Source organism: Procambarus clarkii, chromosome 80 (assembly GCF_040958095.1).
Source record: "Procambarus clarkii isolate CNS0578487 chromosome 80, FALCON_Pclarkii_2.0, whole genome shotgun sequence".
NCBI classification, from domain to species: domain Eukaryota; kingdom Metazoa; phylum Arthropoda; class Malacostraca; order Decapoda; family Cambaridae; genus Procambarus; species Procambarus clarkii.
Window position 1 is genome coordinate 16,056,421 of NC_091229.1, and position 58,555 is coordinate 16,114,975.

At 45.1% G+C, this 58,555-nt stretch overlaps 2 protein-coding genes across 9 annotated transcripts in view; both read left to right on the forward strand.

Annotated features, from left to right (window-relative positions):
- LOC123746405 (DNA-directed DNA/RNA polymerase mu) overlaps window positions 1-6,309 on the forward strand; it is a 30,159-nt gene extending 23,850 nt beyond the window's left edge. For 7 of the 8 annotated variants that reach the window (XM_069314810.1, XM_069314811.1, XM_045727918.2 and 4 more), the window contains 5 exons: window positions 212-344; window positions 2,286-2,418; window positions 2,623-2,770; window positions 5,468-5,591; window positions 5,928-6,309. In XM_069314810.1, coding sequence (XP_069170911.1) covers window positions 212-344; window positions 2,286-2,418; window positions 2,623-2,770; window positions 5,468-5,591; window positions 5,928-6,220 — 831 coding nt within the window. In that variant the 3' untranslated portion in view covers window positions 6,221-6,309. The remainder of the gene's footprint in view (window positions 1-211; window positions 345-2,285; window positions 2,419-2,622; window positions 2,771-5,467; window positions 5,592-5,927) is intronic. The other variant, XM_069314812.1, reaches the window with a different exon arrangement.
- A 21,418-nt stretch (window positions 6,310-27,727) lies between these two features.
- Thor (eukaryotic translation initiation factor 4E binding protein thor) lies at window positions 27,728-57,108 on the forward strand. The gene is made up of 3 exons (XM_045727917.2): window positions 27,728-28,032; window positions 39,844-40,008; window positions 55,757-57,108. The coding sequence occupies exons 1-3, from the start codon at window positions 27,885-27,887 to the stop codon at window positions 55,792-55,794; spliced, it is 351 nt and encodes a 116-aa protein (XP_045583873.1). The 5' UTR covers window positions 27,728-27,884; the 3' UTR covers window positions 55,795-57,108.
- Window positions 57,109-58,555: the final 1,447 nt, after the last annotated feature.

Genomic DNA, 58,555 nt, shown 5'->3' on the forward strand with positions numbered 1-58,555 from the left:
AATTCACACCATCATTTTCCTTGCACATTTCCTACATAATCTTGCTTGGTACTATGGCTTGTTTTCCCTTTTCCAGATGCTGAATATGTTATGTAATAAGCTGAGATTATAATAAGAATTAAACAACTTATTTTGGGAGCTAAGATTGTTTTTTTAAATGTGTAATTTATTTTTTTTTTTTTTTTTTTTTTTTTACCTTTACCTTCATCAGGGATTGACTGGTGTGTATGGTGTTGGATCCAGCTTGGCTGAACAATTTTATAGCACCCACAGCATCAGATCTGTTGAAGATGTTTTACATCTTTGGGACCAGTTAAGAATTTCTGACGAAAGGATTAAATATGGTGAGAATCCTTGCCAAACTTCTTTAATAATATCATAGTACTGTTGTCTCTGGTTGAAATAAATTATAGGCATACCTCATGTTGCATTCCCCCCATGCAGCACTGATTTGATGTTCTTTAAAAAAAAAAATCCTAAAATTAAAACATTAACCACTACACTGCGCACCTGGTTTCGATAAAAACTTCTTAGTGCAATTGCCAAGGATATATTTTTATTGTTTTTATAAATATTCAGGTAAAGTTAATGTCAAAATGTTTCCAAACTCAACTATTTCCATTTTAAAACACAAAGAGTAATGAAAAACATTAAAATATAGCCTAATTAAAAAAAATATAACAACTCAAGAGTGCCTAAAGACACTTTACACAGTGCAGAGGTTAAGGAGAATGAAAGGCCCCTTTCTGGATTGCATCTCGGTAGCTGTCTCGAGCATACAGTGGACAGTAACAATGTCCACATCAGGTTCCCAGTGACAGTCTTGGTACACTTGAGTACAAGGATCTTTTTCAACAGTCTTGCATGCTCTGCATGGTGGGGGAGCTCATGAGAATTGAAGATCAATTCACAACTGATATAAACTAACAATAACTAAGAAAAACAATATACCCAGTACTCATCCCTCCTTCAAAAATTTATTGAAATATTAATCTCTAAAAAAAAAAAGTAATCTAACTACAGTACTCCGACCACTACCGGTTGGTGGGCCCAAATACCAAAGGTTCATGGGAACAAGCCACCTCATACAAAAGCCCCTGAAAGGGGTATTTCATTATGCTCAATGCTTTACTTCTAAGTACTCCCCCCTTCCCCCTTAGGTAGCACCTCGGCTTACACTATGTACAGATAATAAAAATAGGGCACTTATGATAAGTGGAGCCAGGGAGGTGAGAAACCAGGTGCCTGAACCTCTGGCATGCAACAGTCATTCCAGGGCTACACCATTCAGGAGGGAATGAGTGAGAGTGGGTGAATACCGAGCTGCAGGAATCCTATTGGATCTCCAGAGGCCCCAGGTCCTCATAAGCCATCACTGGTCAAAGAGAATGGAGGACACCCTGTCTGACAAACTAAGCCTCAGTCAGGAAAAGTAGAAGTTTTATTCTTATAAAACCTGGGGATCACTCCTCAAAGTGATTCCCCAGAGCCAAAGACCAATGACTCCTCTAATGAAAGTCATGGGATTAACTAAAATAATGCCCAGCTGCTAAGGCAAACAGGAACACTGCCTTGAGTGTGTAATCCTCCAGTAACATGTCACCACTAAAGTGAAAAGGATAAATAACTCAAAACACCTTATCCAACAACCAAAGTCTCCAGAGGAAAAAATTGTCTGGGGAAAAAAGGGATATGCTGCAAGGAATTGAATTGGGGCAATGTAACAGAAGGGTCGGTAACCAGAGTAGAACCAGCCACTTGAGAGCCAAAAGAATAACAGTATAGTTTTGTGCATCACTAGGAATGGATTCCATACTGATGTTGCATATTTCAGTATTCGCCTCACCAAGGCTGTACTAGATTGCCTCGTAAGAGTCTTTATTTAGTTTTTAAATGCCATTCTGATGTTTTAACAGGTTTTCCTTATGCTGCCTATGTTACCCCATTATTGTTTGTGTGGTTTTTAGTGTGGGAATTGTCCATTCCCATGTCATTTCAGTTCCTGCAGTTGTCTTTCCTTTAAGATGAAGATGGGGTCAAAGTATTACCATTTGTCTGCCCACTCTTGTGTTTAATAATTGTAGGCAACAGGAGCCAGGGGTTAATACCTGTTGTTGTGGACGATGAGTCGCAATAACCCTGGCTGAAGAGTTGATACCCAACCTGCACATCTGCAATTGAAGAACTGATGACATTTCAGTTATTATAAACCTACAAATTATATTAGAATGACAAAATTATTACAAAAATCAATGAGTCAGTTTTAATGTGTTGTTACATTTCAGGTTTAGCCTACTATACGGATTTAAACACTCCTGTTGACAAGGAAATGGCCGAGAGAATTAAGGATATAGTGAACAAGGAACTATGTAACATTACAACTAAATGTACTTTGAAGATTTGTGGAGGCTTTCGTAGGTAAATTTTTTCTCAACATTTTTCTTTATTGATTCGTTATTAATTGTAACTTTAAATATAATTTCTGAGATTTTAAAAACTGATTATTCCGAATTTTTCCTGCTGATTATCGAACCTTTCCTAGTCAGAATAAAGCGATATTAGCCTCTATAAATATTTATTGTATGACATCAAATTGAATCGAATTTATTGTTTACTCCCAAGGGGTAAAGTAAGTGGCCATGATGTCGACTTCCTGATTAAGTGTGACGAGAGGGAGACAACGGATGTTCTCTGCAGGCTGTTGAAGCACCTTAAGCAGAAGGGTTATATTCTTCATGAAAAAGTGGAGAAGTCGTCTTATATTGAAGAGGTATGGTAAAATAAACTGAATTTATATTTTCAGTTATATAAATCTACAACTTTCCAGCTTGGTGCCTTCTTTTAATAATTACTTGCTTATTTAGAATGACCATGAGATAGTTGCCTTTAGTGACAATCAGATACATGGCCTTAGTTACCATGAAAGGTCAGTGTAACCTCAATACAATGAACTATATGATTGGACTTGAACCAAACATTCAATATTTTTTATTTACTTTTCCTCGCTTGCTTCCCCAAGCTTATACTTATGCCCTGGTCAGACTTGCCAATGTCAAACTTGTTAGATGGATAGACTTACTGTTTATTGGGAACATTGAACCTTATAACCTCCCAGAAGTAAATGGAGATCAGAGAAGAAGAAAAAATGGGATCATTTTACAGTAAATGGAAATGTTAATTTTAATCTCTGCAGAACTTTATAGTGTTGTGCAGAGTAGTGTTGAGTCTAGTAGTATATGACATTATGTAATGACCATTAAATTGTACAGAGAAACTTGACATGCTTTATTTCAAGTAACATTAAGCAGTGATTATTATCTTGACCTTTGTATTTGTGGTTTTTCTATATCTTAACTAGTTCAATGCAGTTCCTTTAACAAGTAAAATCCTACGTTGATGACCATTAACCTTTCGGATAGAAAAATGTTAGATTAAACCTTACTTTGCTTGGGATACAAGTGGCCATCCTTGAGGTTCACAATCAGTGAGCTGGCAACAACAGGGCTATTGTATCTGGATTGTACCTGGATGGGGGTTCTGGAAGTTCTTCTACTCCCCAAGCCCGGCCCGAGGCCAGGCTTGACTTGTGAGAGTTTGGTCCAACAAGCTGTTACTTGGAATGGCCCATGGGCTCACATATCCACCACAGCTCAGTTGGTCCGGCACTTCTTGAGGAAAACTATCTAGGTTTCTCTTGACGATGTCCCCCATTGTTCATCCCTATTGTTCATGTGAACTGTCTCATTTCTCACTGCATATAACACACCTTCACCTGTACTGTGTGTATAATATTAAAATACTATTAAAATATTTTGGAGTTTATATAACTAGGTTGAGATGATGCCTTATTTTTATCTTTTGGAGGTGGGTGGTGGTGGGGAAGAATAAATGTCACCACTTCTTGCTTTGTTAACATGCTTACACAATGCCAGAAGGCCAGAGAATGACCCCCACCTGCTAAGCACTGCCATTCTCTTTTTAATTCATTATTCATTCATTGCAAATTTATTTGCTCTTAAGGAATTATGCAATATTAATTTAGTACTTGAACAGAGGTATGCTGTCATGCTTTATAATTTATTATTTTGTAGTTTACATTTCAGTCTGGCAAGTAACTGTTCCAGCTGGTGAGGTAACATTTCAGTATATTAAATACATGAACACAAAATTGTAACTTATGCAGTTGTTCTTTTTGTTGGAATGTGCATCTAAAATATCAATTGACATAGTTATAGAATATTCAATCTCATTTAGGCATTAATCTATACAATAATAATGAAGGTTTAATTATGTTAGTGTACCTCTTGCTACGTTTGATCTGTGTACCATCCCGATCACCCGAAAGATTTTCTCAAATCGTCATCACCCCTAAATTAGCAACGACAAAGCTTTTCCCAGCCAGGCTAGCATATTCAGTCTTGCCATAATTGTCATTTGTAAATTCTTAATGACAAACTCATTTTACATATACTGTACAGTACTCTTATGGAACATCTAGCTCCTGATAATATGGATTCTTGCCCACATTTGTGGTGTTGAAGGCTGATATCTCGAAACATTTACTCTGTGGTAATATTTTTCTTTTTGCAGTACATAACATATACTATTTACTAGTGACTGAAGACTGCATCACAAATAGGTTGGAAACTATATAGCAAACATTATGGGATTTGTTCATAACAGTAATATTGGTTTATTCTGTATAGTATTTTCTTTATTGAAGACTATTATGCATACAAAAATTTGCTGGTTTAATATTCTGAGTCACAGCTTAATATGCAGTAAATAATATTTTCAACATTCTGTAAATCAACTTTCCCTCATGACGAGATGAGGAACCTCACATTGTCTCTCTTAATGCTGCAGGCTCCTACCAAAAGTATTTTCTGAAAATTGGATAAAACCTGTTTGTAACCATTTACATATGTGAGTACACGCATTCTGTACAGTTTGGGGTTACATGCCTCTAGAAGACAAAACATGGGATGTAAATTGAATAAGTGCAGGAAATGCAGGAAAGACCTGGGTAAATGCTAGTTTAAAAACAAGGTTGTTAATTGAGAGTACAAATTATCTGGTAATAGACATGGGTTCACTGGATTGTGTCATGTATAGGTTAGATATACAGTATAGGTACTGTATATGAATAAGTTTGGGTGAATATGAATACAAGGTGCCTTGTATGGGCCAATAGGCCTTCTGCAGTTTAATTTATTCTTTAATATATTAATAGGAAGATAATATAGCAAGGAAAGGGACAATACAGTACTGTACCAGTATATACATACAAGTACTTTTGTTTTGTTTGGATATGAATTTGAACAAACTAAAACTCAAATTCTTTAGGTGTAATTTTTTGAAGACTTAAGCCTAGTAATGTGTTTTTAGCATTTGCATCTCATTAGTTGAAACTGTAAGCAGATAAATGATTTCTGACGTATAATTTAGTTTTCCTTTTGTTCATCAGGAAATTTTCAAGAAGCACTCTGGTAAAGTGAACACCATGGATTATTTTGAAAAGTGTTTTTGCATATTTCGATGCCCTCTTTCTGACAGCTGGACACCAACTCTAGTATCTGAACCAAGAAAAGGTACAAACAAACGTTATACTATGTCCTAATGCTAACTTATTGATATGCAGTTGTCACATGTTATGTTGAATTTTAAACAATATTTTATATGGCTAGTTATAAAGTTATTACACAATTTAATGGAGGTACAGTAAAACACAAATTTGTCATCAGCCTGCAAATTGCATTACAGTTAATCCAGTGAACCATATGGTAATCAAAGCATGTCATAAAACCCATAAGGAATTTGTAATGTTATGTAACTTAATTCAATCCAATCCAGATAACTCTTTGTGAAGTGAGTTGGCTGTGTGGCATTTGGGCTAATAAAGAAATACTCATTACCATTTCTTTCAGATGTAGCTAGTCTAGTGAAAGAGAGCGAAAAAAAACGTTCGTGGCTTGCAGTAAGAGTAGATTTGGTAATGGTACCATGCAGTCAGTGGGCGTTTGCTGTGCTGGGGTGGACGGGCAGCAAGCTCTTGATGCGGCTCTTACGACACCATGCCAACACAACTTTGAATATGTTGCTCAGTAGTCATGGGCTCTGGAGCAGAGAACACAACAGACTTATTCCTGCTGACTCTGAAGCAGAGGTTTTTAAGCACCTTGGTCTCTCATACAAGGAGCCATCTAATAGGAACTTTTAAAACATGTCATAGATAACAAGAGTGTACCATTGTCCATAATTTTTCATGTACAATCAGGAGTTTATACCAATAAAGTTTATTACAACTTTTTTACCACAAATTGTTCATTATCCTTCTGCCTTAGACTTGCCATAATTTTATGTACATTTAACTTTCACTTTTTTTAATTTAACATCATTAATTCCGTCTTTAGACTTTCACATGAAATAAATTTTGCTAAATTACATGTCAAATTACACTGCAACATGTCTAACATTCTCTTGTATTTGATTTAGCAACAGTTCTTACACAGCTGAATTCCTCACTACAGTGGTACCTCAGCTTACAAGCGCCCCTGATTACAAGTTTTTCGGGTTACGAGCAGGATTTGCTCGGAAAATTTGTATCAGGATACGAGGGTTGCCTCAGGATACGAGGGTTGCCTCAGGATACAAGGGTTGCCTCAGGATACAAGGGTGTTGATACGCGTACGGGCCGACTAGCGCATGGTGGCACGGCAATCGCCGCTCAGTTTACCAGTGCCTCACGCCCAGTGACTATCCCACCTCAATTCTTCCCCAGGATTTACAGTGTTTTGTTGGATATTTGACCATTTGAACATAAAAGTTGTTATTATATATCTCGCAATGGGTCCCAAGAAAGTCAGTGGTAAGGTTCAACCTAAGAAAATAGTTGAGTAGAGGATGTCCCTTCCTCATTAATAAAATGTGTGAAGTATGGGAAGAACTGCAAAGTTTTGATGAAAAACCTCACCCAGATAAATGCTGTAGCAGGCCATTGCATTGACCTTTTAAATGACAATGTGATGTCTTACAACAGACAAGTGTTAAAATGTAGGGAAAAACAAGTGTCTTTAGACAGATTCTTAGTAAGACAAGCAAGCAGTGAGCCACAAGCAGGTCCTACTGGTATGCAGGCAAAACGTGCCAGAGTGTGCACACCAGAGAAGTCCTCACTGCCTGATTTTATAAAGGAGATTTCCCTTCCAAACAGTAACCTCTCCTCCTCACCATCTTCCATACGCCAACAGCAGTCATCACCAAAGGTAAGTAATAACGTGAACGTAGTTTTGTAGTGTAGATTTTGATGAATTAGGTATAAAATTTAGTTTGAAGTGAGGTTTTTGGGTAGTCAGGAACAGATTAATTCATTTCCCATTAGAGTATTTCTTATGGGGAAATTAGCTTCGGTTTATGAGTTTTCAGGTTACAAGCCGTCTCCAGGAACGGATTAAACTCTTAAACCGAGGTACCCCTGTACTTACGTTTAACAACACTGCCCATGTACGGTGTCTAACATTCTTTTTAAGTTCTGTATCATTTGCCACACGTCAAGCAATTAGATACTGGATCCCATTGTACATTTGCTGCCAGGTGTAGCACTTATTTTTGAAGAATTTTCACATTAACAAAAAGTTAGTAGGCTTGTACTATAATATACACGTAGAAAATACTGGAGGGTCAGGTCCCAAATCTACACAATAAAATAACAACATACTGGAGTGAACAAAATGGAAGAAAATGCAGAATAGAACCAGGGAAGAGTAGGGGTGCCATAGGCACAATCAGAGAACACTACAAATGTCAGAGGTCCATGGTTGTTCAACATACTCCTAGCAAGTACAGTACAGGTACAGTATAAGAAATATTGCCAGAACAACCATGGACATCTTCAAGAGAAAACTAGATAGTTTTCTTCAAGACGTGCCAGACCAACTAGGCTGTGGAGGATATGTGGGCCGCTCCAAGCAACAGCCTGTTGGACCAAGCTCTCGCAAGTTAAGCCTGCCCTCGGGCCAAGCTTAGGGAGTAGAACTCTCAGAACCCCATCAAGCAGGTACAGTACCGTAATGTAAAAACATTAATTAAATCTAAACACAGGAATCTAGAAACGGGCCTTGAGAATTATATATTCATACTCTCGAATTTATTTACCTCCCAAAATTCATTTACCTCTCTTGGGTAAATGAATTTTGGGGTTCAGTTCTTTAACCCATTATGTGACTCTATAACCCTTTCTACTACTGCCAAAGGATGGGTATGGGGTGCATAATGAATGAACTAGACTGGCCTTATTGAGTATGCTCTCTCGGCATAAAACCCCTACCTAAAGAAACAAAATAATTTGAAAAGGTCTAAAAATATGCAACAAGTCTCGTTCCTGAGTTATGAAGAAAGGCTGAGGGAACTGGACCTCGCTACACTGGAGAGGAGTAGAGCAGACGTGATTACAGCATACAAGATACTTAGGGGAATTTACAGTTTAGATATAGAAGCAATGCTCAAATTAAGAAACGATAAAACGAAAGGATATAATTGGAAACTGGAAGCAGATGTTTATAAGAACTTTTTCTGTCTTAGAGTAGTAAATAAGTGGATGGACTAGATGAGGAAGTTTTTGAAGCTAATTTGATACACGGCTATAAATGTAAATATAATATGATAAAATGAGGGGAAACGAGACACTGCATGATAGTCAAAAGGCGTGACTGGAGCAGATGCACGACCCGGCAAGCACAACTAAGTGAGGTGGTGGTGGAGGCCAAAACAGTCAGTAGTTTCAAAGCGTTATACGAAAAAGAGTACTGGGAAGACGGTAACACTTAGGTAATTACTCACATGGATGGAATAATCTTCATCAGAAAGCAGTAAGTGCCAAAACCATTGACAACTTTTACAATATTTATGATCAATTGGAGACTTGACATGATCGACGTACTTACAAATTTATAGACAAATGATTATAATAATAATAATATTTAATTGTGTCGGGTGACAGGTAGCCAATATATATATACATCCAGTACATATTAGGCTTATAGCAAAGTCCCATATATATCCCACAAGGTCGAATTACTGACCTCGCCCAGGGTGAAATATCCTGGGCGAGGATCACACAAGTTAACTAACTCCTCGGTACCTACTTACTGCTAAGTGAACAGGTACATTAGGTGAAAGGAAATGTGCCCAACTATTTCCGTCCCGCCTGGGATTCGAACCCGGAAATCTCGAGAACGACCCCGACTGGGACACTGGGACCCAATAATAATAATAATTTATTTACAAGAAGATACAACAGGTTTGTGAGATTACAGTATTGGTATTTTTACATTCTTACAAACCCATTAATGAATAGGCACAGTAATGTATTATTACGTATAAAAAAACACATAAAAACTTAATCACATGCTGGCACGTATGTCTACAGTATTTAACTTGACTCATTTCTCTAGTACAGTTTGGTTTAATAAGGTTCTCCGGATTAATAAATGAACATTCTGGTCCACGGAGGAGAGGAGGTAGCCTAGCACCACCAGAGTAGCCTCATGGCGTCAACCCGCACCTCCCTCCCTCTACTGGAGTATTATTAGCCACCTCCCTCTCCGCCAGGCCTTGCCCGCTCCCTCTCCACCAGGCCTTGCCCCCCTCCCTCTCCGCCAGGCCTTGCCCCCCTCCCTCTCCGCCAGGCCTTGCCCCCCTCCCTCTCCGCCAGGCCTTGCCCCCCTCCCTCTCCGCCAGGCCTTGCCCCCCTCCCTCTCCGCCAGGCCTTGCCCCCCTCCCTCTCCGCCAGGCCTTGCCCCCCTCCCTCTCCGCCAGGCCTTGCCCCCCTCCCTCTCCGCCAGGCCTTGCCCCCCTCCCTCTCCGCCAGGCCTTGCCCCCCTCCCTCTCCGCCAGGCCTTGCCCGCCCCCCTCCACCAGGCCTTGCCCCTCTCCACCAGGCCCAGGCAAGCTATTCTCACCCCTCTAAAGGGGTGAGAATAGCTTGAGCTACCTCATCCTTTTGTGGGTATTTTACCTCAATAAACTTATTTCAATTTCAATTTCAACACCTCAAACACAGACGGAGAGGCACCAGCACAAAACTATAAACATATCATAAGAAAAATAATAATAAAGGAAACAGACCTCCCATAACAAACTGGAGGCGAAACATAACAAAGAGCATAAACCGTGGCCGGAACACGCCAACAGCCTGAAGGGCACGCAATAAGACAAGCGCACACGACATCCACAACCGGACACACCAACGCACAGGAACCACACACCCACACACAAGCCATACAAAAAAAAAAAAAAAAAAACGGAGTACGCAGGAAGCATAACCTACCCCATCCACACACTCACACGCCCCACCCGCACCCCACAGCCACGCACACAAAAGGATACACAAAATATAAAGAAATCATATGCGAGGAACACAGGCCTCAAGAGGCAAAAGTGTGCTTTTCAGGGAAAAGATCGTAAGGATACTTCTTATAAGCCTCCCAAATCAAATCCTCAAGGTCGGAGGGGTTACGAATCCCCCGCTGCCGAGGAGGTATCATAAACTCCGGAACATCCAGATCAGGCGGCAACGGCCAACGCTTAAGGTCACTGACACAAGTCGCATAACGAGGCCGGGGAGCGCCAACCACGCCCTGCGACTCCGAAGAAGCGGACGAGGGTCGCTGAGACTGCCTGGCCGTCGTACGCACAGGAGCAGGGGACGGTCGACGAGACGGTAGCACCTCCACTGAGACCGCAGGAGACACGGAAGAGACGGCTGGAGACGGAAGAGGCGGCAAGACCCCTGCCGAGGAAACGGGGAACGAGGAAGAGGTCACAGAACCCTCAGAGCGAGCATCTTTTCTCAACACCACCACCAGGCCACCCCGCTCACCCCTGTAGCGAGTTAATCTTATACTCGCTCCATTATCTCATTATCTTAATAGCATAACTAATTAACGCTAATTACAGAAGCTACAATCCTTTCCCCAATTACAGGTAATACTCGTCTCACCTTGTTGGAGGGAGCTGAGGTGTAACCACCATATATGCAAGCGATATGATGAATATCAAGAGCACCATTTGATCACCACTTTGTCCGGGAGACATCTCCCGTCACGCAGGGTGCAGTTGCGCCTCCATAGATCTCCAGTATCATCTTTTGATACTGGTAATGGCTCGAAAGGACCACCACTTACGGGCTATTCATGCCCGTGCCACCTCTTGGGTGGCTTAATCTTCATCAATCAATATCAAGAGACGGGAGACATCTCCCGTCACGCAGGGTGCAGTCGCACCTCCACAGATCTCCAGTATCATCTATTGATACTGGGGATGGCTCAAAAGGGCCACCACTTACGAGCTATTCATGCCCGTACCACCTTTTCGGTGGCTTCATCTTAACACATTCACAAGGGAGACATCTCCCGTCATGCAGGATGCATTTGCACCTCCACAGATCTCCAGTATCAGCTCTTGATACTGGTAATGGCTTAAAAGGGCCACCACTTACGGGCTATTCATGCACGGGCTATTCATGCCCGTGCCACCTTTTGGGTGGCTTAATCTTTATCAATCGGGCTATTCATGCCCGTGCCACCGTTTGGGTGGCTAAATCTTCATCAATCATCAATCTGAATATCAAACAATACAAACTCCAGTCAAGAATGTAGTACTCGGCGTGGGCAGTTCTAATCGACCCAAGACGCTACAGCTTCGACACAGAGCAGGCAGCAGACTACGACCTCATCCAGCTACAACGCTCTCCCACATGGAGCTCTGCGACTCCGGCCACACTCAGCTCTCTGCTCTGCTCCAGGCTTCGTCTCAACGTCTACGACACTGCTGTATTCAGGACTACTAAATAAATATGAAACTCACTAAACACTGTATCTAATCAACCCATCAACGTAACATAAACGTACGTTACACCACGAACCTCAGCAGGGGGAACCACCTCCCACGGAGAACTGGAGCCATCCGACGCAGGCGGCGCCCCCGAAGCAGGAGCCGCAGACATCATACCTGAAGCGGCTGCCGAAACACCGGCACCAGCATCCTCAGGCAAATGCATCTCTGCCACCAACGTGGTATGCAACACACCCGGAGCCACCCTGCCGTCGCCGGAAGATCCACAATCGCCGAATTCGCCAATATCGGCCCACGCGTTAGAGGAACGCCGGGAACGCTTAGGCTCAGGCCGCACATCGTCAGACCCGGAGGCTGACTCAGAGACACGGGCAACACAAGCCGGCCGAACCGAAGCACGACGCAGAACGGCAGCATCCTCAACCACATGGGGTACCAGGCCAGGGACAGGAGGAAGCGCCGGATCCACCCCAGCATCCAGCACATCCGGGACCTGAGGCACGGACATAGGGCCAGGCGTAGCAGTTGAAGACGCGGGAGAAGACGGGGCCTCCCTACATGGTGCACCAGGAAGGTCCTCGGGAACAGTGAGAACAGTGACGGGAGCAGGTAGACCAACCGACGGCACCCCATCACCCGGAGGAGGAACAACAACCACCGGGGGCTCGTCGGGCGACGCAGGGGGGGCCGCAGCAGCAGTGAACGGGACCCGCACCTCCTCATCTCCGGAATCCAGGCCCTGAGGGAGTGGCGGGAAATCCTCCTCCCTGAACAAGTTGACAGGAGCAGCAGGGGCCTCAGAGCACCCGGCAGCCTGATGCCCCAGCTGGCCACATTGAAAACAAGTACGGGGCTGCCGGGCATAAAACACCCGGACGTAGTAACCCAGCAGCCGGACAGAAGACGGGATATCCGACCGCAGGCGCATACTTAAGGTACGGATGTTCGTCCGCTGCCCAGCATATCTCCCCGAGGAAAGCGTGTTCACCCACACACTGACAAGTGCACCATACCTCCCGAAGTAGCGCCGGAGGAGGTCTTCAGGGAACTCCAGGGGCGCACCGTGACGTAAGTCAGGGCACCACTGCGGTCAGAGATCGCCACAGAGCCAGCAGCATCTGGCAACAGCAACATACGCCCCTCGTACCGACGGAGGAAGTCTCGGTACTCCTCCCTCACGAACTTGACAACCACCCGGTGGGCAGTAACAAGCTCAATACCGTAGATAGCCTCCACCGGGATACGAAGCATATCACACATGAGATGAGATATATATACAAGAGTTGTTACATTCTTGTACAGCCACTAGTACGCGTAGCGTTTCGGGCAAGTCCTTAATCCGATGGTCCCTGGAATACGATCCCCGCCGCGAAGAATCGTTTTTTCATCCAAGTACACATTTTACTGTTGCGTTAAACAGAGGCTACAGTTAAGGAATTGCGCCCAGTAAATCCTCCCCGGCCAGGATACGAACCCATGACATGCGCTCGCGGAACGCCAGGCGAGTGTCTTACCACTACACCACGGAGACATCACCAACTCAATGGTCGGATATCCAGCCTTACACGTGAACTCCAACCCCACGGAATTTACACACACAACAGGAGGAAGATGGCTCTCCATGTCAGAACCGCCACGTCAACACACAGCCAGGCAGGCAACAAAGCTGGGAGGGCAGAGACGCCCACACCACCTGGCGACCAAAATGGCAAACGACCCCAACAGCCATGGAGGGTCGGTAAACGTCCTCACTCCACGGCTGCCAGCTGTCAACTCCCCCTCCACCAGGCCTTGCCCCCCTGGGAGCCAAGTGCCTCCCATTTGAGAGTCCTTGATCTAACAGAAGGAAATTGTGGATGCCGTGCAAGAACTTTTTGCTTTTTTTGGAAGGAAGTTTAAGACTGGTTGTTCCCCTAGACCTTGGGCAGTATGTTGCCCTTCCTCAGTATGTGTTTGTGCTCTACTGGACGGTAGAGCAATGGTCTGGTTTCAATGGTCTGGAATGCAGGTCGGCGTTCAATCCCCGACCGTCCAAGTGGTTGGGCACCATTCCTCCCCCCCCCCCCATCCCATCCCAAATCCTTATCCTGACCCCCTTCCCAGTGCTATATAGTCGTAATGGCTCGGTGCTTTCCTCTGATAATTCCCACCCTCCCTCCACACGGTGTAATATATAAGGCTGTAGAGTGTGACCCCGTCTCGTGCCGCACACTTTACACTCCCTATAATCTAGCACAAATAACAGATGACATATTACCCAAAACACTGTCACAAGTTTAGTGTTATGATGGTTATCTTGAGATGATTTCGGGGCTTTAGTGTCCCCGCGGCCCGGTCCTCGACCAGGCCTCCACCCCCAGGAAGCAGCCCGTGACAGCTGACTAACACCTATGTACCTATTTACTGCTAGGTAACAGGTGCATAGGGTGAAATAAACTCTGCCCATTGTTTCTCGCCGGCGCCCGGGATCGATCCCAGGACCACAGGACCACAAGTCCAGTGTGCTGTCGGCATGCTGGACTTGTCCAGCGTGTTCGCTCGGCCGACCGGCTCCATGACCTACTGCAGAGTCATCCGGCTGATGACCTACTGCAGAGTGTAGGTCATCATTTTGTAAATAAAATTAAAATTTTATTTAATATATAGTAAAAGAGTATTTATTTTATTGTATTGTATTTTATTTTATGAACTGTCAATTAGTCGGTTCTCGAGTAATTGTCCAGTCAGGCGCAGGTAGTCACAGCGAGAGGGTGTGTAACTGGAGCTCCAATTGTCCTGATACTGAAAATGTACCGAATCACCTTCTATGGTTGCTTGTTCAATAAACCCTTGAACTATATGTTTAACACATCTCTAACCCTGTCTATGAAGGACAGAAGAAAATGTATATATGCTGGCTACACATTGTAAATGTGTGGCCACGTCTGTGGTAGAAAATAATAATAAAAAAAACTGAAAATGTAAGTTGTAGTGAATGAACTGGTGCTGGTGAGGGAGCTGTGTGGAGCTCTGAGGGCGAAGGTGGACTCCCTGCGGGAGGAGCTACGACAGATGAAGGAGCTAAGAAACACTGTGCGTATTAAGACCATAAGAACGTAAGAACAAAGGTAACTGCAGAAGGCCTATTGGCCCATACGAGGCAGCTCCTATTATAACCACCCAATCCCACTCATATACATGTCCAACCCGCGCTTGAAACAATCGAGGGACCCCACCTCCACCACGTTACACGATAATTGGTTCCACAAATCAACAACCCTGTTACCAAACCAGTATTTACCCCAGGTCTTTCCTAAATCTAAACTTATCCAATTTATATTCATTCTTTCGTGTTACCACCTCCAGTGCGTAAACGGGGACAGGACACCGATTGACTTAAACAGGGACAGGACACCGATTGACTTAAACAGGGACAGGACACCGGTGGCCTGTCAAAGGTCTACTAGCCATTTTTTCCCGTCTGCACCTCTTGCCTAATGAATGCACCGTAATGTTAACGCAGTACGTAGTACCTCGTTAAAATTACGGTGCTTTAGTAAAATTGAAAGCATCGTAATTCTAACGTTTTCTCGGACAAATGAGCATCGGCCTTGATATTGTGTACAAATAACGCGCGGGCCTCCACTCTTCAGACAATTGTTTTCCAGACTCCTTGCACTCAAACCATTGTTTGTAATAATTATTTACTGTGTCGGAGGACAGGAAGCCAGAGTGTAGTCATAGACGTTAGCTTATACCGAGGTCCCCCCCCCCCAAGGTCGACTTACAGACCCCGCCCAGTATGCAACCCCACAATAAACTAACTCCTGAGTACCTACGTGCTGCTAGGTGAACAGGACCACTGGGTGAAGGGAAATGTGCCCAACCATTTCTGTCATGCCAGGGATTCGAACCTGGAATTCTCGATTGTGCGTCGAGAACGAAGCCAACTGTACTATCGGGACACTGTAATCATAGTCGACACGTTATTTCTAAATGTCATTCCTGATATCACTCGCCTCCTCAAGACGTAACTGTGACGTTCTTGTGTCTGAAGCCAGGCCAGGGGCCTGACGGCTCAATGGACAGCGCTCGGGATTCGTAGTCCTAAGGTTCCGGGTTCGATCCCCGGCGGAGGCAGAAACAAATGGGCAGTTTCTTTCACCTTGATGCTCCTGTTCACCTAGCAGTAAATTGTACGTGGGAGTTAGACAGCTACTATGGGCTGCTTCCTGGGGAGGTGTGTGTAGGGAAAAAAAACAGTTGATTGCTTTCTTGACTAATTGGGCGTTCAATACTCTACTGTATTGAGGGACAACTTGGCCTCTGGGGCCAGAGGGGAGACAACTGGACCTCTGGGGCCAGAGGGGAGACAACTGGACCTCTGGGGCCAGAGGGGAGACAACTGGACCTCTGGGGCCAGAGGGGAGACAACTGGGCCTCTGGGGCCAGAGGGGAGACAACTGGGCCTCTGGGGCCAGAGGGGAGACAACTGGGCCTCTGGGGCCAGAGGGGAGACAACTGGGCCTCTGGGGCCAGAGGGGAGACAACTGGGCCTCTGGGGCCTCTGGGCCTCGGGGCCTCTGGGCCTCGGGGGCCTCGGGGGCCTCGGGGGCCTCGGGGGCCTCGGGGCCTCTGAGGCCCCCGAGGGAATACGGAAGTATTCCGAGAACCATAAAATTTAGTAGACCTGAGGCAAAGTCTGTGTGGCGTAGTGGTAAAGCACTCGCCTGGCGGTTTGGCCTGGATTCTTATCCTGGCCGGGGAGGATTGACCGGGCCAGATTAACTGAGAACTCCACACCCCAGGAGGATTCGAGCTCAGACAGCCAGGAGCACTATGCACTTTGGCGTACCTGGTACCTTAACCACTAGACCACACTGACTGTACGAAAATCTTGGTAGTCGTGAAACTATTTATCCAAGATCCGACAGCACTCGGTAGTCAACTTGGGCACAGATATTTTTCAGTTGCATATTGGCTTGGGACCCGCTCAAGTTTGTTGGAATTTGTGTAGCTCAAGCGGCCCCGCCAAGTGAGGTGATTCGATGAAATATGTATGGCTGAGTTGACCACTGAGCGGAGGCGGTGGTCAACTACCTTTTCATAGGTAGCCTTCCTTTCTTTCCTTTTTTTCTATATGTGCTCTCTGGTAGAGAGCAAAAATCAAAACCACATCAAAAGGATACCATCAGCGAGCATATGCCAGGTTGGCCAACATAAGAACTGTCATTAGAAACTTGTGTAAGGAATAGTTAAGAAAAATCGACTCGTCAATCGACTTGAGAATGGTTCAGGACGGACCGAAACGTCGTCGTCCCTTCAACAGTAGGCTTGGGGGTGGCGGGGGGAGGTAGGTCAACAGTTAGCCTGGGGGGGGGGGCGGGGGGAGGTAGGTCAACAGTTAGCCTGGGAGGGGGCGGGGGGAGGTAGGTCAACAGTTAGCCTGGGGGGCGGGGGGGAGGTAGGTCAACAGTTAGCCTGGGGGGGGCGGAGGGGAGGTAGGTCAACAGTTAGCCTGGGGGGGCGGAGGGGAGGTAGGTCAACAGTTAGCCTGGGGGGGGCGGAGGGGAGGTAGGTCAACAGTTAGCCTGGGGGGCGGTGGGGAGGTAGGTCAACAGTTAGCCTGGGGGGGGGGGGCGGGGGGAGGTAGGTCAACAGTTAGCCTGCGGGGGGAGGTGGGTCAACAGTTAGCCTGGGGGGGCGGGGGGAGGTAGGTCAACAGTTAGCCTGGGGGGCGGGGGGAGGTAGGTCAACAGTTAGCCTGGGGGGCGGGGGGGAGGTAGGTCAACAGTTAGCCTGGGGGGCGGTGGGGAGGTAGGTCAACAGTTAGCCTGGGGGGGGGCGGGGGGAGGTAGGTCAACAGTTAGCCTGGGGGGGGAGGTGGGTCAACAGTTAGCCTGGGGGGGGCGGGGGGAGGTAGGTCAACAGTTAGCCTGGGGGGGGGGGGCGGGGGGAGGTAGGTCAACAGTTAGCCTGGGGGGGGAGGTGGGTCAACAGTAGGCTTGGGGGTGGCGGGGGGAGGTAGGTCAACAGTTAGCCTGGGGGCGGGGGGAGGTAGGTCAACAGTTAGCCTGGGGGGCGGGGGGGAGGTAGGTCAACAGTTAGCCTGGGGGGGCGGAGGGGAGGTAGGTCAACAGTTAGCCTGGGGGGGGGCGGAGGGGAGGTAGGTCAACAGTTAGCCTGGGGGGCGGTGGGGAGGTAGGTCAACAGTTAGCCTGGGGGGGGGCGGGGGGAGGTGGGTCAACAGTTAGCCTGCGGGGGGAGGTGGGTCAACAGTTAGCCTGGGGGGGCGGGGGGAGGTAGGTCAACAGTTCGCCTGGGGGGGCGGGGGGAGGTAGGTCAACAGTTAGCCTGGGGGGCGGGGGGAGGTAGGTCAACAGTTAGCCTGGGGGGCGGGGGGAGGTAGGTCAACAGTTAGCCTGGGGGGGGCGGGGGGAGGTAGGTCAACAGTTAGCCTGGGGGGGGCGGGGGAGGTAGGTCAACAGTTAGCCTGGGGGGGGAGGTAGGTCAACAGTTAGCCTGGGGGGGCGGGGGAGGTAGGTCAACAGTTAGCCTGGGGGGGGCGGGGGGAGGTGGGCCAACAGTTCGCCTAGGGGGGGGGGCGGGGGGAGGTAGGCCAACAGTTAGCCTGGGGAGGGGGCGGGGGGGGGGAGTACGATAAGCCTAAGTAGAGTGTTCCTGGCCCCCGGTAACTAGAACTATTACACACCCTCAAGTGTGAGTGTGAGATAAAGATTACAGAGGGGCTACGAGTCTTGTATCACACCACAAGTGGCTATTGTTTACTATTAACTTGTTTGTACTTTTGATCTAATTATAATGGCACTGATGTTTGTGTCTATGTCATGGGTATGTTGTATGTGTGTGTGTGTGTATTTACCTTAGTTGTGCTTGCTGGGGTTGAGCTCTGGTTCTTTCGGCCCGCCTCTCAACTGTCTATCAATCAACTAATGTTTTTTTCCCATACACACACACACACACACACACACACACAATTTATTTAATTTCTAATTTAATTAAGTTTAAGTAATTATTTAAGTTCTAATTTACGTAAATGATATGTTTACAGGAGTGGAATCATACATGTCAATGTTTGCAGATGACGCAAAATTAATGAGAAGAGTTGTGACAGACGAGGATTGTAGGATCCTCCAAGAGGACTTAAACAGGCTGCAGAGATGGTCAGGGAAATGGCTACTGGAGTTTAACACCAGTAAATGTAAAGTTATGGAAATGGGATCAGGTGACAGGAGACCAAAGGGACAGTACACAATGAAGGGGAACAGCCTACCTGTAACGATTCGAGAAAGAGACCTGGGAGTGGATGTGACACCTAATCTAACTCCTGAGGCACATATAAATAGGATAACGACAGCAGCGTACTCTACACTGGCGAAAATTAGAACTTCATTCAGAAACCTAAATGAGGAAGCTTTTAGGGCACTTTACACTGCCTACGTGAGACCCGTCTTAGAGTATGCCGCGCCATCATGGAGCCCCCCACCTGAAGAAACACATAAATGAAACTGGAGAAGGTTCAGAGGTTTGCGACGAGGCTTGTCCCAGAGTTACGAGGGATGGGATATGAAGAGCGGCTGAAGGAACTGAACCTAACGACACTAGAGAAAAGAAGGGAGAGAGGAGATATGATAGGGACATATAAAATACTCAGGGGAATTGATAAAGTGGAAATAGATGAAATGTTCACACGTAATAATAACAGAACGAGGGGACATGGGTGGAAACTGGAAACTCAGATGAGTCACAGAGATGTTAGGAAGTTTTCTTTTAGCGTGAGAGTAGTAGAAAAATGGAATGCACTTGGGGAACAGGTTGTGGAAGCAAATACTATTCATACTTTTAAAACTAGGTATGATAGGGAAATGGGACAGGAGTCATTGCTGTAAACAACCGATAGCTAGAAAGGCGGGATCCAAGAGTCAATGCTCGATCCTGCAAGCACATATAGGTGAGTACATATAGGTGAGTACACACACACACCTATTGATTGACGGGTGAGAGGCGGGACCAAAGAGCCAGATATCACCTCCCCCCCCGCAAACACAACTAGGTGAGTACACACACACACACGCTGCTTCCTGGTGTGTGTGTGTGTGTGTGTGTGTGTGTGTGTGTACTCACCTATTTGTGCTTGCGGGGGTTGAGCTTTGGCTCTTTGGTCCCGCCTCTCAACTGTGTTTTCAACTGGTGTACAGATTCCTGAGCCTACTGGGCTCTATCATATCTACATTTAAAACTGTGTATGGAGTCAGCCTCCACCACATCACTGCCTAATGCATTCCATCCGTTAACTACTCTGACACTGAAAAAGTTCCTTCTAACGTCTCTGTGGCTCATGTGGGTACTCAGTTTCCACCTGTGTCCCCTTGTTCGCGTCCCACCAGTGTTGAATAGTTTTTCCTTGTTTACCCGGTCGATTCCTCTGAGGATTTTGTAGGTTGTGATCATGTCTCCCCTTACTCTTCTGTCTTCCAGTGTCGTAAGGTGCATTTCCCGTAGCCTTTCCTCGTAACTCATGCCTCTTAGTTCTGGGACTAGTCTAGTGGCATACCTTTGGACTTTTTCCAGCTTCGTCTTGTGCTTGACAAGGTACGGGCTCCATGCTGGGGCCGCATACTCCAGGATTGGTCTTACATATGTGGTGTACAAGATTCTGAATGATTCCTTACACAGGTTCCTGAACGCTGTTCTGATGTTAGCCAGTGTGTGTGGCTGTGTGTGTGTATGTGTGTGTGTGTGTGTGTGTGTGTGTGTGTGTGTGTGTGTGTGTGTGTGTGTGTGTGTGTGTGTGTGTGTGTGTGTGTGTGTGTGTGTGTGTGTGTGTGTGTGTGTGTGTGTGTGTGTGTGTGTGTGTGTGTGTGTGGTGTGGAAAAAAAAGTAGTAAACAGTTGATTGACAGTTGAGAGGCGGGCTGAAAGAGCAAAGATCAACCCCCGCAAACACAACTAGGTGAATACAACTAGGTGAATACACACCACATTAACAGCCCGTAACAGCTATCTAACTCCCAGGTACCTATTTATTGCTAGGTGAACAGGGCAATCAGGGTGAAATAAACAACATTTGTTTCCCCCCATCGCCGGGGATCGATCCCCAGAACCCTAGGATTGAGAGCGCTGTCCACTCAGCCACCGGTGTGTGTGTGTGTACTAACCTATTTGTACTCACCTATTTGTGTCTGCAGGATCGAGCATTGACTCTTGGATCCCGCCTTTCGAGCATCGGATGTTTACAGCAATGACTATGGTCCTATTTCCCTATCATACCTGGTTTTAAAATTATGAATAGTATTTGCTTCCACAACCTGTTCCTTAAGTGCATTCCATTTTCCCACTACTCTCACGCTAAAAGAAAACTTCCTAACATCCCTGTGACTCATCTGAGTTTCAAGCTTCCATCCATGTCCCCTCGTTCTGTTACTATTCCGTGTGAACATTTCGTCTCTGTCCACTCTGTTAATCCCCCCTGAGTATTTTATACGTTTCTGTCATGTCCCCCCTCTCCCGTCTTCTTTCTAGTGCCGTAAGGCACAGTTCCTTCAGGCGCTCTTCATATCTCATACCCTCGTAACTCTGGGACGAGTCTCGTTGCAAACCTCTGAACCTTTTCCAGTTTCTTTATATGCTTCTTCAGATGGGGACTCCATGATGAGGCGGCATACTCTAAGACTGGCCTTACGTAGGCATTGTAAAGCGCCCTAAATGTCTCCTTACTTAGATTTCTGAATGACGTTCTAACTTTTGCCAGTGTAGAGTACGCTGCTGTCGTTATCCTATTTATATGTACTTCAGCAGATAGATTAGGTGTTACGTCTACGCCCAGGTCTCTTTCTCGCATCGTCACAGGTAGGCTGTTCCCCTTCATTGTGTACTGTCCCTTTGATCTCCTATCACCTAGTCCCATTTCCATAACTTTACATTTGCTCGTGTTGAACACCAGTAGCCATTTCTCTAACCATCTCTGCAACCTGTTCAGGTCCTCTTGGAGGATCATGCAATCCTCATCTGTCACAACTCTTGTCATCAACTTTGCATCATCCGCGAACATCGACATGTAGGACTCTACTCCTGTAAACATGTCGTTAACATATATTAGAAACAGAATTGGTCCCAGCACCGATCCTTGAGGTACTCCATTCGTTACTGTTCGCCAGTTCGACTTCTCGCCCCTTACCGTAACTCTTTGGCTCCTTTCTGTTAGGTAGTTCCTTATCCATGCTAGGGCCTTTCCTCCCACCCCCGCCTGCCTCTCGAGTTTGAACAGCAGTCTCATGTATGGTACTGTATCAAAGGATTTTTGGCAGTCCAGAAATATGCAGTCTGCCCAACCATCTCTGTCCTGTCTTATCCTCGTTATTTTATCATAGAATTCCAAAAAGTTAGTTAATCACGATTTCCCTTTCCAGAACCCATGTTGATGTTTGTTCATAAACCTAACGTTCTCCAGGTGTGCAACCAGTCGTAGCCTAATTATTCTTTCAGGTACAGTATTTTACAGGGGATGCTTGTCAGTGATACAGGTCTATAGTTAAGTGTCTCCTCCCTATCACCTTTCTTGGAAATCGGTACAACATTTGCCTTCTTCCAGCAACTGGGCAATTCTCCCGACATAAGTGATTCATTAAAGATCATTGCCAGAGACACGCTGAGGGCCTGCGCTGCTTCTTTTAGTATCCACGGTGATGCTTTGTCTGGTCCAACTGCTTTAGTTGCACCCAATGTTGTCAACTGTTTCATTACCTCCTCTGCTGTCACCTCTATATCTGATAGTCTTTCATCTAGGGTAACCCCTTCTAACAATGGGAGCTGCTCAGGCTCGGTTGTGAACACTCCATGGAAACTGGCATTTAGTGCCTCGCTGATTCCCTTGTCACTTTCAGTATATGCCTCCTCTGTCTTCCTTAGTCTTGCCACTTGGTCGTTCACCGACATTTTTCTTCTTATATGACTGTGTAGTAACTTAGGTTGCTTTTCGCTTTGATCGGAATATCGTTCTCATAGTCCCTTTCCGATGTTCGTCTTATGTTAATGTAATCGTTCCTAGCTCTGTTGTATCTGATCCTGTTGTCCTCTGTCCTTTGTCTTCTGTACTTCCTCCACTCCCGCCTGCTGGCCATTTTTGCTTCCTGACACTGTCTATTAAACCATGGGTTATTATATTCCCTCTTACTTTTTTTCCTTTACTGTTGGTATAATCTCTCTTCGGCCTCCTGTCATTTCCGTATGACCAGGTCCATCATATCTTGGGCTGTTGTTCCTCTAATTTATTCCTCCTACTGCACTTCTCCCAGATAGTCCCTTATCCTCCTATAGTCCCCTTTCCTGTAGTCAACTGTGTGTAGTGAGTGTGTGTGTGTGTGTGTGTGTGTGTGTGTGTGTGTGTGTGTGTGTGTGTGTGTGTGTGTGTGTGTGTGTGTGTGTGTGTGTGTGACTAACACACACACACATATAGCGACACAGATACCACACGTTATCTGTCACCGATAACGCACGGGTCTTTAACACAATAGGCAGAATGTGCAGGTTGCAGTTGTTAAAGCATGAATGGTGGTCCGTGCTTGCCTGTGTGGGCGGCGGCGGCGGCGGGCGGCCGGAGCCCAGCTGGACGTATATGCGCTCCCCCGCACGTACAGGAGGAGCTCCGCGCCGCCCTCAGTACTGTCTCCGCGGGTTTTTGTTACCCGCATTCAGTAGGACCTGCGCACATGTTCACCCCCCCCCCCCCCACCTGGCCTTGTACGCACCCAGGAAGACTTACACTCGCGCGTCAACGACCGAACATCAGTATAATAAAGTCACAATGGGCCGTGTTTCTTTCACCCTGATGTTCCTGTTCACCTGGCAGTAAATAGGTACCTGGGAGTTAGATAGCTGTTACGGGCTGCTTCATGTGTGTGTGTGTGTGTGTGTGTGTGTGTGTGTGTGTGTGTGTGTGTGTGTGTGTGTGTGAAAAAAATCAATTGATTGATTGATAGTTGAGAAAGTACAACTAGGTGACTATACACATCCCCAGGAAGCAGCCCGCAGCAGCTGTCTAACTCCCACGTACCTATTTACTGCTAGGTGAACAGATGCATCATGGTGAAAGAAACTCTGCCCATTGTTTCCGTCTCCGCCGGGAATTGAACCCGGGCCATTAGGACTACGACCGCCAGGCGCTGTCCACTCAGCCGCGAGGCCCTTGGTATACGTGTGTACTCACCTAGTTGTGCTTGCGGGGGTAGAGCTCTGGCTCTTTGGTCCCGCCTCTCAACTGTCAATCAACAGGTGTACAGGTTCCTAAGCCTACTGGGCTCTATTATATCTACATTTGAAACTGTATATGGAGTCAGCCTCCACCACATCACTGCCTAATGCATTCCTTTTATTAACTACTCTGACACAGAAAGTTCTTCCTAATGTATCTGTGGCTCATTTGGGTACTCAGGTTCCACCTGTGTCCCCTTGTTCCCATACCAGCCGTGTTAAATAAGCTATCATCTACGTGTGTGCCTGTGCATGTGTGCGTGTGTGTGCGTGCCTTCACCTAAAAGTGTTCGCAAGGTGGAACGCAAGCTCCCGTGCCTCGCCTTACCATCTGTCAATGTTAAATGCAAATGCAACCTTTCTGTCACTTGTCACATCTGCAAATGGAACTATATACTGCATTAGTCTTTATATACCACTTTTCCTTCTACATAGCTCATTTCATTTCCTCACGATCCTTGCATTAAAAATATTATTTCTTACATGTATTTGACTAAATCTCCTGTTTATGATCCTCTGGTGTTATGCTGATGATGTTATCTTGTTGGTGTGATCCTCTGGTGTTATGCTGATGATGTTATCTTGTTGGTGTGATCCTCTGGTGTTATGCTGATGATGTTATCTTGTTGAATGTGATCCTCTGGTGTTATGCTGATGATGTTATCCTGTTGAATGTGATCCTCTGGTGTTATGCTGATGATGTTATCTTGTTTATGTGATCCTCTGGTGTTATGCTGATGATGTTATCCTGTTGAAGTGATCCTCTGGTGTTATGCTGATGATGTTATCCTGTTGAATGTGATCCTCTGGTGTTATGCTGATGATGTTATCTTGTTGATGTGATCCTCTGGTGTTATGCTGATGATGTTATCTTGTTGAAGTGATCCTCTGGTGTTATGCTGATGATGTTATCTTGTTTATGTGATCCACTGGTATTATGCTGATGATGTTATCTTGTTGATGTGATCCTCTGGTGTTATGCTGATGATGTTATCTTGTTGAAGTGATCCTCTGGTGTTATGCTGATGATGTTATCCTGTTGAAGTGATCCTCTGGTATTATGCTGATGATGTTATCTTGTTTATGTGATCCTCTGGTATTATGCTGATGATGTTATCTTGTTGATGTGATCCTCTGGTAGTTATGCTGATGATGTTATCTTGTTGATGTGATTCTCTACGTGTTGCTAGGCGCTATATATGTTATATCAAATCCCATGACATTCTTTTTTGTGTGTTTGCATTTTCTTTAATTCCATTACCATAGTAAGTGAAACATATATATACTAATCATGAACTCTAAATTACAATCCTAATGTGAAAAATCGTAGAATTTAGAGATTTATATATAAAAAATCAAGCAATGTGTATAAGTACTTTATTCAAAACCAGAATAATTAGTATCCCAAGTTTGCTTTTGCATTCATGTGATTGTAAACTTTCCACCACGCCCATGGATGGGTGAGCAGAGCATGGTAAACAGATCAGATTATGTGTTACAAGTTCACCGCAAATGTAAACTGCTTAGCTTAGTCGAGCCTTGTTGTTGCACAGTTCTCGAACCCATTGTTGATATATATATATATATATAGGGGGGTACCACCACTGGTGTAATTATAGGGACCCACAGCCTCAGAGAAGGGAACACAGAGCACTCAGGGAAAAACTTGACATTTAACTCTGAATGCGAAAGAGTGTTCACTTCTCCTACCACCCCCTTTTTTTTTTTATTATGATGTACACTTTATTATGCAAGGTTATACAGTTACATATCTGATTTCATACAAAAAATGAACATTAAGAGGACACAAGAAAAAGTTCGCTTCCTAGAGGCTGTAGATTTCCTCGAACTCCTCCGACGCCGGGCAGGAACCGAGGATGCAGCGGGCATTTCCCCTCTGGATCGCGACACTGAGGCGCTGAAAGAGAAAACTTGCTGCTCTAGGGTTTCTTGTGGTGTCAATGAGCTTGGAACCAAGATCCTTAAGAAACCTTCTTGCACTCTCACCCCATGGGCCTAGGGTCTCAGACCCTATTGGAACGAAATTGTACCTTTGATCTAATTGCCTGTACTTGACTGACTTTTGTTTTTCTCTGTGTGTCGCTGCGGCTCCTGCCGTGCCGGCAGAGAGGGTGATGTATGTCGTTGCCAGGGTGGATACGCAAGTATAGTCCCATGCTAACTGCCTGCCACCCTTCCACGGACGCAGTGTGATTCCGTCTGGTCGGCCGGCAAAGCTAACAGAGTCACGGTTCAGTAGGTTGCGGGGCTCTCTCTCCGCTGGACACTGAGCAGAGGCAAGGCTTCTTTAATGATGTCGTTGACTTCGTCGTGTCTAGTGTGCCAACCACCCGATTTTCCACAGTGCAGGCCATGCATATATATATATATATATATATATATATATATATATATATATATATATATATATATATATATATATATATATATATATATATATACATTAACTATATGTTACTATATCTTATCCAGACTATAACTTGCTTGGCCAAAATCAATTTTTGGGTTCAGCCATATATTGCCATATATCAACCATATTTGAGCCATATATTTATTTATTAATATACAAGAAGGTACATTGGGATTAACAGAGAACACAGAAATTGAGTTGATTTTACATTCTTGTAAAGCTACTATCATCAACTTTAATCAACTAGCATCATTAGCACTTTAGCACTAGCATCAATTTTAATAACATCAACTTTACTGAGTGTCCACGTAGTTATCTTTTATGGTGAGACTGAAAAAGGTTTCGAAATGTAAATAAAGACAAATCATGTGTGATAAGAGACGTGTGACCCAGATTCTGGGCTCACGTATGTGGCGTCTCTCTGCCCTGACCATCACTATACAGTATCACCACCGCCCTACTCTCCTCTTCTCACATATATATATATATTTAACCTACGCAAAAGCCCCATATGTTGTAACACCATGTTTCTGCGGACAAGACGAATCTTAATTAGCTTACGTTAGCTTGTTACAATTCTACTTGCAAGGCAAAAGTATTTATCGAGCAAAATGTTGTTGTGGTTTGCAAGAGCATGGACCGCGTGGGGATTGAGATCGATCCTTAACGTGGAATAATTTTAAAATAGGTGATTTATGTACGCACGAATGTGTACATGTCTAGCTCCTTTTTTTCTAGAAAATGAAAGTGGATTGTATGCCAGACAGACGCGCACTAATTGAACACAAGGTCACTCAAGCTGTACCCTGAACGATCCCTCCATATGGGTGACAAACCTAATAAAAAGCTGCTGAAAGATTTTGAAAATGGCCAAACGCATGAAAAAAAAAAATGTTGTGTCTACGTTGTAGCTGAGGGCAGCGTGGACTATGCACATGAGACACTCCTGCTGGGAGTCATTAATGGAGAGTCCGTGCCAAGTTAATGCGCATTAGAAGGATAAGTTGTCGCCACGTTAATAAGGTCGGAGGTGGTCATACAGCTTTAAACGTGCCCTGAGAGCAGTAAAGGCAGCGCGGGGCATAAGGGTGGTGTTGGTGTGTTGTGGGGACGGGCGGTGAGCCTTGTGGGCGGGGAGGTGCGCAGCTCCCCCCCCCCCCGCGGGTTCCAATAATGTGCGCGCGCACCTCCTCACGCTGTGATGTTGTGCTCCTGGGACTGCCGCCACGCACCCGCCCGCGCTCCTCACTCCACCGCGCTATTTACCCCCTCGCCGGCCTTGTTGCGCGGCTCCCTGGCCCCAGTGTTGTTGTAGAGTGTTGCAGGCGTGTTGACACAGCGGGTGTGGCGTGATGTCTGCTTCACCGGTGGCTCGGCAGGCTGTGGCTCAGGCTCAGCCACAGTCCATCCCCAGGAGAGTAACCATAAACTCGCCGGCGGAGTTACCCCATGATTACAGTACCACGCCCGGGGGCACGCTCTTCTCCACTACCCCAGGAGGTGAGTAGGGGGCGTGGGGTGGCCGCCCCCTGCCCCTGGGGGGGAGGGGCGGCACCTGCTGGGGTGGGGGGGGAGCACAGGTGTGTGTCCCACCGTGAGTCACCTGGGGCTGAGCAGGTGGGTTTGTTTACGTTGGGACAGGAACGTGGCCGTGTTGCTATCCCAGCCCACCCCCTCTCGTATCCCGGCCCGCTCCCCCTGTATCCCAGCCCACCCCCTCTTGTCCCGGCCCCCCCTGTATCCTAGCCCACCCCCCTTTATCCCGGCCCCCCCTTTATCCCGGCCCACCCCCCCCTTTATCCCGGCCCACCCCCCCTTTATCCCGGCCCACCCCTCTTTATCCCAGCCCCCTCGTGTCCTGGCCCACTCCCCCTGTATTCCAGCCCTTCCCGTGTCCAGGCCCACCCCCACTGTATCCCAGCCCACCCCCGTGTCCAACTCCCCCACCCCCGTGTCCAACTCCCCCCGTGTCCAACTCCCCCCGTGTCCAACTCCCCCCGTGTCCAACTCCCCCCGTGTCCAACTCCCCCCGTGTCCAACTCCCCCCGTGTCCAACTCCCCCCGTGTCCAACTCCCCCCGTGTCCAACTCCCCTTGTGTCCAACTCCCCCCCCCCGTGTCCAACTCCCCCCCCCCGTGTCCAACTCCCCCCCCCCCGTGTCCAACTCCCCCCCCCCCCCCGTGTCCAACTCCCCCCCCCCCCCGTGTCCAACTCCCCCCCCCCGTGTCCAACTCCCCCCCCCCGTGTCCAACTCCCCCCCCCCCCGTGTCCAACTCCCCCCCCCCCCGTGTCCAACTCCCCCCCACCCCCGTGTCCAACTCCCCCCCACCCCCGTGTCCAACTCCCCCCCACCCCCGTGTCCAACTCCCCCCCACCCCGTGTCCAACTCCCCCCCACCCCCGTGTCCAACTCCCCCCACCCCGTGTCCAACTCCCCCCCACCCCCGTGTCCAACTCCCCCCACCCCGTGTCCAACTCCCCCCCACCCCCGTGTCCAACTCCCCCCCACCCCCGTGTCCAACTCCCCCCCACCCCCGTGTCCAACTCCCCCCCACCCCCGTGTCCAACTCCCCCCACCCCCGTGTCCAACTCCCCCCCACCCCCGTGTCCAACTCCCCCCCACCCCGTGTCCAACTCCCCCCCACCCCCCGTGTCCAACTCCCCCCCACCCCCGTGTCCAACTCCCCCCCACCCCCGTGTCCAACTCCCCCCCACCCCCGTGTCCAACTCCCCCCCCACCCCCGTGTCCAACTCCCCCCCCCACCCCCGTGTCCAACTCCCCCCCCCACCCCGTGTCCAACTCTCCCCCCCCCACCCCGTGTCCAACTCTCCCCCCCCCACCCCGTGTCCAACTCTCCCCCCCCCCCACCCCCGTGTCCAACTCTCCCCCCCCCCCACCCCCGTGTCCAACTCTCCCCCCCCCCCACCCCCGTGTCCAACTCTCCCCCCCCCCCACCCCCGTGTCCAACTCTCCCCCCCCCCCACCCCCGTGTCCAACTCTCCCCCCCCCACCCCCGTGTCCAACTCTCCCCCCCCCCACCCCCGTGTCCAACTCTCCCCCCCCCCACCCCCGTGTCCAACTCTCCCCCCCCCACCCCCGTGTCCAACTCTCCCCCCCCCACCCCCGTGTCCAACTCTCCCCCCCCCACCCCCGTGTCCAACTCTCCCCCCCCCCCACCCCGTGTCCAACTCTCCCCCCCCACCCCCGTGTCCAACTCTCCCCCCCCCACCCCCGTGTCCAACTCTCCCCCCCCCCACCCCGTGTCCAACTCTCCCCCCCCCCACCCCCGTGTCCAACTCTCCCCCCCCCCACCCCCGTGTCCAACTCTCCCCCCCCCACCCCCGTGTCCAACTCCCCCCCCCACCCCCGTGTCCAACTCCCCCCCCCCCACCCCCGTGTCCAACTCCCCCCCCCCCCCACCCCCGTGTCCAACTCCCCCCCCCCCACCCCCGTGTCCAACTCCCCCCCACCCCCGTGTCCAACTCTCCCCCCCCCACCCCCGTGTCCAACTCTCCCCCCCGTGTCCAACTCTTCCCCCCCCCCCGTGTCCAACTCTTCCCCCCTCCCCGTGTCCAACTCTTCCCCCCCCCCCCGTGTCCAACTCTTCCCCCCCCCCCGTGTCCAACTCTTCCCCTCCCCCGTGTCCAACTCTTCCCCTCCCCCGTGTCCAACTCTTCCCCCCCGTGTCCAACTCTTCCCCCCCCCGTGTCCAAGCCTCCCCCCCCCCCCCCCCGTGTCCAAGCCTCCCCCCCGTGTCCAAGCCTCTCCTCCCCCCTCCCGTGTCCAAGCCCCACCTCCCATGTCTCCTAGATGACCCCCCCCCCCCCCGGGTTTTATCCAGCTCACCTACCCTGCCCATGTGTCTCCCGGCCTCGTCCCTCTCATTTCAGTGGCTGCCAGCTCTGTGCTTTCACGCACCTCTATCCAGACTCCCTTCCTACATGGTTTTAAATTTGTCTTTTATACTTGCGGAGCTCTTTACGCTCGGCCTGAAGAAACCTGGGTGAGAGCTCCCCCTCTCCGGGGGGAGCTCTATCCCACTTCTCTCCTGGCCGGCCCCATTCCACTCCCCACAGTCTGAGCGCTCTCCCGCCGCCCCATGCCGTCTGCATGCTCATTCCACTCCACCCACCATGAATGGAAGAATCCACAGAGTGCCATTAACAAATTATCTTCCTCACCCTGTGGTCCGTTGTGGAATGTGTAGTGATCTACCACATTTTATCCCTGCTGCTCTGGCCTGACTACTTAACACGTGGAAGAGAAGAAATGCGAGGGTCGTTAATGACAACTTGCGGTAATATTAACCTGGGGTAGGCGATAAGACATTGCATCTGAGACAGGCATACATATGTGGCAAAGCCCTAGTGCTCAGTAATGAACCCGAGGTCTTGGGGATGAAATTTGACGCCACAGTAACCATGAAGTGCCACATGTTGAACCTTGCAAGAAAAGCAGCTTATGAACTTGCATCCCTAAGGTGCATCTTGCACATCGACAGCAAGGCTTTTATTGCACAACCTTACACGATGCATATTTTGCTCCCAACGTGAGTATGCAAAGCTCACACCTGGACAGGCTGCCTCCCATCAATTTATCTGGATAAAGGAGAGTACCAGGTAGCAGACTCGTATCTAGTTTTCACCAGTTCTAGTTAAACTGGTCAGTATATCACAGCCTTCAAACCAGGAGAGATGTCGGCGGCCTTGTTATATGGCCAATGTCGTCAGGATTCCTCCACCTTGCTGAACAACCAGAAGTTGGCAACTACAACACCAAAGGGTTCAGCCACATACTGACTGTGCTGTGACATCACTCCACTAGCCAGCATTCATTCCTAGGTTAGATCACATTACAAACAACTTCTCGAAACATGTGGGTATGTGTGAAATCACGTAAAGTTAAACAATTTGAAGGCTCTGGTGAATAGTTGATATGAGAAGCAAGACCAATGAGCCGAAACCTCAACCTCCACAAGCATAACTAGGCGAGTGCAGGCACGCATACATGTGTATGCACACGCATACGCATGCATGCACACGCATACGCATGCATGCACACGCATACGCATGCATGCACACGCATACGCATGTACGCACACGCGTACACATACGCATGTACGCACACGCGTACGCATACGCATGTACGCACACGCGTACGCATGTATGCACACGCATGTATGCACACGCGTACGCATGTATGCACACGCATGACAGACAGCTGTCATGACACATGGGGGGGCCTGACAGCTGAGTGAACAGCGCTCAGGATTCATAGTCCTGTGGTCCAGGGATTGATCCCCGGCGGAGACGGAAACATTAGTTTCCACCTTGGGCAGAGTTTTTCACCCTGATGCCTCTATTCACCCAGCTGTTAATAGGTACTTGGGAGTTAGACAGCTGCTACGGGCTGCTTCCAGGGGATGTGTGCATGCGTGTGTTAGAAATATGTAGTAGACATAATAGAGGAAAAATATATTGGTTAGAAAGGTGGGATCCAAGAGCTAATAGCTCCATTCTACAGACACTAAGTAGTAAATACACACATACTTGGGTAATTACACACACACACATTCTCACACATGCACTTATATACTTTATCCACTAAAACATCAAAATTATAAGAAGTGGGAACAGTTTGAGGACTTTTAAGTGGTACCCCAGGTTGCATAAAGGTATAGGGAAGTTTAAAAGTAAATAAGATACAAGTAATAAGTGAAAGAGTGAAAATTCTGTTTTGTAAAAGTTTGTGCCACAACAAAAATATCATCAATAACAAAGATGGCGGTACCACCACAGGGGAGGTAAACACACCAACAGATGATTGTTACCCGAAAAGCGTACAACTGAGTCCCGATCTTGTTGAAATTGTCACTCGCATTGAAAATGCACTAGAAAAGACGCGCCTAACTAAATTCTTTATACAATTAAACGAACCCATCCCTGAGGCTGACACAACACGCACACCTCATTCACATCTACAGAGAATAACATCCACGCTAACACAGCTACCATTGATGTACACAAATCATTTGAACTGATGCTGGAAAAACTCCCAAGTAACTCCTTAGCACGCCTTACCCAAGTCACTCCCAGGCTGCCTTGCCACAAACCACAACCTCCGGCGCCAAGAGTAAGAAATCCCCAGCTGTACAAACCTCCCAGCGACTTTCACTTTCGACTTTCACTTTCACTTTGACTGAAAACCCACGAAAGCCACACACACCCATGACACAAAGTTGAGAGTCGGCTTCAAGGTCATGTATTCGAACATAGATGGGATAACAAAAAAGGCCAGTGAACTTAGGGAAAGAACACAAGAAGTAAACCCAGATGTAATTGGACTCGCAGAAACAAAACTCTCAGGAATCATAACAAATGCAGTGTTTCCCCAGGACTACACTGTAATAAGGAAAGAGAGGGTAGGAAAGCGCTCTATAAAATGATAAAAGTATCATTTTATAACAAAATTAGACGAAAATATGAAGCAGGTGGTGCTAAAGCAAGTCGACGATCAAAGCGACAATGTTTGCTGGCATATGAGCCTCCTGTACTACTTAACTTATCCAACCAACCCAAACCATAACATAACCTAACCTATCCCAACATAACCTAATATAACCTCTAGGCAACAATATATTTGGAATAATTTGTTCATCTTAGATAAGTCGCTCCATAACATTGTCCACTCCACTCCCAGAACCCCATCAACCAGGTGTCGCTTGGATCGTCGACTTCCTATGGCCTCTCAATGCCACTTAGTTTCGTCTAATTTCGTTATAAATTTGTTATTTCAGAGTAAAAGTGTTTTTTCATGTTCTACATTCAACACCAAGAATATAGAGTAAATATATCATATTTCTTCATTACTTGCGTAATGCTAGGAAGCTTTGGGGTAATTAGATGGACCGCAATCAACACAGCTCTGCATCTTTGATGTCCTTAGTCCATTTCCACTCTTATGTTTATTGTTGTCTTTATCCTCACATAAATAGACGACATCAATAGCTTCCAACCTCTGCCAAATCATAAACATTGATGGGCCACTGTGAGCGTCGCATCTTTCAACATCAACACTCGTGGTTGCCACTCGTGTCAATGGCAGGGTTGGTGCAACATACACTGTAATTAGGAATACTGTAATGCCTATCAACGCAGAAATGAAGAAAAAGCATGTACAGTATTGAGAACTATGCCTCTTCAATGCAAGCAGAGCTAACTGCCATTGTTATGGCATTAAGATTCCTAGAACAAAACACTAGTGGTGCAGTAATCTGCACTGATTCAAAAGCAGTACTACAAAGCCTTAATAAAAATCGGGCAAAAAATCTTATATAGTTGCTGAAATCTAGAAAGCTGTAAGTGTACTAACCAATCAGGGAAGACTCGTCAAATTTCTGTGGATCCCCTCCCATGTTGGAATCTGTAGAAATGGACAAGTAGATGTGCTGGCTGCTGAGGGCACTGAAGGAGACCATATTGAATAATTCATATCCAAGACATATAAATAAATAAATAAATAAATAAATAAATTAAATTATTTATATATAACTTCTACAAATTAGAAGTACATGTACAGTATTATCAGGCAATATCATTGTGACAAGGTAACTGAGGAAAGGAAGATTGAAGAACAAATCGGTGAATCTGTACGCTGGTACAATATGATTGCAGATGGCAATCCATATCATTATGCAAAAAGAGGAGATGGCCAAGGGAGATAATCAGCAATAGCAAGAATCCATCTTGGATACAAATATCCATGGAGATTCAGAATGGAAACACTGGAGCAAAGGAGTTGCAGAATCTGTAGCGAGTGTGATGGACACTGCCTTGACCACTACTTGAGAGAATGTGAGCATCTGAGAGTCATTAGAAATATGTGTAGAGTAATAAACCCCAGTGTTTAAGAAAATACTATTTGTCAAATAAAGATACTGTTCTTAAAAGATTCTCCCATTTTGCACCTGCAAGATAATGTAAGATTTTAAAGGTTGACAATGTTAATCTTATTGTTTTGAGAAGCTGTTCACTTGAAACTAGTTAAGCAAGTCCCCAGCTATGTCTGGGTACCAGTGACAGGATGAACAACCCAGCGGATTTTCTTCCTATCGGGGGATGTTGTACATGCTGCTATGGTGATATGTCCATTCACAGGATGAGTGTCGCTGCCCAATAAACTCGCCCTTTGGGGCAAAATTAAAATTAATAAAAATTGAAATTAATCACCACTCGTTCAGTCATTGTGAGGAAAAACATTCATGCAAACTGTGTGTATCTATTGGGATGATGATTTGTTTCAAAGGATTCTCACCACAAGATATAATGAAAGGAGGTTCTTGGCAGGTTAGAGATAATTGGGGATATGCTAAAGAAGTTTGAAGAAAAAATACTCGAATTAGAAGAAGAAAATGGAGCTTGGGAGCGAGTTTCACACTTTAAAGGGAAGTATTCTTCAGCAACATAAGACAATTACCGCCTTAATTGACAAGGTAAAGGTCAGGAGGAACAAATCGAGGAACTACTGAAAGAAAATGAGGCATGGAAAGTGAGTTGTGAATTTGACGAAATTAACAAGAAAATACTCATATGGTGAACAAATCTAAAAAACCTTAAAGGCCAACAGAGTTGGGCAAGGATATGCAAGGAGAAACGTCATAGACAACTCACTTAAGAGGAGGTTCGTAAAGAACTAGCAAAGTGCAGAGGAAATTAAAGACGTATACGCAAGTTGTAAAAGAGAGAGACGCTCAAGGAAGTGTGTTTGGCAGTCAAAACCAGAAATCACCAACAAGAAGCAGAAGTTAGGCAAGCAATTAGGAAAGAACTGGTTACCAACAGTAAATTAGTACAAAGCATTGCAGATAGAAGTTCATAATAATTTTTGGGCGTTTTGAAAAGGAAATATCATCTAGGGTGGACAGAGCAGCAGAAGAGATGAAAATAGAGAAAATAGTAGGTTTTTCTAAGGAAAATGTCGGTAATTTTTAAATGGGAAAATATGAGACAAGAACTGCCCCTTCAGGGTGACACTTAATGGAGTGAATCAAATGATGGAAGTGCTTAGAAATGCCAGGAAATTGCAGTGATGAGGCTGGCAAACTTTGGTCAGTAAGACCAGACCTCACAAAGGAAGCCGGAGATAAGCTGAAAACAAACCTCGAAGTGAAACGTCTAAATGAAAATTGAAATGATGAATTTTTTTTTTTTTTTTTTTTTTTTTGTGGTGGGGAGGAGGAGGAGGAGAAAGAGAAAGTTGACTGACTGATGAGAGGCAGGCCAAAAGAGCCAGAGCTCAACCCCCACAAGCACAACTAGGTGAATACTGTACACAAGAGGCTGTTCTGGAAACAGGAACTTGGCTGGAGGGATGACGATCTTGATCTTGGGATGATTTCGGGGCTTAGCGTTCCCGCGGCCCAATCCTTGACCAGTCCTCCTTTTTGTTACACATCCCTAGGTAGCAGCCTGTAGCAGCTGTCTTAACTCCTAGGTACCTACTTACTACTAGATGAACAAGGGCATCAGGGTGAAAGAAACTCTGGCCATTTTTATTTCTGCCTCCACCTGAACTCAGAACCTCAGGACTATGAATCGGAAGCTCTGTCCACTCAGCTGTCAGGCGCCCCCCCAGTGACAGGGAGACTTCTGACTGACATGGATAAAAAGTTTTTTAACACAGATGAGGGCAGTAATCAGACACACTATATCTGATTGGAGGAGTGTTACTAGTGGAGTACCGCAGGGCTCGGTTCTTGCACCAGTAATGTTCGTATCATCCTTTGCAGATGACACAAAAATCAGTATGAAAATTACCTCGGCTGAAGACATTGAAAAACTTCAAGCTGATATTAATAAAGTTTTCGACTGGGCATCAGAAAATAACATGTTTAACAGTGATAAATTCCAGGTACTCAGGTACGGTAAAAATGAGAATCTTAAACATAATACAGAGTACAAAACACAATCAAATGTACCCATAGTAGGAAAACAGCATGTAAAGGATTTGGGAATAATAATGTCTGACGACCTAACGTTTAAGGAGCATAACCAAGCAAATATTGCGACAGCCAGAAAAATGATAGGATGGATTGCGAGAACTTTCAAATCCAGGGATCCCATCACAATGGTTGTACTCTTCGTCACTTGTGTTGTCCCGTCTTGAGTACTGCTCAGTACTCACTTTCCCCTTCAGAGCAGGAGAGATTGCTGAAATAGAGGGAATACAGAGAACATATACGGCATGCATAGATGCAATAAAGCACCTAAATTATTGGGATCGTCTCAAAGCCCTCCAAATGTACTCACTAGAAAGACGAGAGAGATATCAAATAATATACACCTGGAAGATACTGGAGCCAAGTACCAAATCTACACAGTAAAATAACAAAGTACTGGAGTGAACGTTATGGAAGAAAATGTAGAATAGAACCAGTGAAGAGCAGAGGTGCCATAGGCACAATCAGAGAACACTGTATAAACATCAGAGGTCCGCGGTTGTTCAACGTCCTCCCAGCAAGCATAAGAAATATTGCCGGAACAACCGTGGACATTTTCAAGAGGAAACTAGATTTATTCCTTCAAGGAGTGCCGGACCAACCGGGCTGTGTTGGGTATGTGGGCCTGCGGGCCGCTCCAAGCAACAGCCTAGTGGACCAAACTCTCACAAGTCAAGCCTGGCCTCGGGCCGGGCTTGGGGAGTAGAAGAACTCCCAGAACCCCATCAACCAGGTATCAACCAGGTTAGTCTACATAAATGATTTACCAGAAGGAATTATATGAACATGTTTGGGGATGATGCTAAGGTACTGGGGAAGATAGGAGACCCATACGATTGTAATGCCCTCAAATGGATCTTGTATAAAATAAGTGTTTGGAGTGTCAAGTGGCAAATGGAATTCAATGTAAATAAATGCCATGTTATGGAATGTGGAATTGGAGAAAATAGACTACACACAACTTACAAATTATGTGGAAGGCATTAAAAACTCTAATAAAGAAACAGATGTAGGGGTGGTTTTGGATAGTAAACTGTCGCCAGAGGAATATATAAAGAACATTGTGAGAGGAGCGTATGTGTCACTTTCCAACTTCAGAGTTACTTTTTATTATATGGATGGTGAAATATTAAAGAAACTGTTCATAACTTTTGTGAGACAAAAATTGGACTATGCAACAATTGTATGGTGCCTAAATCTCGAGAAGCTCAAAAATAAACTGGAGGTGCAACGGTATGTGACAAAATGGCTTCCGGAATTGGAAAAACTACTGTAGTTACGAGGAGAGACTAGAGGCGTTAAACAAGCCAAAACTAGAAGATAGAAAAGAGGTGATATGATCACCACTAATCAAAATACTAACAGGAATAGACCAAATTGACAGGAATTCCTGAAATCAGCAACTTCACAAACAAGAGGATACAGATTCAAGCTAAAGAAACAAAGGTGCCAAAAAAATATTGGAAAGTTTTCTTTGGCAAACAGTGGTACTGTAGATGGCTGGAACAACGTGAGGTGGTGATGGAGGCTGAAGCCGTCAGTAGTTTCAAAGTGTTTTACGACAGAGTACAGTACTAGGAAGATGGGACAACACGAGTGTAGCTCTCGCCCTGTAACTACACTTGTGTAATTACTGCCTTAATAATTAACTCAGTAGAGTAGAACAGGGAAGGAGAATGAACAAGGAGCAACACCACATACAAGGACAGAGGGGTACAGAGAAATACTGATACTACCAGCAAGATGATCTAAGTAGTATTTGAGAATTTCAGTAGGGAACTGAAGGAAATGGACATAATAGCCTCCAGAGTGGACCATAGTCAGGTAAGAAAGAGAAAACAAACTAAAGGAGAGTCCCAGTCAGACTCAGTATGAGCCAAACAACTCCCTGGAACTAAGGAACAAAACTGAAGGGCATTTTCCAAGGATATTCTCTTTTGCAGAAATAATGCATTTCAGCCTAGATGCTATGTCTGCTTTGAAAGATGCAGCTATGAAAGCATTTACTTTGCAGGAAGCAGCAAAGTGCACTAATCAGCAGCTGGAAAGGAAAAAAACACTGGTGATGGTAGTTGGGGAAAAAAAAATTTTTGACCAGGAGATGTGGAGGAAGGATTGAACAATGTGACAAAGGTGCTGTAGGGTATACATGGAGGAGGCTGATAGCAGCGTAGAGAAGGTTCCAGGCTAGGTGGTTACAAAAGGGAACGGAAACAACTGATGAAGATAGTATTCAAGAATGAGGCAACATAAGAAGCAATCTTATCTGGGTACCATTCCTTTCCCCCGTCCCATCCCAAATCCTTATCCTGACCCTTTCCAAGGGCTATATAGTCGTAATGGCTTGGCGCTTTCCCCTGATAATTCCTCCTTCCTCCTCCCGGCTCTTCACCTCCCCCCTCTCTCTCCCGGCTCTTCACCACCCCCCCCCCATCCCCTCTCTCTCCCGGCTCTTCACCTCCCCCCCTCCCCATCCCCTCTCTCTCCCGGCTCTTCACCTCCCCCCCCCCCCCCCCATCCCCTCTCTCTCCCGGCTCTTCACCCCCCCCCCCCCATCCCCTCTCTCTCTCCCGGCTCTTCACCTACCCCCATCCTGTCTCTCCCAACTCACCACCTCCCACATCCTGTCTCTCAGCTCATCACCTCCCCCATCCTGTCTCCCAGCTCATCACCTCCCCCATCCTGTCTCCCAGCTCATCACCTTCCCCCATCCCCCGTCTCTCCTATCACTTCACCTTCCCCTATCCCCTGTCTCTCCCGGCTCTTCGCCTCCCCCGGCTCTTCGCCTCCCCCGCCTCTCCCGGCTCTTCGCCTCCCCCGCCTCTCCCGGCTCTTCACCTCCCCCCCCCCCCATCCCGGCTCTTCACCTCCCCCCCCCCATCCCGTCTTTCCCAGCTCACACCCTATCCAGCATCATTTGTTGACCCCCTCTACCACATCACCTATCATCCCCACAATGTTCTGCTTGACCAATTGTCCCTCCCGCACCACCCACAGCCCTCCCGCACCACCCGTCGACCCACAGCCCTCCCGCACCACCCGTCGACCCACAGCCCTCCCGCACCACCCGTCGACCCACAGCCCTCCCCCCCCCCCCAACATGGCACTCTGCATGGTTGACTGATCATTCCTAATACTGTACATTATTCAGTTATGAAATTTACATTGTTGAACATTACATTATATCATGGAGACGTAATACTGTATACTGTACTGTATTAAGCATGTAGTATTCTTTGTTGTATTCGTAGAGTTTTCTTATTTGTTTATTACCCCCCTTCCTCTATTTTTACTAAATGGGTTTTAATTTTTAGGTACGAGGATTATCTACGAACGAAACTTCTTATTGCAAATGCGGAATTCTCCATTGGCCAGGACTCCTCCCAAGAACCTGCCAGTGATACCAGGAGTAACTACCAAGGATGATGCCGTTGTTCACAGGGAAAATGGAACGATTTCAGAGGAGCCAGAGAAACCGGGTAAGTTGCTGGGGGTTACCCTACCATGTAATAGTCGAGTGTCAACATCCCCATCTTCTGTGATTTAACCATTTTACCACTTACCCACAGGATGCTTATATGGTCCTCAATATACTTCAGTAAACTAAAACCACTTTCATCCTCTTAATTAAGGGCTCAAGAGCTTCGAAATATCCGTCCAGTTATGAAATACTGTATAGTATAAAATGTTAAACAAATCTAACGTTACTTGGCATCAGTGTCATAAAAATTTAATCCTAATATGTTAAGAAATGGATTGTATACGAATATTTAAAAAAAGTGCTGATGATAAGGAGAACAGCTCCTATTAACTGGAACTGAGGGATAATGCAGTAATAAAGATGCAAGCACCTGTCCGACGCACAAAGAACAACAGTAGTAAGGAGGGTCCACAAAGTGGATATGCACCTGGTGCCTCTCTGGCATTACTGAGTAATAGTACATAATAACACAAATAATAATGAGTGTGTATGTTTTGCTGTATTTTGTTATATATCATATAAAATCATTGTCCAATGCCAATATCTGTTAGTTCCATAAATGTCCAACAAATTATTATTATTATTATTTAATTTCTCAACTTTGTTTATAATCTGATTTTGTTGTATCTTCTACATCTTGGAGAATGCATATCGTCACTAAGTATGTGAGGTTTAAATGAAATTGGTCAACATGTTAATCAACCACAGGTGGCAGAAGTTGACTTTAATTTAGTTTTTGGCCGAACAACATACAGATTTCAAACTATTCTTTGTCTCTTTAGCGTGCACTGATGAATGGGGAGCAGATGTGGGCCTTATCACTTACATAAAGTATACTTATTATCCTTATTAACCCATTATCCTTATCCCCATAATTTTTTTTTTTTAGGGTATTTTTTTCTTGACTTCATTTCAGTACATATTGACAACTTTCACATATTCGAGTACGATTGCCAAGGGATGTGTATTAAAACATACAAGAACATTCATAAATTACAACAACCATAGTCGTTGTCGATAACTTCAACTTCAATTACTGTACATATCTCTAAAACTGGAATTTGAACTGCGAGACACTTCAAAAATCCAGTTTCTGGCCGATTCTCACAATTTTCACACTTCATGTGCACAGTGGTCCGTTCTACAGTATTTATATTCTGTTTCTTTCATATACGCTAAACTTTCGGAGTTATAAATATTTGTCTTAATTTTGGCACTTATAAAACTGCCACATTGACTAATTTTTTTTTAGTAAACTATACTGCCAAACTAAGTTCTATAAAATAAAAAAAAGTTTAAATTCAATAATTTGTCATTGTTTGTGTTAATGTTACGATGATGATGATCTATTAGGAAACGGCTCTCTATTAGGAGAGCATCAGTACTGAGTGAACAACCATGGCTGGTGCACGCAGCATGAGCTAACAGCACTGTTGTTCAGCTTTTGACCACAGCATCGTCTAAAAAATTTAAAAATATATATGTAGCTGGTATTATTTAGCAATGATAGTATTACAGAAGACCCCTGAATGTGATAAAAATGACCAGGATTGTGATAATTAGCGCTGTGCTTAGTATGGTGGGAACAGTAATGCTGGGGGACGGAGGTAGCTTCATCTGCTGACTGTGTGTGGCCACCTGGTATTGTCTAGAATCACCATATCATCTTAGTAATTCACTATGGTGAACATAAATGTAGATACTTATATATAACGTGAGTATATAGTGTAATAACAGCACAAACAATATGGTGGGAGGAGGAATCTTAGTGTGGGAGGGAGGCAGCATTAGCTGTGTGTTGCGACTTCTGTTATTGTCTGAACTCACTATACCACCTTAGTTGTACAGTTATGGTGAACAAAACATGTGGATACTTGTATATAATTTTTTGTATATAGTGAGGAAAAAAACAATAACAGTATGGAGGGAGGAGTGGTGTTGGCAAGTGAGGTGAGGTGAGGGGGGGGAGGTGGTGGGGTTTGATGGCCGGTGTGTGGTGGCCACTCGTAGTTGGTATGACTTGCCATACCAACTTAGTGGTTTGTTATGGTGAACAAAACATGCAGATAATTGTATATAACGTCTGTATAAGTGAATAAAAACAAAACCAGTGTGGTGGGAGAAGAAGTGTTTGCGAATGAGGTGAGGTGAGGAAGGTGGTGGCATTAGCTGGTGTGTATTCACCTAGTTGTGCTTGCGGGGGTTGAGCTTTGGCTCTTTGGTCCTGCCTCTCAACTGTCAATCAACTGGTGTACAGATTCCTGAGCCTACTGGGCTCTTATCATATCTACATTTGAAACTGTGTATGGAGTCAGCCTCTACCACATCACTGCCTAATGCATTCCATCTGTTAACTACTGACACTGAAAAGGTTATTTCTAACATCCCTGTGGCTCATTTGGGTACTCAGTTTCCACCTGTGTCCCCTTGTTTGAGCCCCCCCCCCCCCCCCCCCCCGTGTTAAACCATTTATCTTTTATTAACCATGTCGATATTCCTCTTAGAATTTTATAGGTAATGATCATGTCTCCCCGAGCTCCTGTCTTCCAGTGACATTAGGTTCATTTCATGCAGCCTTTCCTCGTAACTCGTGCCTGTTAGTTTTGGGACTAGCCTAGTGACATATTTTTTAACTTTTTCCTAGCTTAGTCCTGTGCTTGACAAGGTATGGGCTCCATGCTGGGGCCGCATACTCCAGGATTGTCTTACATATGTGGTATACAAAGTTCTAAATGATTTCCTTACTCAGGTTCCTGAAGGCAGTTCTGATGTTAGCCAGGCTTGCATGTGCCGCTGATGTTATTCTTTTTATATGGGCTTCAGGAGACAGGTTTGGTTTTATATCAACTCCTAGATCTTTCTCTCTGTCCATTTCATGGACGACTTCATCTCCCATTCAGTATCCTGTTTCTGGCCTCCTGTTTCCATTGCCTAGTTTCATTACCTTACATTTGCTCGGGTTGAACTATAGTAGCCATTTGTTGGACCATTCATTCAGTTTGTCTAGATCATCTTGTAGCCTCATACTGTCTTCCTCTGACTTAATCCACCTCATAATTTGTTTCATCGACAGCAAACATTGAGAGGAATGAGTCTGTTCCCTCTGGGAGATCATTCACATATATCAGAAACAGTATCGGTCCAAGGACTGAACCCTGTAAAATATTCACCTAGTTGGACTAGCAGAGGTTGAGCTCTGGCTCTTTGGGCCCGCCTCTCAAACTGTCAATCAAATTCTCCCTCCCCTCCCTCCCAGGCAACAGCCCGTAGCAGCTGTCTAACTCCTAGGTGCTTATTTACTGCTAGATAACAGGGGCATCAGGGTAAAAGAAACTACCCATTTGTTTCTGTCTTCGCCGGGGATCGATCCCCGGACCCTAGGCCTACAAATACCGAGCGCTGTCCACTCAGCCGTCAGGCCCGCCTGTGTACTCGCCTAGTTGTGCTTGCGGGGGTCGAGCTCTGGCTCTTTGGTCCCGCCTCTCAACTGTCAATCAACTGATGTACAGATTCCTGAGCCTATTGGGCTCTTATCATATCTACATTTGAAACTGTGTATGGAGTCAGCTTCCACCACATCACTGCCTATTGCATTCCATCTGTTAACTACTGACACTGAAAAAGTTCTTTCTGACGTCTCTGTGGCTCATTTGGGTACTCAAGTCTCCACTTGTGTCCCCCTGTTCATGTATCACCCATGTTACAGTTTATCCTTATATAACTACCCTGTCAATTCCTCTTGGTTGATACCTGGTTGATGGGGTTCTGGGAGTTCTTCTACTCCCCAAGCCCGGCCCGAGGCCAGGCTTGACTTGAGAGAGTTTGGACCACTAGGCTGTTGCTTGGAGCGGCCCGCAGGCCCACATACCCACCACAGCCTGGTTGGTCCAGCACTCCTTGGAGGAATAAATATAGTTTCCTCTTGAAGATGTCCACGGTTGTTCCGGCAATATTTCTTATGCTCGCTGGGAGGGTGTTGAACAACTGTCGACCTCTGCTGTTTATACAGTGTTCTCTGATTGTGCCTATGGCACCCCTGCTCTTCACTGGTTCTATTCTGCATTTTCTTCCATATCATTCACTCCAGTACGTTGTTATTTTACTGTGTAGATTTGGTACTTGGCCCTCAAGTATCTTCCAGGTGTACATTATTTGATATCTCTCTCGTCTTCTTTCTAGTGAGTACATTTGGAGGGCTTTGAGACGATCCCAATAATTTAGGTGCTTTATCGCGTCTATGCGTGCCGTATGTGTTCTCTGTATTCCCCCTCTTTCAGCAATCTCTCCTGCTCCGAAGGGGGGAAGCGAGTACTGAGCAGTACTCAAGACGGGACAACACAAGTGACTTGAGTACAACCATTGTGATGGGATCCCTGGATTTGAAAGTTCTCGTAATTCATCCTATCATTTTTCTGGCTGACGCAATATTTGCTTGGTTATGCTCCCTAAATGTGTGGTCATCAGACATCATTATTCCCAAATCCTTTACATGCTGTTTTCCTACTATGGGCACATTTGATTGTGTTTTGTACCCTGTATTATGTTTAAGGTCCTCATTTTTACTGTACTCGAGTACCTAGAATTTATCACTGTTAAACATCATGTTATTTTCTGATGCCCAGTCGAAAACTTTATTAATATCAGCTTGAAGTTTTTCAATGTCTTCAGCCTAGGTAATTTTCATACTGATTTTTGTGTCATCTGCAAAGGATGATACGAAGCTGTGGCTTGTATTTTTGTCTATATCAGGTATGAGAATAAGGAAAAGCAGCGGTGCAAGGACTGTACCCTGAGGTACGGAGCTTTTAACTGCGCTCGGACTTGATTTTATATGGTTGACCGTTACTCGCTGAATCCTGTTTGACAGAAAACTGAGTATCCAGCGTCCTACTTTACTGGTTATTCCCATTGACTTCATTTTGTGTGTTATCACGCCATGGTCACATTTATCGAAAGCCTTTGCGAAGTCCGTGTATATCACATCAGCATTCTGTTTTTCTTCTAATAATTTTCTAATTTTCTCCTCTTAGAATTTTGTAGGTAGTGATCATGTCTCCCCCTTACTCTTCTGTCTGCCAGTGTCGTGAGGTGCATTTCACACATCCTTTCCTTGTAACTGGTGCCTCTTAGTTCTGGGACTAGTCTAGTGGCATACCTCTGAATTTTTTCCAACTTTGTCTTGTGCGTGACAAGGTACGAGCTTCATGCTGGGGCCGCATACTCCAGGATTGGCATGTGGGACTCCACTGGTGACACTTCGCCAATCTGAGACCTCGTCCCCTCAGTGTTGGGTGGCCACTCGTCGTTGGTATGACACCATACAACTAAGTTGGTATGACACTGTACCAACTTAGTGGTTCGTTATGGTGAAAAACCTGCAGATACTTGTATATAACCTGTGTATATAGTGTAATAACAGCAAAACTATTTGTTTTATGAACATAATAATTGATTCAGTAATATGCACACCATTATTTTGAGTATAGCGATGATTCACACACTTTGATATATAAATATATCCTACTACGTGGTATTGAATAATATTACTGCAAAAAAAAAAAACTAAGGATAAATCAATGAAACATTTAAATAATTAGGTAATATGTTTGTGGCAACTTCGGCCTGACAGCTCTGGCGAAGCTGACAGCCTCCGACGATTGCTCTGTCAACGCCTCAATTTTGCCAGACTTGATCACCTTATTGCGGCCAAAATATGTCGCCTACGATTCCCCCCCCCCCCCCCGGTGTTCGGGGAACAAAAATGAACACTTTAATAAGAGGAATTTTATTATTATTTTTTGTTTATTTCTTGCGCCTGGGCATGTTGCAGGCTATAATCACAAGAGCAGCCCAGGGGTTCAGCAAAAAAACTATGAATTTGAGCGAGTTGAAGAGCACCGTTTCCCATCCCCGTAAAGTGCTCTATTCCCATCGCAATCAACATCATAACACGTTATTTCTTGGGTTTGCTGCTTGCAGATATTGACACACATTACTTGTATTTTGATCCAATGTTGACCAGGCCACACACTAGAAGTTGAAGGGACGACGACGTTTCGGTCCGTCCTGGACCATTCTCAAGTCGATGATCCAATATCTCAAAAAGACATTTTGTAATTTTGCTGATAGCTTGAATGTGCCTACCTGATGATAAAACAAGGCCTCTTGAGTTGAAGGGGACTAGTGAACCCCTCAGGGCTGAGACCCATCAGTTAACCTGTTATGTTCATAAAAGTAGAATGTAAATCTAGGGGGAAAATCAGCCAGTTCATAGCATAAATTCGTCTGTACAGTATTTTGTTCATACTTGCCAAAAAGTGAGGTCCCGATTCACTTGCTATCTTGATGATCATTGTTGATGGAGCATTGTTATATACATGAGGTGTTTGTGAATGTTGATGGCTTGGGTTGAATGAAGTGGAGATCAAACCCTGGGCTGCTCTTGCAATCATTGCCTGCAACACGCCCAGGTGCAAGAAATAAACAAAAATTATAAAAAAATTTTGCTTAAAAAAAATGCTCATTTGTGTTCCCTGATCACGGGAAAAATAATAAAAAATCGTAGGTGGCATATTTTGGCCGCAATAGGGTGGGAAAGTCTGGCAAAAAAAAAAAGGCGTTGACAGAGCAATTGTCGGAGGTGGTCAGCTCCGCCAGGGCTGTCAGGCAGGAGTTGCCACTAAAAGATTATTACCTAATTATTACAATGTCTGATTTTTTCTTAGTTTTTTCAGTAATATTATTCAATAGTATGTAGTGTGATATATTTACATAATAAAATGTGTGAACCATCGCTATACTCAAAATTATGGTGTGCATATTACCGATTCAATTATGTTCATAAAGCAATAAACAAATAGTTTTGCTGTTATTACACTATAAAGACAGGTTATATATAAGTATCTGCATGTTTTGTTCACCATAACGAACCACTAAGTTGGTATGATGAGTCAAAAAGCAACGAGGAGGGGGTCACCACACCAGCCAGCAAGCCTCTGGCCGCCACTCCCTTCCTTAACAACACCTCACTAGCCAAGATTCTTCTCCCACCATACTGTTTTTACTTTTATTCACTATATACAGACATTATATATATAAGCATCTACATGATTTATTCACCATAACTGTACAACTAGGCTGGTATGGGGGGTTCAGGCAACAAGACGTTGCCCCACACACACAGTTAGTCGGCGACTGCCTCCCTCACTGGTTCAAGGCCAGATGCACTAGCATTATTGCTCACCCTTGGATTTGGGGTTTTCCTATGGCATAACCGTAAACAGTAAATTACAGAATAATTAAAGAGCTCATGTGATATTTATGTACACTGTATGGATACAATACCTTCCCTTAGATACGATGGAGTCGATTTATGTGTACAATTCCACGAAAAGGACTTGCTGAGCACAATTATTTGGGAGATCAGCACGACATGTTTTCCGTTGTGGGTTGGAAAATGGCTACTTCTTCTTCTTCGCACCGGGCATTTCCTCCCAATGCAGTTTATAAAAAAGTGCAGACAATAACGTGGCTGAAATATGTTGACCAAACCACACTAGAAAGTGAAGGGACAACGACGTTTTGGTCGAGAATGGTCCAAGACGGACCGAAACATTGTTGTCCCTTCACTTTTTAGTGTGTGGTTTGGTCAAAATATAAAGAAGTGGAAAGAGGGTTTATATTTATTTTAGTGCTTATAATTATGTCTGCTCCAAGAAAATGTTCTTGATATTTGCAGTCCAGAGACTGATTTTTAGGAAGAATTCACTATAATGTTAGCTGGTGAATTCAGTGTTGGTGACGTGGCAATTATTTCTCGTTTTTTCTCCGGGAAAATGCTCCAAGCCTAATATTATTGGCATGGGTGATTAAAATCATTTGTATTAGTATGGGTTAATTGGTTAGTATAAGAACAGCAGCAATATTAGCTGTGTTTTGTGTTGAAGATTATTAATGGATGTCCTTTTTTTTTCCCAATACTGTACTTCATATGCTTCCCAGTCTTTTGAAGTCAAATTGAAGTTAACAAGTATTAACAATTGTAATTTATCTTGATCTGCTTTTACAATAATCTCTGATGATCATTATAAGGCGCTCTCTTGTCATCTAGCCCCTTCTTAGTCCATGTGGAGCTTGCTGGTGGACTGTAGGCAATAATGATTATCAATTTATCATTTTAATAGCAGATCTCCAGTGCCATTATGTCAACTTCCCAAGGATTGTCAAGTATTAATTCTCTTGACTTGAGTTATTCCTTCACCAACCTCTTCAAATTTTTGTCACATCTCCAAATAGCATAGCCCCTTAGAAATACCACCTCCTTTAAAATTTTATCTTCTAATTTCATCTCTGCTAGTGCAACGATATCGGGCATCTTAAGCTATATTATACTGTATCATTCAACTCTATTATATTTTACTTTACAATATCTATATTAATACAGTGTACACCATTTTCAGAAACATGTTTCCTCCTTTGCCTTTCACTTCCCTTTATTCTAAGGATTTTGTTGGTTTGCTTTCATGTGCCATCTTGTCTGCTTCCCAATCTCTTACCTTGTAGAAAAACATTTATTTCTTCTTCATTCCTATCCTCAATTAAATGTTTTGCTTCAAGGTTCATTTTGGCTTCTGTCTTCCTTTGAAAATTCTCATCTAAATGGCCATTGTTTCCCACCTTTATCATTTTGCAACTTCTTGGCATTCCTTAGCATTTTTGTCATTTGCTTTAATTCATTAAAAGTCACCCCTTAATTGGCAAATCTTGACTTTTACGTATTTGCCTAGTCCCCGGAAGAGGCCTTGTCCTAAACTACTATTTTTAAATAACAAATTTTTTGCTGCTCTGTCCAACCTGAATGGTATCTCCTTTTCCAGACGTCCAAAAATTATCATAGACTTCTGTTTATTGTGTTCTGCACCAATTTACTGCTGGTAACCAGGTTTTTTTGTAATTGCCTGTAATGTCAGTTCCTGACTGCTCATTTCTGTTTTTAATTTCCAAACATACTCCATTGTTGCTCTTATAACTAGTGCATTGTTTTCGTATCTCTCGTTACAATTTCTTCAATCCTATAGTGACTTCTTGCAGTTGAGTTGACCCAAGAATTTTCTTTTAGAAAGTCCTTGCCTAGCTCTGTTTTGGCTAGCTTGTATAGTTTCTCTTCATTCTTGTCTATATCTGTCTACTTCTTCAAATTTTCCCCATTATATTTTCCATATCTCATTTTGTTTCATTAGTTCCTTCATGCTTCCTGTACTATGTACAGTAGTACCTTGGCTTTTTAATTTAATCCGTTCCCAGAGATGACTTGTAAACGAAAAATTCGCAACCTGGAACGCGTTTTCCCATAAGAAATAATGTAAATTGAATTAATCCATTCCACACGCCCGAAAATATTAACTTAAAAATACATTTTATACAGAATACTATTCATATTTTTCATACGCAAAACAATCGGGTATAAATATTAATCATAAATAAAATAAGTGAATATTTAGCTGTACTTTACTGAAGACATGTTGGCGTATGGGAGACGGTGAGGAGGGACGAGCGGTGTTTGTGTATGGGAAGGGTGAGGAGAAGGTGGGGGAGGAAGTGAGACCATCCCCAGTCCATCTTAAATGTTTTTATATCTGCATCACTGGTTCCAGATTTTCCTTTCACACATTTGAAAGAAGGGACTGGGGGTGACCAGCTCCTGTGTTAGTCCTAGTCGGAGGCTCGCCTACTCACGCCACCGCCTCTGATACCGACCCACCCATTCTGACCACCTGTCCTACTACTCATCTGCCCATCCACTGTCTCCTGACCCCCCCCCCCCTTCTCCCCCCCTTCTCCCCCCCCTTCTCCCCCCCCTTCTCCCCCCCCCTTCTCCCCCCCCTGCTACCCACCCACTCAATGTGGTCGTAGTCTGCTCTGTGTCGAAGCTGTAGCGTCTTTGGGTTGGTTAGAACTGTACACACAGAGTGCTACATTCTTGAGGTTGAAGATGTGTGGTAACTCCGAAGTGCCGGTACTGAAGTTAACTGAATCAGTGGAAATTATATTGTCGCTTAATTGCTTCTCGATTGCTTGTATGATTGGACCACACCTCATCTCGTCATCCTCCAATAGATTGGAAGTGTGAAAGGAATGTTCACTGTAATTAGGGAAAAGATTATAGCTTTGTAATTAGTGCTAATGAGTTACGCCATTAAGCTAATGAGAGGTTGGAGCGAGTGTATTGTTTGCTCGCTACACATCCATCTATCCATCCACCAACCCACCCATCCATCCAGTCCTCCCACCATCCATCCACCAACCCACCCATCCATCCAGTCCTCCCACCTCCATCCAGTCCTCCCACCATCCATCCACCAACCCACCCATCCATCCAGTCCTCCCACCATCCATCCATCCACTAACCCACCCATCCATCCAGTCCTCCCACCATCCATCCATCCACCAACCCACCCATCCATCCAGTCCTCCCACCATCCATCCATCCACCAACCCACCCATCCATCCAGTCCTCCCACCATCCATCCATCCACCAACCCACCCATCCATCCAGTCCTCCCACCATCCATCCATCCACCAACCCACCCATCCATCCAGTCCTCCCACCATCCATCCATCCACCAACCCACCCATCCATCCAGTCCTCCCACCATCCATCCATCCACCAACCCACCCATCCATCCAGTCCTCCCACCATCCATCCATCCACCAACCCACCCATCCATCCAGTCCTCCCACCATCCATCCATCCACCAACCCACCCATCCATCCAGTCCTCCCACCATCCATCCATCCACCAACCCACCCATCCATCCAGTCCTCCCTCCATCCATCCATCCACCAACCCACCCATCCATCCAGTCCTCCCACCATCCATCCATCCACCAACCCACCCATCCATCCAGTCCTCCCACCATCCATCCATCCACCAACCCACCCATCCATCTAGTCCTCCCACCATCCATCCATCCACCAACCCACCCATCCATCCAGTCCTCCCACCATCCATCCATCCACCAACCCACCCATCCATCCAGTCCTCCCACCATCCATCCATCCACCAACCCACCCATCCATCCAGTCCTCCCACCATCCATCCATCCACCAACCCACCCATCCATCCAGTCCTCCCACCATCCATCCATCCACCAACCCACCCATCCATCCAGTCCTCCCACCATCCATCCATCCACCAACCCACCCATCCATCCAGTCCTCCCACCATCCATCCATCCACCAACCCACCCATCCATCCAGTCCTCCCACCATCCATCCATCCACCAACCCACCCATCCATCCAGTCCTCCCACCATCCATCCATCCACCAACCCACCCATCCATCCAGTCCTCCCACCATCCATCCATCCACCAACCCACCCATCCATCCAGTCCTCCCACCATCCATCCATCCACCAACCCACCCATCCATCCAGTCCTCCCACCATCCATCCATCCACCAACCCACCCATCCATCCAGTCCTCCCACCATCCATCCATCCACCAACCCACCCATCCATCCAGTCCTCCCACCATCCATCCATCCACCAACCCACCCATCCATCCAGTCCTCCCACCATCCATCCATCCACCAACCCACCCATCCATCCAGTCCTCCCACCATCCATCCATCCACCAACCCACCCATCCATCCAGTCCTCCCACCATCCATCCATCCACCAACCCACCCATCCATCCAGTCCTCCCACCATCCATCCATCCACCAACCCACCCATCCATCCAGTCCTCCCACCATCCATCCATCCACCAACCCACCCATCCATCCAGTCCTCCCACCATCCATCCATCCACCAACCCACCCATCCATCCAGTCCCCCCACCATCCATCCATCCACCAACCCACCCATCCATCCAGTCCCCCCACCATCCATCCATCCACCAACCCACCCATCCATCCAGTCCCCCCACCATCCATCCAGTCCCCCCACCATCCACCCATCCAGTCACCCATCGAGGGGTGGGTGGATTTTCCCAATATGGAAAATACTGGAGGGCCAAGTCCCAAATCTACACAGTAAAATAACAGCGTACTGGAGTGAACGATATGGAAGAAAATGCAGAATAGAACCAGTGAAGAGCAGAGGTGCCACAGGCACAATCAGAGAACACTGTATAAACATCAGAGGTCCAGGGTTCTTCAACATCCTCCCAGCGAGCAAAAGAAATATTGCCGGAACAACCGTGGACATCTTCAAGAGGAAACTAGATAGTTTCCTCCAAGGAGTGCCGGACCAGCCGGGCTGTGGTGGGTATGTGGGCCTGCGGGCAACAGCCTGGAGGACCAAACTCTCACAAGTCGAGCCTTACCTCGGGCCGGGCTTGAGGAGTAGAACTCCCAGAACCCCCCATCAAGCAGGTAAGCAGGTACCATCCATCCATCCATCCATCCATCCATCCAGTCCCCCACCACCCACCCACCCATCCATCCATCCAATCCCCCCACCATCCATATCTTGAGGTTATCTTGAGATGATTTCGGGGCTTAGCGTCCCCGCGGCTTGGTCCTCGACCAGGCTTTTTTTTTTTTTTTTTTTGTTACACACACCCCCCGAGGAAGCAGCCCATAGCAGCTGTCTAACTCCCAGGTACCTATTTACTGCTAGGTAACAGGCATCAGGAGCAAAAACTTTTTGCCCATTTGTCTCTGCCTCCACCGGGGAGCGAACCCGGAACCTCAGGACTACGAATCCGAAGCGCTGTCTACTCGGCTGTCAGGAGCACCCATCTAGTCCTCCCCACCATTTTTCCATTGCCACCCACCCTACCATCCATCCACCCACCCATCCAGTCCCCCAACTATCCATCCATCCAGTTACCCCACTATCCATCCTGTTGTCCTACCAAATATAATATTCAAGTTTGATCGTCACTAGGCGGGTGACACTTATAAATGAAAGCGCGGTCGCCTGTGCCACCCGGAACCATGCACTCGGTCGACCCATACGTGTATCAACAAACTCGCAAAGCGGGGAAAAGCTCGTAAACTGATTAAAGTGTTACGAAGAAATTGAGCTTGTAACCTGAAAAATTTGTAAAGGACGTTCATTACCCCTAGGTTCCAATGTAGTATTGAACCTTAAAATAACATTTGTAAGGTTCTGTGATTTTGAATGAGTAAAGATGTTGAAGTTAAGGATTTATCCTGAGGCTAATCAGTGTAACATGTAAAGAACTTGCCAACATCAGACCAGTTGGTAGGTAAATAATTGCAATTTGAAGCCTCTAATACTTTTGCTCCAGTGCTGTATGAGTAAACTAGATCCAATGCTTGGCCCAGCACCTAAAAACCTGAAAATTGAATGTAATTACTTTACATTGCTTGAATGTGGCCTCACTTGCTCATGAATGTGTATCCTTGAAAGAATGTACACATTTGTGAGCACATGTACATATGTAATAATAATAATAATAATAATAATAATTTTTTATTTAGGCAAAGGTACATACATAAGGAGATTTTACAAAGTTTGTTGGCTTTATAGATAAGAGCTAGTACATACAATGCCTAAAGCCACTATTACGCAAAGCGTTTCGGGCAGGAAAAAACACTACTGACTAAAGCTTAAAACTAATGGGTAAAAAGAAAAAAATGCATTGAGTACAAATAAAAATAGAGGTAAAAGAGGGGGGAACATTGTTGAAAAAACAGCACAAATACAATTACAAATTATTACAGAAAATTACATTAAAACAGCGTTGATTTGAAAAACAAAAAAAAAATACAAAAAACATACATGGGTTGACAATAGAGGGGTAAGGTAGGTTACAGGGAATTTATTAGGTATAGCTTCGTTTTTAACTTAAACTGGTTGAGAGAGGTACTGTCTTTAACATGGTTGGGAAGGTCATTCCACATTCTGGGCCCCTTGATTTGTAGAGCATTTCTGGTTTGATTAAGTCGTACTCTAGGAATATCAAAACTGTATTTATTTCTGGTGTGGTGCTCATGGGTTCTGTTACAACCTTCTATGAAGCTTTTGAGATCAGGATTGGCATTACAGTTTAGCGTTTTATATATGTATAGTACACATGAGAGAATGTGCAGTGACTTAATGTCTAACATATTCAGGGATTTGAGTAGGGGTACCGAGTGATGTCTGGGGCCAGAATTGGATATTGTCCTAATAGCAGCTTTGTGTTGAGTAATTAGAGGACGTAAGTGATTTTGGGTAGTAGAGTCCCAAGCACAAATACCATAGTTGAGATATGGATAGATAAGGGAGTAATAGAGAGTCACCAGGGCAGGGCATGGTACATAATATCTGATCTTAGAAAGAATGCCCACAGTTTTTGAAACTTTTTTTGATATGTTTAGAATGTGTCCCTGGAAATTCAGCTTGTGGTCAATGAGAATGCCAAGGAATTTGCCATCTAATTTGTTACAAATTTGGGTATTGTTTATTTTGAGATTTATTTGATTAGAGGATTTATTGCCAAACAGAATATAGAAAGTTTTGTCAATGTTAAGGGTGAGTTTGTTGGCAGTTAGCCACAGATGGACTTTATTTAGCTCAGTATTTACTGTGGCATTTAGAGCAAGGGGATCAGGACTGGAGTAAATGAAGGTTGTGTCGTCAGCAAATAGGATTGGTTTGAGGTGTTGGGAGGCATTTGGAAGGTCATTAATGTAGATGAGAAAGAGAGGAGAGGGCCAAGTATGCTGCCCTGGGGAACACCAATGTTGATGGGTAGGGTGGGAGAAATTGTATTATTCACAGAAACACATTGGAGCCTGTCAGTAAGGTAGGATTTGAGGTATTGTAGGGAGTGTCCTCTGACACCATAATGATGTAATTTAAGAAGAAGGTTTTGGTGGTTGACAGTATCGAAAGCTTTACGCAGGTCCACAAGTAACCCAACAGGGAACTCATTTTTATCAAGAGCTGTATGAATCGAGTTAAGCATACTAATAAGTGCATCGTTAGTGCTTTTTTTGGGCCTGAAGCCATATTGGCAAGGGCTAAGTATATTGAGTTTGGCTAGATATGAGTAAAGCTGCTTATAGATTAGTTTTTCAAAAATTTTTGACAAGTTTGGCAGGATTGATATAGGTCTGTAGTTGTTAACATCTGTGAGATCACCACATTTGTGGACAGGCGTTACTCTCGCTTTTTTTAGAATATCTGGAAAGGTTTGGAGTTCAAGTGACTTGTTGAAGAGCAAAGCAATAGCAGGGGCTAAAGATCTGGAGGCTTTTTTGTAGATTAAAGTTGGTATCTCCTCAAGGGCACCAGACTTGGTTTTCAGGGAAAGGATTATCTCATTGACATCTCAGATGTGTATATCTGATATATACACATCTGACATCTGACATCTCAGATGTGTATATCAGATATACACATCTCAGATGTGTATATCTGTGAACATGTGCCCACATGTACACTCATTTTCTTTTATTAATGTAAATACTAAGATACTGTAGAGTGAAATTAGAATAAAATAAATGTAGTACGAGATTATAGTCTTGTTGTAATATTAACGCTGTCCATTTTTATCGATATTGGCAAGTTCCAAAATGATTGAATCATTAAATGATATAGAATGTATGCCAGACATTACTAAAGTATACCTTTTTAAAGTATTCTCAATAACTTTATCTTGAAATATTAGTTCAGAAAGCAACATAACCCATTAAGTCAGCGATCTCAATACTTCATCTACCAGTATTTGAATGTGGAAAGAATTATATATTTACATTTCAATTATTTGTTTTCCATTTCTTGCAGAACATGCTGAATGTGACCAGTTTGAAATGGACCTTTAAACTAAGTCTTCCTGGCCCCAGCATCACCAGGTCTCCGCCCAACCCAGTGTTTGTACAGAAGTCGAGCTGATCAGTTTCAAAGGAAGCTGCTGTACAAATCCTTAGGCTTGCGCCCAATTGTTGCTCATGTCTGAATTGTTTGCATGGCTGCCTGCCTAACGTTTCAGTCGCCATTCATACCTGGGTAGTCTGCCTTTTTGTGAGATTTTTACCTGCCCCTTCCTTGGATTTCCATGGTGATGATGAGGTCAGGTTCTCATAGATGGTTACTCGGCTAACCAGCAACGCTCGACGTATCAACAGGGTCATACCCGCATAAAGTGAGCAAAGTTTCACTCGCTCAGATATCGCTCAACAGCAACACATGTCAGCCCTAATAAGTTATCCTCAAAATTTCTTATTGTGTAGAAAGAGGATCCCTTCCAGTGAGTCTGAAGTGGCCAAATCAACATAGTGTGTGTAGGGTATGAACAAATGTAGTAGAAATTAGCACAGGAAATAATATAGAACGTTTCGTATTTCACAGTTACCAGAACGATGGACTTTGTTAATATTTGTTATATTATGCCATCATCAGGGACTGAAGTGCAATTTGTAAAAATGATTTTTATACATTTTCTTCCAAGAAAACTGGTTTTGCTTAGTGCCAAGAATTATTGCCTGTATTCAGTGAAATGTGTGTTGTGCTTTGTTTATCCAAAAATGTTTATCCTCTACCTTAAAAAATTTTCTTCAGATATTGGTATGATTTGATTGTTTAAAGTTTTCAGCTAGTACATATAGTACATATAAATTATATTGGTAAAAAAAATACATGGACCTGTGAAGGACTGTATTATATATTTGACTTTTGGGGAACAAATTGTTCACATTGTTAAAAAATCATAGATTTAACATTGGTGTTATTGTAAGTTTTTGGTGATAAATTTTGAGGGAAGTGTGAGAGTATGATTTCTGTGCTGTGTAATTTACAACTAAAAGTAGAGGATAGTGAGTGTAACTCAATTTTCCTCTTCCATTTATGCAATATATGTTTTTTAAACTTGAAATTATTAAAATATTTTATTGGCTAACAAGTGCCATATCTAGCCATTAATTCTATGTAGCATTTTATAATGAGGACTGCTACCAAAATATTGCCCATGAATTTGAAGTGTTCTGTGATGCACATTCTGAGACATGAACTGTAAAGTGTACGATTGTCTTCAGTTAACTTTATACCAGTGAGTTTTGAGCATCAATTAGGACAGGGCATTAAATATGGAAACTAAATGTTCAAAATATAAAAATTCTCATTAAAAATTTTAACATTAATATTTTATTTTTTTATCCAATGTATATGTTACTGTGCTCTATCTACATTATTAACATGTTTAAAAAAAGGAAGCTCATCTCGGCCTTAATGCTAAATTGACTGGGAATTTTAGAGGGCTTTGAATTAAAATTTGGATTGAGAGGGATGTGGCACATAATCTGAAGGCAGCCAGATTGTTTTTATTTATAAGCCATTTTCAGATAATTGGAATATTATAATATATATTGTAATAAAGTACAGCATGCTCTTGTAAGGAATTTTATTAGAAATAATCTGAGGCTAATTCAACCTTGGTCTGTACTAGTTCTGCTTATGATATTTCTTGATTATTACTATTTACTATTCATGATAAGTGATCAGCCTGAAGATACAGGAACAGTTTAGGAAATGAATATTAAAAACTACACCCATTCATTCATCCTATCACACCCATTCATTCATCCTATCTTGCACATAAGTACTGTACCTGTATTTTGGTAGCAGTCTTAATTGTAGGTTCTAATTACTTAAAGATACATGTTATTGAATGACAAAAGTCAGGTCAAAATGATTCTAGCATGAATATGCTTGTTCTTCACTTCAGAATGAAGTTGGAAAAAGTAACTAAAGTTCATTTTACAGTTTTATCATGAGCTTCTCCAGTAAATTTAAATCGGTAGTTTTGCTGGGTTCCCAGCCATATTGGTGTTACTTTAAATGAGCGTGCGGATGCTGCCGCTAGGGAAGCTATCCGCTTTTGTCCCATCTCCCATAAAGGTATTCCTTATTCTGACTTTTACCCGGTTATTCATTTCTAAATCCTTGCCCGTTGGCAGGCTTGTTTGTAACAAACTGCATTCTCTTAAGCGTAGTGTGTCCCCGTGGTCTTCCTCCTACCACCGTAACTGGCGGTGGGAAACGGCTCTGGCAAGGTTGCGTCTTTGCCATACTCGCTTAACTCACGGTCACTTAATGGAGTGCTGCCCTGCTCCTTATTGTCCAAATTGCATTGTCCCTCTTACAGTTGTACATATCCTTGATGAATGTCCTGACTTCTAGTGTGTCTTGCTTTCCGACCGTCTCTCGCGGTCACTTGTCCCTCAATAGAATTCTTGGTGAATTGAATGCTTTTGATATCGTTCGCCTTGTGCATTTTTGTTCTCTCGTATTGGCATCCATGGTGATATTTAGCACCCTCTGATTATTCTGCACATTTGGTGGTGCTACATAGCCTTTCTGGTTTGGTGCCTTCTTTTGATAATTACTTTATCATGGGCTGATGCAAAGAGATGCATTTTATTCATTATCAACATTTTCAAAGACAGAGTAGTAGTGAATACCTGTACAGAATAGCTGAAGCAGCAGAATATATAACTGAAAGTGAAGTAAAGTGTCACAGACCAATAGGCCCACTTAAGGTATGTTTCAATGATGGCTGAGGCAGTATGTTCGATGTTCAGTCTTGGC

Coding starts and splice junctions, on each gene's coding strand:
- Thor (XM_045727917.2), top strand. CDS start 27,885: ATGTCTGCTTCACCGGTGGCTCGGCAGGCTGTGGCTCAGGCTCAGCCA. Junction 28,033..39,843: donor CTTCTCCACTACCCCAGGAG/GTGAGTAGGGGG, acceptor TTTAATTTTTAG/GTACGAGGATTATCTACGAA. Junction 40,009..55,756: donor AGAGGAGCCAGAGAAACCGG/GTAAGTTGCTGG, acceptor CATTTCTTGCAG/AACATGCTGAATGTGACCAG.